Source organism: Mustela putorius, unplaced genomic scaffold, assembly GCF_011764305.1.
Source record: "Mustela putorius furo isolate JIRA1106 unplaced genomic scaffold, ASM1176430v1.1 tig00003853_pilon_pilon_pilon, whole genome shotgun sequence".
NCBI lineage: Eukaryota > Metazoa > Chordata > Mammalia > Carnivora > Mustelidae > Mustela > Mustela putorius.
This window is the reverse complement of record NW_025422005.1, coordinates 68,895,665-68,967,753: the sequence shown is the minus strand read 5'-3', so window position 1 is coordinate 68,967,753 and position 72,089 is coordinate 68,895,665.

The window sequence follows — 72,089 nt, the reverse complement described above, 5'->3', positions numbered from 1 at the left end:
GGTTTATTATACCAACATATTCTTATTATCATATTCTGTTCTTAAAAGTTTGCCCCCCTCCCCAGAGAAAGTTTCTGTGAGCTTGGCAAGAAGGAAAGTCTGCCCCATTTACTCTGAAGTGCTGCTGGTAAGTCTCACTTCGGGATTATCACTGGGTTTTAAACCTACTGCCACTTTCTCTATAAAGTTTTTCCTCCTTCTTCCCCATCAGAAATCAGTTTTCCTTCCTGAGCTCGTAGGATTATATTATATTATATTATATTATATTATATTATATTATATTGCTATTATAGCTCTACTGAACTTATTGCCCTATATTCTGCATTTTTTTAAGGATTTTATTTATTTATTTATTTATTTATTTGACAGAGAGAGACATCACAAGTAGACAGAGACAGGCAGAGAGAAGGGGGTTGGGTAAGCAGGCTCCCTCCCAAAGCAGGCCTCCATCCCAGGACCCTGAGATCTTGACCTTAGCCAAAGGCAGAGGCTTAACCCACTGACCACCCAGGCACCCTATATTCTGCATTCTTATTGGTATCTTTTCTACATGGTAAACAGGCCACCATGTCTGGGCGCCTGTGTCTTGAATAAAGGGATATTGTAAACCACTCACGATGACAGGTTATATGTTTTATCTCTGCATAGAGAGCCATGAAATATTTTTTTTTGAGGTATGACAATGATGAGGATAATAAAATAAACTGGATCCTGGGGAAAAAAATGCCCTCCAACAAACCAAACTAGTAGTAAATTATATAGCCCAAATACCTGGGAATGCCTGGTGTAAAGGAAAGACATGTGTCCTGTTGCTGGCCTAAGTACATCCCATTCCATTGTTTAGTAGGTGTAGTACCTTGAACATGTTAATTCATCTCTCTGAGTTAGGGTAGGGATATTCCTACCAAACTATAGTGATGTTCTAATGAATACACGAGTTACCATGTAAAATACCTAGAATATCACAAAGCACTTAGAGGCTCAAAATTTGTTTATGTTAATTCCATCTATGATGCCCATTTATTTTTTTCTGTTCCCAGACAAATGTTAGTCATTGCTAGGGGCCCAACCCAAATCCCATTTTTTTCCTGAAGGTCAATCTCATATACACATGATTTCTCCTTTCTTTATATGTTTGATGCACTTCTAGTGTTTCTCCATGTTTTGGAACTTTTGGAAAATCTCTTTTAATGTCAAAATGGTTGTCCTCTTCCACCCTGTATGATCACAGTTGTTTTAAGAATTCATTAATTTAGGCAATGAACATTGACAAAAAACCTATAGCATTAGTTATTATCATCATTAGTCACAGCATCATTATACATAAAGGAAAAAACTCTTTGTGTATGTATGCAATTGTGTATTTAGTTAGTAGGCATGCCTAGAGCACATCAAGATTTATTTCCTCTGCGAAAAACTCCAGTCATCACCTGGCTTAATCTAACCATATTTACACTGCTGGCTACTGGCTCTTTTCTCCCCTAAACCCATCCATGTTCACATTAATGGGTCCATAGTTTGTTGATAACTGTATTACATTTTCCCCACCAGTTTATACCGACATACTGTATTTACACATATGCTTCATTTGTTCTAATAATTATTAAAAAATACACTGAATATGGATTTCATGATGACACTGAATTTATACAGTTTATTTCTCTTCTGATAGTGATTAGCCTCATGCTGTAGTGGTAGTAAATATTGAATGATTATGGACACTGGGGAAGGTATGTGCCATGGTGAGTGCTTTGCAGGGTGTAAACCTGGCGATTCACAGACCTGTACCTCTGGGGCTAATACATTGTATGTTAATAAAAAAATAAAAAATAAAAAACATACTGAATGAGTGAATGGATGGATGGATGGATGGATGGATCTCCAGTATGTTTTCTCCTAAATAAAGAAAACATCAGATTTTATTAATTAAGATTCTTGGTATCGGGATGCCTGGGTGGCTCAGTTGGTTAAGCAGCTGCCTTCAGCTCAGATCATGATCCCAGGCTCCTGGGATAGAGTCCCAAATCGGGCTCTCTGCTGAGCAGGGAGCCTGCTTCTCCCTCTGACTCTGACTGCCACTCTATCTGCCTGTGTTGACTCTCTCTGTCAAATAAATAAATAAAATCTTTAAAAAAAAAAAAAGATTCTTGGCACCAAGAAAAGTATGTTCTAGTTAAGGTGGAAGAAATGGATGCATTCCTAGAAACATATAAACTACCGCAACTGAACCAGGAAGAAATAGAAAGCCTGAACAGACCCATAACCAGTAAGGAGATTGAAACAGTCATTAAAAATCTCCAAACAAACAAAAGCCCAGGGCCAGACGGCTTCCCGGGGGAATTCTACCAAACATTTAAAGAAGAACTAATTCCTATTCTCCTGAAACTGTTCCAAAAAATAGAAATGGAAGGAAAACTTCCAAACTCATTTTATGAGGCCAGCATCACCTTGATCCCAAAACCAGACAAGGATCCCACCAAAAAAGAGAGCTATAGACCGATATCCTTGATGAACACAGATGTGAAAATACTCAACAAAATACTAGCCAATAGGATTCAACAGTACATTAAAAAGATTATTCACCACGACCAAGTGGGATTTATTCCAGGGCTGCAAGGTTGGTTCAACATCCGCAAATCAGTCAATGTGATACAACACATCAATAAAAGAAAGAACAAGAACCATATGATACTCTCAATAGATGCTGAAAAAGCATTTGACAAAGTACAACATCCCTTACTGATCAAAACTCTTCAAAGTGTAGGGATAGAGGACACATACCTCAATATCATCAAAGCCATCTATGAAAAACCCACCGCAAATATCATTCTCAATGGAGAAAAACTGAAAGCTTTTCCGCTAAGGTCAGGAACACGGCAGGGATGTCCATTATCACCACTGCTATTCAACATCGTACTAGAGGTCCTAGCCTCAGCAATCAGACAACAAAAGGAAATTAAAGGCATCCAAATCGGCAAAGAAGAAGTCAAATTATCACTCTTCGCAGATGATATGATACTATATGTGGAAAACCCAAAAGACTCCACTCCAAAACTGCTAGAACTTATACAGGAATTCAGTAAAGTGTCAGGATATAAAATCAATGCACAGAAATCAGTTGCATTTCTCTACACCAACAGCAAGACAGAAGAAAGAGATATTAAGGAGTCAATCCCATTTACAATTGCATCCAAAACCATAAGATACCTAGGAATAAACCTAACCAAAGAGACACAGAATCTATACTCAGAAAACTATAAAGTACTCATGAAAGAAATTGAGGAAGACACAAAGAAATGGAAAATGTTCCATGCTCCTGGATTGGAAGAATAAATATTGTGAAAATGTCTATGCTACCTAAAGCAATCTACACATTTAATGCAATTCCTATCAAAGTACCATCCATCTTTTTCAAAGAAATGGAACAAATAATTCTAAAATTTATATGGAACCAGAAAAGACCTCGAATAGCCAAAGGGATATTGAAAAAGAAAGCCAACGTTGGTGGCATCACAATTCCGGACTTCAAGCTCTATTACAAAGCTGTCATCATCAAGACAGCATGGTACTGGCACAAAAACAGACACATAGATCAATGGAACAGAATAGAGAGCCCAGAAATAGACCCTCAAATCTATGGTCAACTAATCTTCGACAAAGCAGGAAAGAATGTCCAATGGAAAAAAGACAGCCTTTTCAATAAATGGTGCTGGGAAAATTGGACAGCCACATGCAGAAAAATGAAATTGGACCATTTCCTTACACCACACACAAAAATAGACTCAAAATGGATGAAGGACCTCAATGTACGAAAGGAATCCATCAAAATCCTTGAGGAGAACACGGGCAGCAACCTCTTCGACCTCTGCCGCAGCAACATCTTCCTAGGAACAACTCTCATACTTCTAATGAAGTAAGGAGACTAATACTGTCGAGTGCCTACTGTAGATCAGGTATTGTAGTATGAAATCTCAAATACATATCATATTTAATTCTTTAAAAAATCATTTGAGGGGTGCCTGGGTGGCTCAGTGGGTTAAAGCCTCTGCCTTTGGCTCAGGTCGTGATCCCAGGGTTCTGGGATCGAGCCCCGTGTCAGGCTCTCTGCTCAGCAGGGAGCCTGCTTCCCCCACCCCCACCCCACCCCCGCCTACCTGTCTGCCTACTTGTGATCTCTATCAAATAAATAAAATCTTAAAAAAAAATCATTTGAGTAGATATTGGCAGTATTATCATCTTCGTTTGGACAGATGAGAATTCAAACACAAGCTTGCTCAAAGTCACACAGCCAGTGGTAGATCTGGGATTCAAAATAAATCTGAATGAGTTCTTTCATGTTTTCTGAGTCAAAAAGAGAGTGGGGGGGAGACTCAAGCTCCAGATTCCTCCCATTAATTAAGAATAGTCACAGCTACACCAGCAGCGGTTCTCAAATTTTAAGTCACATAACAGCATCCAGGGAGCTAGTTTAAAATGTGTAAAAATAAACCTATTCCCCCTCCCATAGTGAATGTTGCATGATCCTTCAAATACGTATTTGAAGAGGTCCTCAAGGAGCTGATGGTGCAGGTGGTCAGATGGATGGTGCCTTAGAAAATATGGGTGCAGTCTACACTGCAGTTAAATAAATAAAAGAAACAGAAGACAGAATTATTGCTTCAGGGCAACAAAGAACAAAGCTGGTAAGGACTATGAACGTAGCACAAGACCGCACTACACACCTTTACCCTGTTCCCCATGCATGTACTTTCAACCTTTTTCTTCTAAAATTGCTACCAGATATCTACCCAAGGGAAATAAAAACTGATTCATGGAAGAAATGTTTCCATGAAAATTTTTTCATGATTGTTACATGATTAATTACATTCATTTTATATCATAACCATCCTACATTCCAATTCAATTTAACACTGTATTTCATATGTAGTAAAAATACTGGAAGAACATATAACAACTTATTAAGGATGGTTACTCATTAGTGATGGCATTATGGGAACTTTTATTTCTTTTGTAGCTTCTGGTGATTTCCAAATTCTCAATAATGCACACATACAATCTTTGTATTAAAAATAGTTCTTCACTGAAAAAATAAAATGAAATTCAAAAAATAGCTCTTTAAAAATTAGTTAAAATTGGGGCACCTGGGTGCCTCAGTGGGTTAAGGCCTCTGCCTTCAGCTCAGGTCATGATCTCAGGGTCCTGGGATGGAGCCCTGCATTGGGCTCTCTGCTTAGCAGGGAGCCTGCTTCCTCCTCTCTCTCTCTCTCTCTCTGCCTGCTTCTCTGCCTACTTATGATCTCTGTCTCTCAAATAAAGAAATAAAATCTTAAAAAAAAGTAGTTAAAATTTAGCTGACAAGTTTTTCTGAGTTTTAGAATGTATCATGTACAATCCTGAAACATCAGAGCCACATAATTGATAGAAAGTTTCACTGACACTCATATATCCAGACAAAGGAGTTATTCCAATCTACAGAGATAATCAAACAGTGACATTGATTTCTACAATGTTTTTGAAAATAAGTTCATTTTTCTTCTACAATATGCTCTGATTTAATGAATATTTAACTATGTGTAACGAATACAACTAATTACAGTAGTTTTCCTATAAGGTTATTAAAATACTAACTGGAGTGTCTTGGGAGAATTCTCAATACCCATTCCTACATCAAATACCTTTTTTCTATCATTGTTTTCCAAAGAGCCCAGTCTGTTTTTGAGGTCTAGTAAAGAATTTTCTCAGTGGAGGAAAAAAATGGCAGATTTCATTATTTTGATGTTTCCTTTTTAATTTGCATCCTTAAGGAAGTGTTACTTCATTCCAATTCATGAGTTTACTCGTTTGCATTAAGTTCGATGTGTCTAGAATTTCATGACAGTGCATTTAAACTATTCAGTCACATCTACCTCTTCTGGGAAATTTTGACATCTTTCTGTAGTGTGCTTGTAAATTTTTTGTGGTTTTCCCTTTCAAATTCAGTAATAGATCATCAAGCCTTTGAATATGGTAGCTCTGGCAGTTGTCAAAGCAAAAAGCCATATATGTTTCCAAATATAACTGATGTTTTTCCAGTGAAATGAGAGCTTCTATTTAATGACGAGTAAATTAATCAAATTATTTTTCTATATTTCAGAGGACTAAATTACTACAATTAAATTATTCATGTAGATTAGATCACTTAAACAGTAACAGCTATTGTATTCAGAAATATATTAAGAAAACCATTTGAAAGTTTTAATCTTAGAAATATAATTGAGAAACATCTTCCCAGGAGAAAATACATGAGTACTAAATAAGATTAGAGTATTCCTAAATAATGGAGCTTCTAATAATTGTTTCTATAACCTGTATATTTCTAAAATGAATAGTAATGACCTGAAAAGTGAAAGTAATTTTTAAAATTTCTGATCTTAGGTACACAAGAATATCTTCTCTCATTATATAATATTTATTAAGGACCCACACTAAGTTAGATGTCTATCAATCATACATATGATATAACCATGTTGGAGCACCTGAGAGTTAGTCAATACCATGAAGATATCATACAAATCCAAACAATATTGTATAGCTCTTTAGCAGCCAGATAACCTTTCCCTTTCCCTCTGTTTCGCTTTGTTTTCAGAAAAGAAAAAGAGAGCTTTCCCTTTTCAAATACTATATTTATTCTCATTAAATATGTATATGTGAAAAAGCTACTTCACTTAATTGAGTTCCAGTTTCCTTATATATAAAGATGATAATATGCACCTCTTTACTGAGTTGTTGAGAGGATTTTATTTAAATTATGTAAAGTACTCATGCAAAATACATATGTACAAGGATACTTAGTATCAATTGTTGTACTTAGTATTGATTTTTGTACACACAGCCCAAATGTCCATCACTAAGAAGTTAATAAAATACATTTAATGAAGTGTTATGCAGCCATGAAAAAGAAAGAAGATGCCCTTTATGTATTGATATGAAATTATCTTCAGAAAAAATAGCATATAAAAAAAAATGTGCCAGGAGAGCATTGGAATTTGTTAAAGGGAATCATTTATTCAAGAATTTTACCTTTAGTCTATTTTTCATGTGTAAAATTTATATGTTAAAATTTATTAATTTCTCTAAGGCAATTTTAATAGTTTTTAAATACTAGAAATAATTATTTAAAGCCCACACTGCATTAGAATATTGATTTACTATAAATATAGCTCATGCTCTTTTCATAATCTTTTCAGTTTAATATCTGAATATTCTCTCCAAGACTTATAAAAATTACCATTATCATATAATTTATAAATTTGAGAATGCATAAAGATATTATCCTACAGAAATACGTATTTGGGACTTCTACAAATTGTTTACTTGACATAGGGGAGCCATTCACACTTGTCATGGAACATCCAGCTGTAGAAAGCATATGTTAAGAAGAATGGGTAGTTTAGATGTACTGGTGAGAATTACTCAGGTTAATTGTTCGCACTAGGTAAGAATAAACCTTTAAAGAATGTAAATTGATTAGATGATTAGACCAATTTAGATTAATTTCTAATTTTTCAGGCAGCAAACTTTGTTATATATGGAGTCAAACAGAGGGGATTATTTCATAAAAAGAAAAGTAGGTGAACAGGACTGGGAAGATTATGGCATTTAGGGATTGCTCCTAGTTTGGGGGAGGGGGTAGTTTCTCAAAAATAGTTTGATATAAAATCATTAACTAAAACCTGCAGACTTCCAGACATATTCACTTCCTTATTCTTTAAACATTTTAAGATTTCATAATTTGAACAAAACTAAAACTTCCACTTCTTTGCCATAAATACAAAGGAAAACAATTTTTCGAAAATTATATTTCATCTCTTATTTCCCCATATGTCAGCCTGTCAGGAAGCTTGGTAAATTAAATTTCTTTTGGAAAAATTCTTGGAATGAATTTGAGTATTTTCAAAATCAAGAGCAGTTTTACTAAGTGAAATTAATAACCATTTTTTTTTTAACGCAGCAATGTTTCACTTTAAGATTACTAGAAAAAATGCCACAGGTACAGAAGAGATAATTTGCAATATGACTTATTCAAGACACAAGAAGATATAGTGTCCTACAAATATGTTCACCATAAGAAGACTTTAAATATTAAATTGCTACAGTATATTTAAAATAAAATATATTATGCCAAGTCTTGGTTTACACATTTATTGATGTTAAATATATGAATAAATGACTGTGACATTTAAGGAGGTAAATTTGATCCCCACAAATAAGTCAACTCTACATTAATAATATATATATATATATATATATATATATATGTATATATATACATACCCACATACACTACTGTTTTAAACACATTTGGAAATTTGAGATACACTGTGTTTTAATAATATACTGTGTATTTAATACAGTTTGTCTTTCTTTCCATTAAATGTGTCTGTGTATGTGTGTTTCCTAAAATGTATGATTAAAAGAGAAAGTCTAAGAAGACCCCACTGTCATTATCATACACACATTGAAGGAGGCACTAAGTTTTTTCAGATGATTCATTTGGAAAATTTATTCATTTTATAATAAAAATCATTTTATTTCAAGATTTCTGAGGCATTCTCAATTGTCTTACTCATTTGGTGGTAAAGGAGCTTTGGAGAGAGACATTCCCTCAAAGAAAGTGAATGCTACCAAAATATCCAAATGCGTTCATCGACCTTATAAATTAAGCTACAATGGAAATAAAACAATGATTTGAAAAATGGGTATTGGTAATTTGGGGATGAAATCTGTATCAGTATTGAGGAGCAAGCAAAACTTTCGGACCCCAAATGATATGTGGAAAGTCTCTTTGAAAAACTAAACAAACACCTCTCTCACGTGTATTAAATATATAATTCATATAGAGATAGACACTGTCATTTAGCTTACTTCTGGTTAATGCCTCTTAAAACTGCAGGATGTTTGATTAGGAATGTAAGTTCACTTTAAATACTCAGCTAAGAAAAACATAATGGAAATAATACACTAGATTTTGGATTATCTGCAAGTCCATTGCCAACAACTGAAAATTTATGTTACAGAATATAGCATTGTATTTTGTTGTCTCGGAGTTACAGAACCATCACTAGCTCTCCTAATTGAGGTAACCAGGTGATTCCCTGGAGGAATTGTTAATTGTGGAGGATCTATAGACAGAGGGTGTATTTTATAAACTCATCCTCAGAGAATATCTATGGTGTCTTACAATATAATTGATTGTAATAAACTATATTTCAAACATATTGCAAAATCCAAGGGAATGCTTTAGTAGTCATAACAGAAACATTATTCCAAGAAAAACGAATCTTCAAACATGTTTCATATGAAGGCACTACCAAATATATCCTTCTAATTTCTCAAATCTCTAGAAATTCAAAGTCCCACCAGATTTCTTAGAGTTGCAAAGAAAAGCTATTAACTTTCATTTCTTTTCAAGACTGTGTATTTGTGTAGGTCACTTTTTAATTTAAACTGCTTACCTAACCTATAAAATGCAGTTAAACTGAGCAATTGTTATCAATCATGACTCTAGAAATGTAACCTTTAATTTTATTTTTATTACTTGTTCAAAATGTAAAACTTTATTCAAATGTCACATTTTCCCTACCCTCCTTTTCTTGAAAAGAAAAGCTGTTTTACTAAATAATTTAAAAACCATCTATCAATGCTTATTATTGCTGAAACTGTGGGAAGCTTTGTCCTAAATTTCAAAATGCACAGTAGGCTTCGCTTGTCTGTTTGCCTATAACATGTGGTCTGTGCATGTTATTTTGCTCTAGTGGAAACCATTGTCATCATAACTTACACTTGAAGTTAAAGTACTAACTAATAAAATATTTGCAGAGAAGGTGTTTAACACCTTAATACTGTAGAGTTTTTCAGAGGCAGATATACAAAGTAAGGTACAGATACGTTCTTACCTTCTGAGGACAGATATTTCAAGTTCCATTATTTTAAAATGTCTAATACTCTAAAAATAATACATTGTTATAAAGAAAGCATAACTACTTATCTAAATCCAGAATCAAGCACTACATGCTTATAATAAAATGTCTCTAAATTCAGAAGAAACATTCAAATAATAAATACTGATTTTAAGATGCATAGGAATAAAAATAGAACCTTCTAGGTGAATTTTAAAAAATAGCAAAATTGTTTTTTATAATCCAGAAGCAGAAAGAGGCAAAGGAAAATCTTTAGAAAAGATGCAGTTTGGAGATAAGAGGGTCTAGGAATCAAGAAGTATGCTTTCCTTAGAAGACAGAATTTAAAATTTTCTTGTCAGGACTGAAAACTACACTGTAATGCACATTGTATAATCTAGTTAAAGGGTTATTGCTGGCCATCTCTCTTTACTCTTCATAAAAACACATTTGCAAAGCAAAGAACTCCATCTTACTGTTCCACCACGGGAAACTAGGTCTACCCTGAAGGGGAAAAAAAATGTCCAATGCCTTTAAAATAAGTACCAGAATATCAGTCAACTCTTAACTATTATTTGAGGGAATTCTACCCTGCCCACTTTGTAGTCAGTAAACTTCTTCTTTCTACCAAATATCTTTTTATTTTACATATTTTTATTTAAAGTCTACTCTGTCCAAATACTCTCTTGGCACTTGGAAGTCCACAATGAACAGAACAGACTAAAGTTCCTATCTCAAGGAACTTAGATTTTAGTGGGGAAAAAGGAATAGAAAATGTTGAGGATGAGATGGTTCAAATTTCAACCACTAGATCTCTAGGGCTAGTGTCACTGAGAAAGTCACATTTGAAGTCATGTTTGACCTGAAGGTAGTAGGGAGCCAACCGTGGACATCAGGAAGATACCTGGTCAGAAGGAACAGTAGGTACAAAAGCTCTGAGTCAGAGAACTGGCAGTATTGTTGGAGAAAGAATGAAGAGGTCACTGTGGCTGACATGGAGTGAAAGAGGAGAGTAGTAGGAGACAAATTCAAGGGCATCAGATTGCACAATGATTTATAAGTTTTGTAAGGTTTATTTTGAGATAAGAAGCTGTTGAAGAGGAGCAAGATAAAGTAACTTCATATTTAAAGCATTACTTTGGCTATTGGACTAATAGACTTCAAGGGACCAAGTATTGAAGCAGAAAAGTGACTTAAGAGATAAGTGAACCAGTCTGGGTGAGGACAAAAGAAACTTGGACCAGGATGATATTAATGAAGTATTGTGACATACTTGAATTTTTTAACAGATTCTGAAGATGGGATCAATAAGATTTCCTGATGATCTAGATGAGACAGGTGAGAGGTGATAAAGGAAGGAGTCAAGGAAGCTTTTTGAGGGGTGGTGAGAGTCGTTAGTGTACATCATTTTTAAAGCCATGAAAATGGATGAAGTTGCCAAAGTGATATTGTGTGACAGAAAAGAGAAGACATTCTAGGATTAAGGCTTGCTTATTCTTTTGCAGGTTCAAGAAATTCAGGAGAAAAGAGAGGGGGTGAAAGTCCTTAATTATTTTGGTTCCTAATAATGTAGTTTATAATTTACATTATCTAGGAAATAATTCAGTAATTATTTTTTGGCAGAGTTGATTAATTATTTGAGGAAGTTGACTAAATGAAAAAATCTGTATTTTAAAATGAAAAGCAATGTTAGTCTACTGGGGAGACAGACAAGCAAATTAATGATAATATGATTATTGTGTGATATTGTCAGAAGCTGTGATAGAACTTTGAACAAGGTCTGGTGAGGACAGAGTGATTTATCTTAATTAGAATGGGGATTTTGAGTAGGCCATATTTGATAAGGTTGATTTGGACTGTTCTAAACGAGTAATCAGTTGTTTAATGGGCACAGGATATTTTAAGGGACAGTAACACCATGTTTGAAAGTTTAAAAATGTGAAATAGCTGATCTGTATGTGTGAAGTAGCATACACATGTGAAGGAAGATGATGAAAATGAGACTAGAAATGTAGGTAGTGCCTACACTTACTGAAAAATTGTTTCCTTCACCCCTTTTGAGTTTATTTTTGTGTATGATGTTAGAAAGCGGTCCAGTTTTATTCTTTTGTATGTAGATGTCCAGTTTTCTCAGCACCATTTATTGAAGAGATTATTTCTTTCTCTACTCTATATTCTTGCCTCCTTTGTCATAGATTAATTGACCGCATAAACATGGGTTTATTTCTGGGCACTCTGTTCTATTCCATTATCTATGTGTCTGTTTTTGTGCCAGTACCATACTATTTTGATTACTACAGCTTTGTAGTATATCTTGAAATCCAGAATTATGATACTTCCAGCTTTGTTTTTCTTTCTCAAGATTGCTTTGGCTATTCAGAGATTTTTGTAGTTCCATACAAATTTTCGTATAATTTATTCTAGTTTTGTGAGCAATGTTGTTGGTATTTTGATAGGGAATGAATTGAACTGTAGATTGCTTTGGGAAGCATGGACATTTTAATAAAATTTACTCTTCCAATCTATGAGCATGGAATATTTTTCCACTTGTTTGTGTCACCTTCAGTTCCTTGCATCAATATTTTATAGTTTTCAGACTTGAAACCATAAATATCCTAGGAGAAAATACAGGCATTAATTTCTCTGACACTGGTCATAGCAACACTGTTCTAAATATGTCTCTGAAGGCAAATGGGAAAAAGCAAAATTAAATTATTTGGACCATTTCCCCAGCACCATTTATTGAAGAGACTGTCTTTTTTCCACTGGATATTTTTTCCTGCTTTGTTGAAGATTCTTTGACCATCAAGTTGTGGGTCTATATCTGGGCTCTCTATTCTGTTCCACTGGTCTGTCTGTCTCTTTTTGTGCCAGTACCATGCTGTCTTGGTGATCACAGCTTTGTAGTGAAGTTTGAAATCAGGCAACATGATGCCCCCAGTTTTGTTTTTCTTTTTCAACATTTCCTTAGCAATTTGGGGTCTTTTCTGGTTCTGCATGAATTTTAGGATTGTTTGTTCCAGCACTTTGAAAAATGCTGGTGGAATTTTGATCGGGATAGCATTGAAAGTGGAAATGGCTCTAGGCAGTTTAGACATTTTAGCAATGTTTATTCTTCTGATCCATGACCATGGAATGCTCTTCCATTATTTTGTGTCTCTTCAATTTCCTTCATGAGTATTCTGTAGTTCCTCCAGTACAGATCCTTTACCTCTTTGGTTAGGTTTATTCCCAGGTATCTTATGGTTCTTGGTGCTCTAATAAATTGAATTGATTCTCTAATTTCCATTTCTATATTTTCATTGTTAATGTATAAGAAAGCAACTTATTTCTGTACATTGATTTTTGTATCCTGCCACATTACTGAATTGCTGTGAGAGTCCTATTAGTTTGGGGTGGAGTCTTTTGGGTTTTCCATATAAAGTATCATAGCATCTGTGAAGAAAGAGAGTTTGACTTCTTTGCCAACTTGAATACCTTTTATTTATTTTTGTTGTCTGATTGCTGTTGCTAGGACTGCTAGTACTATGTTGAACAACAGTGGCGAGAGTGGACAACCTGGTTGTGTTCCTGATTTCAAAGGGAAGGTTGTCAGCTTTTCCCCTCTGAGAATGATATGTGCTGTGGGTTTTTCATAGATAGATTCTATGAAGTTGGGGAATGTTCCCTCTATCCCTTTACTTTGAAGTCTTTTAATCAGGAACGGATTTGTATCTTGTCAAATGCTTTTTCTGCATCAATTGACAGGAACATGTGGTTCTTCTTTCTTCTCTTATTAATTTGTTCTATCGTACTGTTAGCACTACTGGGTATTTACCCCAAAGATACAGATGTAGTGAAAAGAAGGGCCATCTGTACCCCAATGTTCATAGCAGTAATGGCCATAGTTGCCAAACTGTGAAAAGAGCCAAGATGACCTTCAACAGATGAATGGATAAAGAAGATATGGTCCATACCATGTATATATGGTCCATGTCTACAATGGAGTATTATGTCTCCATCAGAAAGGATGAATACCCAACTTTTGTATCAACATGGATGGGACTTGAGGAGATTATGCTGAGTGAAATAAGTCAAGCAGAGAGAGTCAATTCATATGGTTTCACTTACTTGTGGAGCATAAGGAATAACACAGAGGACACTGGGAGATGGAGAGGAGAAGTGTGTTGGGGGAAATCGGAGGGGGAGACATGAGAGACTGTGGACATGAGAGACTGTGGACTCTGAGAAACAAACTGAGGGTTTTGGAGGGGCAGGGTTTTGGGGGTTGGACGATCCTGGTGTTGGGTATTAAGGAGGCATGTATTGTGTGGAACACTTGGTGCATAAACAATGAGTCTTGGAACACTGAAAAAAAAATTAATTTAATTAAAAAAAATAAAATCTCAGAAACAAAAAAAAAAAAAAAATTATTGGGACTACACCAAAATAAACAGCTTTGGCAAAGCAAAGGAAATGATCAACAAAGCAAAAAGACAACTTACTAAATGGGAGAAAGTATTTGAAAATGATATATCCCATAAGGAATTAACATAAGAATATATAAAGAATTTATAAATAAAAAGCCCAAACAATCTTATTAAAAAATGGGCAGAAGACCCAAGTAGACATTTTTCTAAGGAAGACATAGAGATGCCAACAGACACATGAAAAGATGTTCAACATCACCAATTATCAAGGAAATGGAAATCAAAACCACAATGAGGTATCACCTCACATGTGATCATCACATAGGACAGGTGTGAAATATCACACATGACAGGTGTAAGATATCACCTCACACTTGTCAGAATGGCTAAAATCAAAAAGACAAGGAATAACATGTTGGTGAAGATGCAGAGTAAAAGAATCCCTTGTACACTGTTGGTGGGAATGTAAATTGATATAGCTACTGTACAAAGCAGTACAGAGGTCCCTCAAAAAATTAAAAATAGAAATACACATGATCCAATAATTCCCCTACTGGGTATTTACCCAAAGCAAATGAAAACATTAATTTGAAAAAGCATATGCATCCCTATGTTCATTGTAGCTTTATTTACAATAGCCAAGATATGGAAGCAACCCAAGTATCCACCAACAGATGAATGGATAAGAAAGAAGTCTTATATAGATATCTATCTATCTATCTATCTATAGATAGATATGATGGAATATTACTCAACCACAAAAAGGGATGAGATCATGCTATTTGTAATAATATGGGTAGACCTTGAGGGCATTATGCTAAGTGAAATAAATCAGACTAAGAAAGATAAATACTGTATGATTTCTTTCATACGTGTAATCTCAAAGAATTAACAGACAATCAAAAAGCAGAAACAGACTTATAAAGACAGAGAACAAACCGATGGTTGTCAGAGAGGAGGACATGGGGGAATGGGAAAAATGGGTGAAGGGAAGAGGGAGACACAGGCTTCCGGTTATGGAGTGAGTGAGTCTCAGGAATAAAAGGCATAGCATAGTATAGTAAATACTGTCAATGGTATCATATAGTTATGTAATGGGACAGATGGCAGCTACACTTACAGTGTGCATAGCATAATGTATAAACTTGTCGAATCACTATGTTGTACACCTGAAAGTAATGTAACATTATGTGTCAACAAGAATTTTTTAAAGTTATCCTTAAAATCTTGGTGACCATGGACTTGCACTTTTTTCTAACTGAAAACAGCTTTCCTGACGTAAAATAGATATACAATAAAATGCTATACTTAAAATGTATAATTTGATAGTTTTGGCATATAGTATGTACCCATACAGCCACCACCACAATCAAGCTAACCATCTAACCAGTCAGTCCCAAAAGTTTCTTCTTGCCCTTTATACTCCTTCCCTCACATTCCTTCCCAACGTGAATTTGTGTGTTCAGAATATCACAGTCTGTGGGTTATATTAGTTAGGATTCTCCAGAGAAACAGAACCAATCAGATATGTAAAGATATCTTCATCTATGAGGAGATTTATCATAGGAAAGGCCCCAGTGGGTGCGGAAGCTGTGAAGTGTTGTAGTCTCCTGGGGTCAAGCTGGAGACCTGGGAGAGCCAGTGCTATGAGTCAGGCCAAGTCTGAAGCCTGAGACCTGAAGTGAGGAAGGCTGCTCTGGAGGTCCAAGAACCAGGAGCTTCAATGTCCATAGGCAGAAGGAGATGAGTATCTCAGCTCAAAAAGAGAGCATTTGTCCTGCCTCTGTCTTTTGTTTTTCTTTGTCCTCCAAGAACCAGATGTTGTCTAACCACATTGGTGAAGCTGGATCTTCTTTATTTAGTCTCCTGATTTAAATGCTAATCTATTCCAGAAATACCCTCACAGACACACCCAGAAATAATGACATCTGAACCCATAAAATTAACCCTCACGATGGCAGATAAATATCGGAAATTAGACTTATGGTAGGATGAACAATGAGAAAGTTTGATAATCTCTGGGGCAAGAAATGAACATTGTCTTCTGAAATGAGGAAATAGAAACCAAATTGGAGAAGAGTGTGTACATTCAAGAAATATTCAGAAGGTAGAATATGCACACTTGGGAAATAATATGGTATGGAAGTAAAGGAATACAGAGGAGTTCAGGTTTCTAATTAGACAGATCAAACATGGAATAGAGAAGGAGATGTTTGGGATAAATGAGTAGAGTTCATTTAAATAAAAATTAAAAGAAAAACAAAAAACAAAAACAAACAAACAAATAGAGCTGAGTTTCAGGGCACCTGGGTGGCTCAGTCATTAAGTGTCTGCCTTTAGTTCAGGTCATGATCCCAGGGTTCTGGGATCAAGTCCTGCATTGGGCTCCCTGCTCCGCAGGAAGCCTGCTTGTGTTCCCTCTCTCACTGTTGCCTCTCTCTTGTCAAATAAATAAATAAAATCTTAAAAAAAAAAAAAAAAGAGAGAGAGAGAGAGCTGAGTTTAGTTGTGAACATGTTAGGCTGCTTTAATGACTCTTAACTAAAGTAGTATGGTAAGCAGTGTAGATACATTGTATCTGTAGTTCAACAAAGTCCAAGGCTAGAGATATGCTTTTGGGGTGTTTCCACATAACCGAAGTTGAAACGGTAGATTCAGATGGGATTTTCCACAGTGAGAAGAAGATAAAAAGCGAACACATGTCAGAAGCTGGAAGATGCCCCAAGTTGACAAGGCTTCTTAGCCAAGAATTGTTCTGTTCTCAATGATTGAACAAAGAGCAAATCCCTCACAAATGGAAATTTAAGTTGTTTTCATTTCTCCCACCCTTTTAACACTTCCTTGCTAGTCCACAAAATGCCCATTTCCTCTTGTGTGTGTGTTAGAAATAAATTTATTTTTTTTTTGGTCATACAGTAACAATTCCCAAACTTTGGCCCTTCCATGTTTCCATTCTCTCTCTATTATAGATACTGCAGAGATTGCATGGATGTCAACTAAATGTAGGCCCATTCATGCATGAGAATGTTAAGGAAGTAGATCTGGGAGCATGACTACCTAAGATAGGGCCCTATGACACCTCCATGCAAACACACACTTAAGAGGAAACCTTAAGGGGTGCCTGGGTGGCTCAGTGGGTTAAGCCTCTGCCTTCAGCTCAGGTCATGATCCCAGGGTTTTGGGATCGAGCCCCGCATCGGGCTCTCTGCTCAGCAGGGAGCCTGCTTCCCTTCCTCTCTCTCTGCCTGCCTCTCAGCCTACTTGTGATCTCTCTCTGTCAAATAAATAAATAAAATTAAAAAAAAAAAGAGGAAACCTTAAGTGACCCCAATTATGCCTTAGGTTCTTCTTTGGGTTATGGGGCATAAGTCGTCTCTTCCATGGGACTTGCATATAACCTATATAGAGATTTCATATTATTTTATGCATCAATTTTTGCAAACTTCATTAAGCCATGAAGGCTAATATATATAGGAATCAAACAAAATAAATAGGATACCCTTTCCGTGGTAAACTAAACATGAGCAATTAATTCACAAAGAGACAAGGCTGACCAATGGTTCATGAAGTATAAATGGCTTACTACACACACTTCCCTCATTTTGGTGTAGTCCATTTCAGCAATTAGGTTTGGCTATTTTGGGCAATTCCCAGTGACAATTTTATTCGAAAACTTAGACTGACAGAGCATCTCCTCTCTGCTCCCACATTCACTTTGGGTTTAGGATACAGTGATTCCATTCACACTAAAACTTCAGGCTTGTCACTTTAAAATATGTGTGTGGCGGCTCTGCTTCTCTTCTGCTCTGGAACAGAAGCCTTTCGAAGACCCATCAGAGTGGAAGCAGTCAAGCAAGCATATTTTAAAGTGACAGGTCTATATCCAAACTCTATGGTCTTAATGAAATCTTTATTCTAAGAACTGAACTTTTTAACTCCACTAGTGCCACTGTGGTCTCCAGCCTTTCTCTGTTAATCATTTCCAAATCAAGTTCATGGGCAGGAGAAATATCTCTAGGGTACTCCTGAGATGTGGCTGAACTCAGCAGTCAGTGGAAGAAGGCACCTCTGAGCACACTGACACACTTTTTCAAATATCTTAGGCTGCAATTTTGAAGAGCCTCTTTGGATTTCAGTTTTTATGAGAAAGAAAAACAGAAAGTTGGTCTGCCGATAGAAGTTTTCAAAGTTTTTTGCATTGCTAAATCACAAACAATGTACAGTGTGGAGCCCAGCGAATATTTGTGCAATTATTACATTTTGGTCCAGTGCAATTAGCTTGGCAACATTTGCCTGTGAAGACCACCGTCGCTAACAGAAAGGATTGCAGGTCAACATCATGAGTCACTGCCAAAGCTGCCTGGACCCTGCCTACATGATGCTTGGAGCCAGTCCAGGTATTTAGTTCCTAAAGAAGTTTGCATGAACGATGCTTATCCTCAAATTAACCTCAACATTTTAAAACTGTAGCAATGGAAATGGTTAAGCTCAGACTGCCCGACTGAATTTTTGCCAGTTGCCAATTGCAGTGCTTTCTCTTTTTTGCTTACCACTCACCCATGCATGAGCTTACCAGTGCAGAAATGGCTAGCTACCATGTGGAGTGGCAACCTAACATTTCTGTCAAAGCTACAAAACTAACTCAAATGTAGAAACAGTTGAAATCTCAAAGATCGGGTGTTAAAATAGTCAATTCGCTGTCACAGTACAATCTTCTGAAGTTTACGGCCCAACATAGTCAAATAGCCAGAGGAGGGAGATATAAGTTGAATCGCTAATAGAATCGCTCTAGCCACCTTGCCCCATCTTGTCTGCATTGTCTATTGTCACTGCTGTAATATATTTTCCACTATGAGTAAGAAGTCTTCTTTTGATTAGGAAAGTAGTATAGTGTGGAGGTTAAGCATATGAACAGTAGAGTAAAACCACCAGGAGTTGATTTTTTTTCTCTCTGTTTCTAATTGCATGATCATGATCAAGTTACTCTCTGTGCCTCAGTTTCTTCATCTATAAAATGGAATTTTGTTGTGTGACCCTAGGCGCAAACAATTTGGAATAGGGTCTCACACAATTTAAGTACCATACAAGTGTTAGCTGTTCTTGCTCTTGCTTAAGGATCATTTTTTGGTTGGTGATTCCACAAACCCTTAAGAAGCAAAAAAATCCCTACATAGCCCATGGGTAAAGAAACAGGTTATGTCATAAGGGCTGGATCTGGGGGTTTCATCTACTCATAATATTGCTATAAGACTTAACCAATGTAAATATAGTACAGTGTCTGAAACCTACCAATGATAAGTAGTCTCATCAGTATTGTTGTTGTTAATGTTTTCTGCATAACCTAAAAAGGGCTTCCCAACTTTTGGTGAGGAATGAATTTCATTCAAGAAAACAGCAATAGTAAAAACAGAGAACATTAGAGTCAGAAGGACCCGAGAGAAAATCCACCCCAACCTCTAATCCAAGAAATGCTTCCCCTTTTCACTTCTCTGCTCTTGGCAAAAACAAACAACAAATTAAAAAAAAAAAAAAAAAAGAACAAAGAAGAACTAAAACAACACCCCCAACTATAACAAACCACCTTTGAACATCTCCAATGAAGATCTAATCACTCTGTTATGACGTAGCTCCTGTCAGTAAAATTATTTTAAAATATCTGCAAGTTTTTGTATACATTTACCTGAAATTACTCACTAGAGGTTTCCCCTGCTACCCAAAAGTAGAGCATTTCGAGAAAAATCTCTTTCTTTTTCTTTAAAGATTATTTATTTATTTATTTGACACAGAGAGAGAGAGAGAGTGAGAGAAAACACAAGTAGGGGGAGCAGCAAAGGGAGAGGGAGACGCAGGCTTGCTGAGCAGAAAGCCAGATGCAGGGCTCAATCCCAGGACCCTGGGATCATGACTTGAGCCGAAGGCAGACATTTAACTGGCTGGGCCACCCAGGCACCCTCCATGCTTTAAAAAAAATAAATAAAAATAAAAAGAGCATTCCTAGACCTCAAATGTAACTTCTCTTAGGCTTTTCTGATACCTCAGGACATGTCTTGCTAAGGGATGCACAAAATAAATCCTGAGAAAGCACAATGTTTACGGACACAGTTCAGAGCTGTGACAGCTGGATGTTGAGTGTAGGTCCTGGGAAAGGAGCTTGGCAAGGTCCCTCTCACGGCTGGGGTGAGCGCTGCCCCTGTAATGTTTACAGCAAAACACATCCTGGGCACTGTTCACTTTTTTTTTTTTTTTTTTTTTGATGAAAGCAAAAATGCTCTTCAGATTCCTTTCATTTAGCGAAAACAGGTATTAATGCAGGAATAATGTGAATTTTGGAAAAATGAGGGCACTTGTAATCTTGAACCCATCGTTTCAGCTTCTGCTCTCCACATTCTTTCAGAACCCTCTAATTCTTTTTCTGTATCATGTTCCATGGTCTACCTCACACCCCATCAGGTTTTTTTTCTTTTTCATCCAGCTAAAAATTTCTAGTTTCTTTTACTAATTCTCAGATAACCTTGTTTTAGGTTCGTTTTTATTTTAACTGCCCTCCTAGGAGTGTGTTCTGCTTTAATCATTTTTTTCTCCTAAAATGTGATTCCTAATGAAATAAAATACTCCATAGATAATTCTTTTTAGTATATGGTAAAGGGGAAATATTACTTCTTTTCTTGGACATTAAATTTCCATTATGTAGCCCAAGATCAAATTAGCTTTCTTGGCAGCTGAATCACAGTCTTAACTACTTAATAAGCTTATAGTTCAAGATGCTTCTAAATATATTTCTTAGAAATTGTTTTTATTTTTTTTCCCTGTCATGCACTTTAACAGCTGGTTTTAGAACTTAAAAACGGGGCTGCATTTATCCCTAATAATTTCCCACCTGTAAATTCAGCCCATTGCTCCATTCTGACTACATTAGTTCAGATTCTTGTTAGCTAACTCTCCCAGGTTTTTACCATCCACATGCTGTGAGAAGTTTACTATCAATGATGTCCTTGAAATATCTGGAGTGCTGAAAGTGATGGAGTTAGTGGTTAATGCCAGTCTTTTAAATAATACATTTTGGATATGATCACTGGCCAATTATAAATTCTCTGAGAATTTTAACACTCAGTTCAGTTATAATCAAAGGTGCCATGAAATACTAGTCAAATCCCGAAGGTTACAGCATTTCACTAATTTGCTAAATAGTAACCCTATTATTAAAATAAACAAAATACACACAAAAAATCCATATGCTGGCAGTACGTATATCATAAAGCCTCCATCTAGAAACCTAGAGAAATGCCAAATGATATGGTTTTGGGAATCTCACTTACCATTCCACTCATCTCTCTCACCTGACCTCAAGGGAAGAAAAGTAAAGACATTCCCTTTATTCTGTACCAATACTGGTGAACTCAAAGAGAGACTCTGTGAATTTTCAGACAATGACACATCCTTTGCCTTCAAAATTATATTTTTATTGTGACCTATGAGGAAGGACACTGGAGCATGGTCCATATTCTGGTCAAGTAACAGATTCAAAGTACTCCGGCTTTGGTATGTTCTTCTAAATTCCTGAGATATCCCTTCTGGATATCCCTTCCCTAAGAGGCTTTTCTGCTCATGGATTAGGAAGTCATCAAGAAATTTTTTTTTATTTTACACTTGGAGGTAGTCACTCATTTTACAAACACATATGGAGTGCTCAGTGTGTGTGTGTGTGTGTGTGTGTGTGTGTGTGTGTGTAGGTATAATAATGTATATATGTATAATAACTATATAGTAAATATATATAATACATATATTTTTATATTTAATTTGTGATAGGTATAAGGGATTTACATTACTTTAAAAACATAATACTTGGGTGCCTCGGTGACTCAGTTCGTTGGGCAACTGCCTTCTGCCTTCTGCCCGGAGCCTCGGGATCGAGTCCCGTATTGGGTTCCCACCTGCATGGGGAGTCTCTTTCTCCCTCTGACCTTCTCCCCTCTCATGCTCTCTCTCACTCTCTCTCTTTCAAATAAATAAATAAAATCTTTAAAGAAAATATAATACTTTTGTGGAGCTGATAATCTAACTAGGAAGACAAACACACTAACAAGTATTAAGAAGACACTCTTGTAAATACTGTACCCAAAGCATGCATAAAGGACTAAGCAAACATAGCAGAATTTGTAGCATCAAACTAGAGTATCAGCATAATATCACATAAAAATGAATGTACCTTTGGCAAGGACTAGGGAAAGGAGATAACCACAGCTTAAGAACAACATTTCAGGCCAAAAAGGCACACACAAAAAATACCTAATCTTCTACTAACCTAGGCTATTGGTCCACTGTCAATTCTCCCCTAGATCTTTCCAGCAGATTAATTATCTCCCAGCTTTTGTCCTTGTCTCCCAAAGTCTATTCCAAATATGGTAGACAAAGAGATCCTTATAAAATCTAAGTCAGGTCATGTTACTAATGTGCTTAAACTCTTCCAATGACTCCTATAATAAAATCAAAGAATAAATATGCCAGAATAATATTCTATAATAAAATCAGATAGTAATGATTTAAAAAAATGATATCACGGAATAAAACCAAAGTCCAGAAAATGGCCTCTCAGATGCTCTAAAATCTCCAGTCCCTCTCTTTTACTATTATCCTGACCATATTTTTTTGGACAGCTCTAGAGATATTGGCTGCCTTGTTTTTCAAACAATCCAAGCAGCCTTCCACTTCAGGACCCAGGCATTGTGGCTTCCTCTACCTGGCACGCTCTTCCTACACAGACAACCATATGTCTCCCTATGGTCCTGGTTTCATTTTCTACAGCACTTATTACCCTGGGTCACTCCATATATTTACTGATTTGTGCACTATCCACTTCCTCCCACAAGAATATAAACTCCACGATGGCATGGATTTTGTTTGTTTTGTTCTACACTATATTCCCAAGTATTTTCACAAACTGAAGTACTGAAAGCAGACTCAGAGGAGGGAAGTATGCATGGGTGTCATTTTATGAAGAATCTAGTATTATGTGTCAGAAAGGATGGACTTCATCTTTTTGACAATAAGAAACTGTTGAATGCTATGGAATCTTTTGAAAAACAGAAGCAAAATCTTTAAACTTTCTATACCCTCAGGGCCATTTTCAGGTGAAGCTTCACCCCAGTATTATTCCCAGGTACACAAGCCCTGAATAGTAAACTCTGCCACAACTAACGGAGTTTATGAAGACTTTAATGTTCTATAATAATTTCCAACATAGCCTGATGAAACTTACCAGCTCCTTTTATTGACTACTAAGAAACCACTGAAGCATATGAAATGGAAATCATTGCTATTTACATATTTGAATCAAGAATGAGAAATTAAAAGAGTCGTAAGTTAACATAATTTTAAGATGAAGTAAGCCTATTTTTTGTCACTGCTGACCAAAAGGAAATAGAAATTTACATATTAGAAGGATAACAGACCTGCTATACAGTAAACTTTTGTTGTCAAAACAGACATTTTCAAGGTAAACAGGAATAAACACATAATTTTAGTTACAATGTGTATATGACATATAAAATATGTGAAACCGAAAGTCTGCAAACAAGGGCTTTGTGTGGGTTTCTTGAAGCAACAAAAAATGTGTCAAGTAGATGATGAATACATAGCAGTTATAACCCAGCAGGTAACCAAAATTCAAGGTGAGATTCTAGGCAGAGATAAGACATTTGTCCTCTCTATGAACTGAGAGCTATGAGTTACAAGAATTATGGAAATATTAACTTGCTTTCAGAAAATATCAAAATTATAAGAAATACTACTACAGTGTGTTGGTAAACTTCCTCAGTTTTTTGGTTCATTATTTTCAAGGTCAATATTGAGTGGCCTCTGATCTTGACTCATTAATTGCTTACTCTTATAGTACATATTCAATCAGACAGTTACATTGCTTAGCTTCTAAAGGAAAAGGTAAATGAGAGCTGTATTTATGAAAAGCTACACTGTAACTTGCATAATTATCTTTCCTACTTTCAGCCAATCACAAGCTGCAATACATATTATCCTCACATTTCCTTCTAGTCCTGTCAAAATAGCAATCCAATTCTATTACTATGTATTTAGAGATATGGATGCTATAAAAGAAAAAAATGATTTAAAAGGAAAAGAAATCCAATGGAATATCATATAAAGAGCATTATATTAAGAAAAAGTATTACAAATTTTCTTTTGACAAATAAAAATAATGACTTTTCAAATACAGACATTTTCTCATTTATCTGTGGGAGTTTGGACATAGTAAAGAAGTTAGAGACTACCTTGTGTTGTTTTTTGAGTAGCTCTAAAGGCTAGGTATTATTATTATTATCAGACTTGGTGAAATCAGCTTGGACGCTCCCCTTCTACGTACAAAGTTTGTATCTGCTCTGGTAAAGACAGAATTAGTTCTGATTGGCTGAGTGATTTAATGTTTCAGATGTTTTTTCTGATGGTCATTGTCTTCACCATGTTCACTGAATATAAAATATAAAATATAATTTACAATTGGCCCCGTGTTGCAGCCTGTCATCACTAGGCAGACAAATTTTCTTCGGGTCTCATCAAGGGTCTCACAGCTTGTGGGATTACTTGTTGCTTCAGTGTCCATTTAAAAGGCCATGAGGTAAGCGCAATTTCCTATTTCCATCCCAACTGATACTGCTTAAAAGAATGTGAGTACTTTCTAATACTCAACATCATTTCTTGGAATACTAAGAGTACATCTTAATAATGTAATGAAATTTAAAAAAAAAAAAGGAGAAGAAGAAACAATAAATAAATAAATAAATAAATAAAATGTAAATATTCCAACAAAAATACCCTAATCTTTATTTTACTTTATTTTATTTTAGATCTTGTTTTGTTTATTTGACAGAGAGAGACACAGCAAGAGAGGGAACACAAGCAGGGGGAGTGGGAGAGGGAGAAGCAGGCTTCCTGCCAAGCAGGGAGCCTAATGCAGGGCTACATACCAGGGTCCTGGGATCATGACCTGAGCTGAAGGCAGACATTTAACAAATAAGCCACCCAGGCACCCCCAAAATACCCTAATCTTTAAAGAAGATTGTAAAATTGCATGAGAGGTTGGGGGATGGGTGAAATAGATAAACGGGATCAAGATTACACTTACCATGATGAGCACTGAATGACGTATAGAATTGTTGAATCATTACTTTGTGCACCTGAAACTAATATAACATTGCATGTTAATTATACCTCAATAGAAAAATAACAAAAAATAGTATCACATAGTTGGAATTTTACTCATTTTCTCTGTTTTTGTTTGTTTGTTTGTTCTATTTGTTAGGGCTGTATGAGTCTTCAAGATACTTTGGATATTAACCCCTTTATAGATGAATGATTTGCAAATATTTTCTTTCACTCAGTAGGTTGTCTTTCTTTTCTTTTCTTTTCTTTTTCTTTCTTTCTTTCTTTTTTTTTTTTTTTGATGGTTTCCTTTGCTGTGCATAAGTTATTTATTTATTTTTTAAGTTTTTATTTGAATTCCAGTCAGTTGGGGTATCTGAGTGGCTCTGTCGGTTAAGCGTCTGCCTTCGGCTCAGGTCATGATCCCAGGGTCCTGGGATCAAGCCCCACATCGGGCTCCTTGCCCAGCAAGGGAGCCTGCTTCTCCCTCTCGCTCTGCCTCTGCTTGTGTGTTCCCTCTCTCTCTCACTCTATCTCTCAAATAAGTAAATAAAATCTTTTTTAAGAAGTAAATTCCATTTAATTAACTTACAGTGCAATATTAATTTCAGGTGTAGAATATAGTGATTCATCACTTCCATATGACAGCCAGTGCTCATCACAGCAAGTGCCCTCCTTAATCCCCATCACCTATACACATCCCCCCCCCATCTCCCTCTGGTAGCCATCAGTTTGTTCTCTATAGTTAAGAGTCCCTTTCTTGGTTTGCCTTCCTCTCTCTTTTTAGTTTCATTTGCTCATTTGTTTTGTTTCTTAAATTCTACATATGAATGAAATCACATGGTATTTGTCTTTCTCTGACGGACTTATTTCATGTCCTGTAATACTCTCTAGTTCCATTCATGTCACTGCAATTAGCATGAGTTCATTCTTCTTATGGCTGATGGCTGAGTAATATTCGTGTGTATATGACATCTTTTTCATCCATATATATACTCACATATATTCTCTCAACTTCTTTATCTGTTTGTCAGTCAATGGACACTTGGGCTGTTTCCATAATTGGGCTTTTGTAGATAATGCTGCTATAAACATAGGGGTAAGTGTATCCCTCTGAATTAGTATTTTTGTTTTCTTTGGGTAAATATCTAGTAGTACAATTGCTGGATCATAGGGTAGTTCTATTTTTACATTTCAAGGAGCCTCCATACTGTTTTCGAGAGTGGCTGCACCAGTTTGCATGCCCACCAACAGTGCAAGAGAGTTTCCCTTTCTCCATATCCTCGCCAACACCTGTTGTTTCTTGTGTTACTGATTTTAGCCATTCTGACAAATGTGAGGTGATGTCTCATTATAGTTTGATTTGTATTTTCCTGATAATCAGAGATGTCGAGCATCTTTTCATGTGTCTTCTTTGGAAAAACTGTCTATTCATGCCTTCTGTGCAGAAACTTTTTAAACGTGATGTAATCCCACTTGATTATTTTTTCTGTTTTCTTGTGCTTTTGTTATCAAATCCAAAAAAAAAAAATCATTCCCAAGACCAATATCAAGGAAATGTTCCCCTATATTTTCTTTCTTGGTGTTTTAGAGTTTCAGGTCTTACATTCAGATCTTCAATCCATTTTGAGTTTATTTTTTTGTATATGGTGTAAGATAGAGTCCATTTTCATTCTTTATGTATGGCTGTCCAGTTTCCCAAAATCATTTGTTAAAGACTGTATCCTTTCCCCATTATATATTCTTAGCTCCTTTGTCAAAAATTAAGACCATAATGAGCAGGTTTATTTTCAGGTTCTCTATTCTGATCTATTCATCTATGGTTTGGCTTTTATGTTTTGATTATAATAGCCTAGTTATATGGTTGTAATTCAGGAATTGCAATGTCTCCAGTTTTGTTTTTCTTTCTCAAGATTGTTTTAGCTATTTGGGGTCTTTTGTTGTTCCATATAATTTTAGGATTATTTGTTCTATTTCTGTGAAAAATGCTTTTGGAATTTTGATAGAGATTGCACTGAATCTGAAGGTAGCCTTACGTAGAGTAGCCATTTTAATAATATTAATTCTTCCAATCCTTGAGTACAGAATACTTTCCGTTTGTTTGCATCATCTTCCATTTTTTCCATCAGTGTCATAGTTTTCTGTGTATAGATCTTTCATTCCCTTGGTTAATTTTTTTCTCAAATGTTTTATTATTTCTGATGCTACAGTAAGTGGGACTGTTTGCTTATTTTTTCTTTCTGGTAGGCCATTAGTATATAGAAAGGGTTTCTATATACTGATTTTGTATCTTGCAACTTTACTGAATTTGTTTATTAGTTCTAACAGTTTTTGGTTGAACCGTTAGTTTCTATGTAGAATATCATGACATCTGCAACTAGAGACAATTTTACTTCTACCTTTTCAATTTGAATGCATTTTATTTATTTTTATTTTTTTGCATAGTTGCTCTGGCTAGGATTTATAATACTGCTTTGAATTAAAGTAGTGAGAGTGGACATTCTTGTCTTATTCTTGATCTTAGGGGAAAGGTTTTAGCTTTTAGTTTTAGTGTGGGTTTATCATATATGGTTTTTATTATGTTGAAGTGTGTTTTTATTTCTTTTTTTAATTTTTAAAGACTGTTTATTTATTTAGAGAGAAAGAGAGAGAAAGAAAGAAAGTGTAAGCAAGGGGGAGGCACAGAGGGAGCAGGAAAGAGAGACTCTCAAGCATAGTTCCTACTGAGAGGGTAGCCCAAAGTAGAGCTCCATCTCAAGACCCTGAGATCATGACCTGAGCCAAAATAAAGTCTGGCATTTAACCAACTGAGCCAGCCAGGCACTCCAAGATATGTTTTTTCCTAGACTCAATTTATTTAGAGTTTTTATCATAAAACAATGTTGAATTTTGTCAAATGCTTTTTTGCATCTTAATTATGTGATCATATGATTTTTATCTTTCAGTCTATTAATGCAATACAACAGATTTATTGATTTATGTTTTTCGAATTCTATTTGCATCTCAGGGATGAATTCCATTTGATCATGGTATATAATCCTTTAAATGCTGTTGAAAGTTCCATTTACTAACATCTTGTTGAATATTTTTGTGTTTATATTAACTAGGAATATTGGCCTATAGTTTTCTCTTTTGAGTGTCCTTATCTGGAGCTGGTATCAGAATAATTATAAAATAAGTTTGGGAGTGTTTCCTCCTCTTTGATTTTTTAGAAGAGTTTGAGAAGTATTGACATTAATTTTTAAATAGTTGATAGAATTAACCAGGAAAACCAACTGTTTCTGGACTTTTCATTTGGGAAGGTTTTAATTACTGATTCAATATCCTTACTTATAATGGTCTGTTCAGATTTTCTATTTCTTCATGATTCAGTCTTGGTAAATTGTATGTTTCTAGACATCCATTTCTTCTAGGTTGTACAATTTAATTGGCATAAATTATTCATATTATTCTATTATGATCCTTTGCATTTCTGTGGTATCTGCTGTGATGTCTCTCTTTTCATTTCTAATTGTATTTATCTGTGTCCTCTCTCTCTTTTTTTTTTTTTTTTGTCAGTATAGGTAAAATTTTATGCTTTTGTCTTTTCAGAACAATCCAGATCTTCGTTTCATTGATCTTTTCTCTTGTCCTTTTAGTCCTTGTTTCGTTTATTTCTACTCTGATCTTTATTATATCTTTCCTTTTTACTGACTTTGGGCTTATTTTGCTCTTCCTTTGGGCTTATTTTGCTCCCTTACAGTGTAAAGTTAGGTTTATTTGAGATCTTTCTTTTCCTTAATGTAAGTATTTATTGCTATAAACTTCCCTTTTCTAACTGCTGTTGCTACATACCTTAAGTTTTGGTATGTTGTGTTCCCATTTTCATTTTTCTCAAGATATGTTTTCTTTTTTAAAGATTTCATTTATTAGAGAAATAGAGAGAGAGATTGAGTTGGGAGAGTAGCTAGGGGAGAGGGAGAAGCAGAGTCTCCAGTGAGTCCAGAGTTGAGCCAACAAGAGGCTCAATCCCAAGACCCTGAGACCATGACTTGAGTCAAAACCAAGAGTTAGATGCTCAATAAACTAAGCCACTGAGGCATCCCTTCTCAAGTTATTTTTTTTACTTCTCTTTTGATTTCTTCTTTGACCCATTGGCTGGTCAGTAACATGTCGGTTAGTCTCCACATATCTGCAAATTTTCTAGTTTTCTTTTTGTTATTGATTTCTAGTTTCATACTATTGTGGTTGGAAAAGATACTGGATATGACTCCAATTTTAAGTTTATTAAGATTTATTTGTGGCTAACGTATGATCTGTCTAGAGAATGTTTCATGTGTGCCTGAGAAGAATGCATATTCTGCTGCTATTGAATGTAATATTCTCTAAATATCTGTTAGGTTCATGTGATCTAACACATAGTTTAATTCCAATATGGCCTTATTGATTTTCTGTCTGGGTAATGCATCCATTGTTGAAAATGGGATATTGAAGCATCCTACTATTATTATATTGCTATTTCTCCCTTCAGATCTGTAATTTTTGTCTTATATATTTAGATGTTCTATGTTGAGTACATAAATACTATCTAATGTTACATCTTCTTGATAAATTGGCTCTTGTGTAGTATACTTTGTAGTTATTAAAAAATAATGTACGCATGTAACTATGACCTACTTCTTTCTCAAAACATTAAATACCTGTCATACATTGATCAATTAAGAATATGGATACAATTTATTGATCATCTTTTTTATGCTGGGCACCATCTTAGGCAGTTACATATTATTCTCACAATAAACTTAGAGAGTGGTTTCTATTATCTTTATATTTTAGAAGCAGTTAAACAATTTACTTAAAGTCACCCATCTAGTAAGTAGCAGGCATAAGATTTCTACCTAGATTTAATTGATTCAAAAATTATTTGCTTTCAACCATAAACATGCTTACAATCTTTGATAAAATGCTGTCATCACATTTGGAAATTCTGATTTTAGAATTGTTATTGTGTGAGGAATCTCCTCATCTGGTGAAACTCTCATTAATGGGTTTAGGAAAGACAAACAACCTAGGGAAACAACATATCTGATAGCTGTCTTGTTTAAAGACTGGGCCAAAATCTCCGGCCCTGGGTTCAAAAACATGCTATTGATAGTTTTATTTGGCTTGAAATCTAATTGAAAAATGTCCTACATCCTTGAAAGAAATTAGACCTGTGAGTTTATCTCACTGAGAAAAATCCTTCAAAGTATGCAACAGAATGAATATGCCAGAATTTCTTTGTTGGCATAGTTAACATGGTAAACACACACTAGTCAAATAATATTAAAGGCAAAAATGTCATAGTGCAAAACTTTTCAAACAGTAGGTTAATTTAATGTAAATTCCAACTTGAAAGTATTATTCTACAGATAATTAACTTAGTATTTGCTTGTCTTTTGATAGATTGTTCCAATAACAAGACATGTTTTTATTATTTCAGTTCTAAACACTGATGGGTAAAACACATAGAAAATTGATTCTATTTTCAGAGGAAAGAAACATACTACAAAGATAAGATTTCTTCCTAGTATGTAGGGTTATGCAATGCCTTCATTTTTCTAATAATGTCTCAGATTTTATTTGTATCAGGATTATTCCTTTTTTTATTAATTTTTTATTTTTTATAAACATATATTTTTATCCCCAGGGGTACAGGTCTGGGAATCACCAGGTTTACACACTTCACAGCACTCACCAAAGCACATACCCTCCCCAATGGAGAAGGGGGTGGGATTATTCCTTTTTATTTGTGTTTGCTTTTTTTTAAAAGTCTCATTATCAGAAATTTAAGCTACTTGAGAGTAGGCAGTTTAATCTGTTTCTTCTAAGTTCTATTCAAAATAATAAACATCTACAGAAAAGTTACAATATTATTAGTTGGAAGTATTATTTGGATGTACATTATTAAAATAATGTTACTTAGGAGTCAAATCTTTAATGTCAGATATGGAAAAGCAACTCAATTACATAAAGTACTCTAACCTGACACCAACAACTAAGTATGATCACAGTTTAGTTGAGAAATCACAAAGTATTTGCAAGTTTGGGTCCTAGACATGTGGGTGGGCAACCTAAACTTCTCAAATTCATCCAGTACTGTAATTAACCATATGCCTAAGGCAAGGGATGCAGAGTAGTTAAAGTAAGAGCACAAGAAATATAAATGCAACTTTCTACCTTTCTGTCAGCTTAAGCTAATAATTATTAATTATAATATTTCAAAAATATTTTTCAGAAGCACTTACTTTCAAGACTAGAATTCTACCACTTAAATATTTTTTCTTCTCATAAATTTGTTATCATGCATTTATTAAATCAATATTAAAGATTTATTTTTAATACCTATAGACACTTAGATATGTTCAAAACAAGTTGAATGGGAAAGGGAACTATGAACATATTTCATTTGCAAACTGTGAAATATGCTTGGATCACTTTCCTGGAAAAGATCCACAATTGAAATTATACTCCAGGAATGTTCTGGTGAACCAAACAGCTTGATATGAATGATAGTCTAAAGTTATTTTGTTGATGAAATAAATCTTTGTTTTGAGGGAATAAATATGTATGTTGCAGAATATTCCACAGTGTCCAAGTAAATGGTCAGCAAACCTTTTTGTGAATATTTAATTAAATTTATCTAGTTAATAATAGTTCTTTGAAAAACCTAAAGCTGAAAGTTAAGAAAAGCCATGCACCTGGGCATCTGATTGACACCACTTTTATTTAATATAATAATACCAGTTGAGTTCCATTGAGAAGTTCATAATGGCCTTTATTTACATTTAATTAGCACCTCTCTGGATTAATTCCTCATTTTATAAACCTAATACAACCTTAATACTGGAAGATGTGAATCGAATATGATAACAACATGTACCTGGTTGTTTTAATTAATCTGTCTAAACTGAACATGCCACTTCAAATTCATAAAGATCAAGCTTTATGCTACCCTTAGACTTCTCATCATATTAATTGGCTGCTCTGCTAGAAAATGATCTTTATATTATCCTGACTCTGTGGCAAGTAGTACAATTCCAGTTGGTTATGATAAGCATGGAGAGTAGACATATAATCTTTATTTGAGATAGTTATTTATTTTGGCTAGAAGGAAATAAAAGTATTAACATTGGTTAATTCTAAGTGATTAAAGTGTAGATGATTAAAAATACTTTTTTATGATTTCCCACATTTTGTATAATGAACATTTAGTAATTTTGTAAAAAAATGTAATTATATTGCATATAAAAATAAAAAATAAATAGTTATATAGTTTAAGTCAGTCTAGGAAGTCCAAGGAAACATTCATCATACATATTTATGCTCATATTCTACTTGATTTCAGCATTAATGAAGGAGAAGGTGAGAAGCAGGTCAAGATGAGAACATTGAAACTTAGTGGTTTATATGGTTTTTATAAAAAACAATAAGAATGACAAAGCTGTAAATGAATGAATGATGTCTTACAGTTCTTCCTTTTGAAAAGTTAGTGGGAACCACAAATACAGAGTGGTGGTAGCTTGTAAAAATGTCTCTCTCTCTCTTTTTTTTTTTTTAACTGAATTTGTTTCTTCATTTAACTGTTCTCATTGGATTGGACACAGGATGATAGATTGACCATCAGATTCTAAGATTAGAGTCTGTTGCCACTAACTAAATAAATGATTACAGATGATATCAGAAGCACATTCCACTAATCTGTGACCATCTATTAACCATATTCAGATTAAGAAGTAAAAGAAACAATCTAGTTAGAGAGACAAAGCATTTAAAATGTAAAAAATATATCAACAAGTAGAAAATAGTAACCAAAGGATGTTACACATTTAGGAATCCTAAAAATAAGAGCTTCCAGTGTCTTATCCTAGTTGATTCTGTAAATTAGAACTGATGCCAAAACCAACCAGAATTAATGCTGAAAGAGCTTAACATGTAACATAAACAGTTTCTCATGAAAACATTCTCTCTGATCCAAGAACTTAAAGAACATAATGTCAAATCACAGAAGGTATTGTTGCCCTGTTGTATTTGATAATGGGATTTTTAAAATTTTTTGTTACTGCTGGAAAAAGCAGAGTTGCATTTAAATTTCAAAGTTTATTTTTAAGTGAGGTTTTTACTTTATATCTGTAAGAATACTATGTTTTAGGTTTTTATCATCTTGTTTTCTTGACTGCCCCAGTGATCTCTTACAGCATGCTTTTCCCTAATCTTTAACTGTCATTTTTAATTATATACTATTATTAAAGTAAACTTTTATATGTGGGGGCTACAGACAGGGATCTAGGGACAGATTGTTTTCTGGAGAAATAGGGAGGAAATCTATGATTAAATAAATATAAGACCCAACTGGGACAAAACTAATAAATCTTTATAAAACATGATTAACTAGCATTCCTTTTACTTCAGTGTTTGATAACAATATTTTTCTCACTTTGTCATGTATAATAAAGGTTGTGTACCCACGTTAACTGAATGTTCTATGTCCAGGAGGATTAGATGGGAGATGGCAACACTGTAACCAGGCTGAGAAACAGGAGACTTGGATTCTAGTTCTGGTTCTATCTCTGCTTAGTTCTGTGACTTTGGACAAAGAATGACTTTTTGAACCATGACTTTTTTCATCTGTAAAGATTTACATCATCTGTCTGTTTGGGCCTCTCCTTGAATCCTTATATATAAGACTTCAAGGTGTTATAAATGAGTGACCCCACATAAAGGTAAACCTAAACCAAATTGCTTACCAGTTGGAAGAGTACATGATGTCATCTGTTGATTCACTTTTCATCACTCCTTATTTTGTTGACTGTCATTAGCTGGTATTGATAATGTCTTCTTTTACTTGAGTTTAATATTATGCTCTGTGTGTTTACAACCTACATTGAGCACACACTGCGCAAATAGCAGAAGAGAATCTATGAAGACACTAGAAATGAATCTAATTTGATGTGTTGTCATATTTGAAAAGAAAGATAAATCACAGAGAGTGTGAATTATCCCACGTGCTTATCACACCTCCCTTCATGCCAAAAAATTACAGCTAACAAGCAATCTGTGTGTTAATACTACAAATTTACTATTTTCCAGCTAAAATTCCCTTTGTGATACAAGCATTTCAATATTAGCCTGGAATTTCGATATTTTCCCAAAGAGGATAGAAATTGTGTGCAATACTCAATAGTGTATTGGCCCTTTACCGTCAGAAGTAGTTAGGTACCATATTTGAGGGAAAGGGAAGTAGCATAGCATTATGGTTAAGAACAAGAATTTGTCTATGAAACTTAACAATGATGTGAATTTAACAAGTGACTTTCATTTTATCTGTTTTTGTTATGTTATCTAAAAAGCAGAGATAATATATACTCACTCCATGGAGCTGCCAGAGTTATTAAGTGAGATTAAATAAAAATATATATGTAAAGTGCAGTCATGATGGCTCTTACAGGTTTTTATGTAATTGAGAAGAGTCAAGAAAAGCATTGCAATGTTTGGGAATAAAATGGAATATTCCCAGGTGTTTATTTTTTGTTTGTTATTAAAGCTTTACTGAGATATAATTAAGTTTCCTTAAAACTCATCTGTTCAAGTGTACAACTCAGTGTTCCTAACATGTCCATAGATTTTTGCAGTTGTCACCACTACATAATTGTAGAATATTTCTTCATCCCCCTACCCCAAATAACCTCCATAGCTTAATTTATTTTCTGTCTCCATGTATTTAGCTATGTTGGATATTTCAAGTCAAGATAATAATAGTATGTCGTGTTTTGTGACTGGTGTTTTTCTTAAAATAATATTTTCAAGTTTCATCCATGTTAGAGCTTATGTCTACTTCATTTCTTCTTATTGATGAATAATATTTCATTGTATGAATATATCACAATTTATTTATCCATTCATCAGTTGATGAACATTTCAGATGTTTTTACTTTTTTGGCAATTATGTATAATGCTGCTGAGAATATTTATGTGCAAGATTTTGAATGGTTATGTATTTTCATTTTTTTGTGTATATGCACATGAGAGGGATTCCTGGGGACCATATGGTAATTTTGTTTAATATTTTGAAGAACTGTTAGAATGTTTTCTAAAGTGACTGTAAAATTTTACAATCTCACTAGGAATATATGAGTGTTCTGATTTCTCCAAATCCTGGCCAACATTTTGTTTTTTCCTGTGGTTCCTAGTCATCCTAGTGGGTGTGAAGTTTTATCTCTTTGTAATTTTTATTTACACCTTCTATCTTTTTCTCTTGGCTATTCTCCTTAAAATTTTGCCGATTTTGTTGATTTTTGCAACCAGTAAGTTTTAGTTTCTTTGCTTTTATTTATTGTGGTTTTTTTTTTTTTTTTTTTTTTTTGTATATCTGTTCTCTGTTTCACTAATTCCTGATTTGACCTTTATTAGTTCCTTCATTCCACTTACTTTAGGTTTAGTTTGTTCTTCCTTTCCTAATTTCTTAAGATGGGAGATTAGGTTATTAATGTGAGATCTTTTTTTAAAGTATTACATGAATCAATTATTATAGCATCCATTTAGGCATGGAAATTAAATGCAAAATTCTTTAAGTTTTTATTTAAATTCCAGTTAGTTAATGTACAGTGTAATATTAGTTCCAGGTGTAGAACTCAGTGATTCATCACTTCCATACAAACCCAGTGCTCATCAAAAGTGCCCTCCTTAATCACCATCACCTATCTATTTAATCCATCCCCTTGCACATCTTTCTTCTTTTTTAATAAAAGTGTTTATAGTTATAAATTGCAATGTTGGGCCCTGATTAAGCTGTATCCCATGAATTTTATATGTTCTTTCTTCATTTTTACTCATCTCAGAGCATTTTCTAATGTCTCTTGTAATTTATTCTTTGATCTACTGGTTATTTAGAAGTGCATTACTAAACTTAACATATTTGTAAATTTCTTGTTTCCTCTTGTATTTTTTCCTAATGTCATTCTCTTGTTGTCAGAGAACATACTTTGTATGAATTCAATACTTCTAAATTTGCTTAAGTCTGTTTAATGGCCTAGCATATGATCTATCCTAGAGAATCTTTCATATGTGCTTGAGACAAATATATATTCTATTATCGTTGGGTAGAGTGATCTGGAGATGTCTATTAAGCCTAGTTGGTTCATGGTGCTGGTGAAGTCTTATATATATCTTTGTTTATCTTCTTTCTTCTTTTTCTATCCATTATTGAAAGTGGGATATTGATGTCTTCAACTATTATATTTGAATTGTCTTCTTCTCCCTTCAATTATGTCAGTTACTGCCTTATGTATTTCAGGGCTCTGTCTTATGTATTTCTCCTGCAGTGTACAGCCTATGTTGCTCCTCAGAGGGTGCAGTCTTGGGCATGTAGTCATGATGTCCCCTACTCCCATCCCCAAAGATAATAGTGGTTTTATCTAAGCTATTCAATTGTGTCTTCCCAGAACTCCCTCATCTCCCTGTAAGTTTCTGGCTTGTCTCTTTTGGTATCACACCCAGATATTAGCCCTGACTAATTTTTAGCTGATTATGCTCTGATTTTTAACAACCTGGAGCATAAATTGTTCCACAGTGTGATCCTTTGTAGGAGTAGTCTTAAATTCCAGTCTTTGAAACCTGCTTAGACCCCAGAAGAGTTGTTAACTCAAATTTCCATTGTTTGGAATTGCCTTTAGGCTGAACTTCTCATACTTTTTTTCCCCCAAATAAAGTCCTACCCCTAAGGGTACCCCACGTTGTTCTTCTTCTCCTTCTCCTTCTTCTTCTTCACTGTGCCTGCCTTAAGTAAGATTTTTATCACACTGAGCTGGATGGGGGAAGGGACCTGGCCATTTGTTAGTTTCCATAGACTCTCACTATTCTTACCACGATTTAGTAGTTATTCATGAATAAATATTTCTCTTTTGCTTAAGATAATTTCCAGAGACTTGATTTTTTTGTTTGTTTGTTTTCCTAGTTTTATCTGTTTTAGTTGTTTTTCTGGGTAGAGGGTTTGCAAAGTTTCTCATGTTACCATTCTGGAGTGCTTTTCCTCTCCAGGATGTTTTTAATTGGTTCACCCTTGTCTGTATTATCAGTAGCGATATATGGAAAGGGCTCTTGGTGGTATAATTTTTGTCTTCCACACATATTTTCTGGCTACATCAGTATGTGACATTGCTCCAGTCAGCAGTCCAATGACCCCAAACCCAAGGGAAACCCTGGAGCTGTGAATATAGATGAAAGTGGACCTTGGGAATCTGCTTGCTCAGTACTTCCTCAGCAGATGGCTCTCACTTACGTTCTGTTTTATATTTTGTGGGAGGAGTAAGAGTAAGAAGAGTATTTTACTGAGGTTTTAGTTTGGTTTATGACCTAAACAGCCTGTGTAGAATCTTAGAGGATCAGGGCAAGCACCTCAAATATATGCTGCCCACGAGTCATCTGCATTAACACAATGAGTGTGGACTTGAAGTCCTGCAGCCCCTAAAGCAATTTAATGAGATCAGACTTGATGTCTTATATGTTGGTTAATTCTTTCTGTGATTTTATCTAAACTCCTATCTTTATGTGTTCTGCTCTATGTTTTCATAGCTTGAAACCTGGAGTTTGTTTTTTTTTGTTTGTTTTTTGTTTTTGTTTGTTTTTTTTTTTTTCCCCAGACACCATTAATAGTTTTTGTTGAGGTTCTGCCAATGAAAGGCATGGGTGGGATACTGGAAGAGGATAATGGAAGAGAGGAATGACTTCTTTCATTGCTCCTGTTTCCAGGGGGCATCAACAGCAATGCTGGAGAAGAATCAGGAAGAATGACTGCACATACAGGAGCAAAGACCTTGGTGGGCAGCACCCAGTTCTCTGTCTCTAAGGACAAGAGCCTCACAGAGATCTCGGGTTCTGGGAAAGTTCGGTTTCTGTTTTGCTCCTCCAGCTCTGGTTCCCATAGTCACTTTTCTGGTAAGCTTACTTTTCCTACTTTTGCTCTTCTAGTCCCCACAACATCCTCATAACCAATTCTGAATTAAATTCTCTTAGTCTGAAATATTAAAGATGGTTTCTCCTTTCTGACTAGACTCTAACTCATATATAATATTTATTTAATTCTTTCCCTCTAGAGTAGGAATGTGAGAGGGAAATAGGGAGTCAATTCCTTGCAAATGAGTTAGAGTTAGTACGATACATTAATAATAACTGACATAACAATAACATCTGTTGAGTATCTACAACCCATTGCAAGGTGTAATGTTGTATTCACAACAAAGAATGAAGAAAAGCTAAAATTAAAATGGTTTTAGAATAAAACTCAGGGACAGTTATCTTTCAATCTGTGATTAGGCAAAGATTTTGTACACAGTGCACAAAAGGCAATACTCCTAAAAAATAAACTTTATTAGAATGAAAAATTTCTTCTCCTCATAATGTACTAAGGAAATGAATAAGTATGCCACAGGCTGGGAGAAAGGACAAAAGACTAAAATACACATTCTGGGAGGACGATATACAACAGGTCAATAAGCACCCAGAAAGTCCTCCAAGTCATTGATCACCAGACAAATTTGAATTAAAATCACAATGAAATACCACTAAACACCCACGAGAATGGCTAAAAATAAAAGACTGACAACACCGAGCGCTGATGGGAATGTGTAACAACCAGAACGCTTACACTCTGCTGTTAGGAATCTAAAACATTTTTGTAATTCTTATAAAGATGCATGAATACCTATCCCATGACCCAAAAATTCCACATCTAAATATTTACCCAAGAGAAAGAGAAACTACCATCTTTAAAAGTCCTGGATGCAAATAGAAGCTTTATTCTTAATAGCCCCACACTCGAAGAAAATCTAAATCCTAACACCAGGAGAATGAGAAATGATTGGCGATTTATATACAAGAGATTGTTATTTGCCAATAAAAAATAATGGACTACTGCTATAAGCAACACCATGAATCAGTTTTACAGATAGTTTACTGCATGAAACCAATCAGATATTGAAGAGTAGTTACTGTGGGACTGCATTTATTTAATTTATAGAAAAAGAAAACTAGGGGTTCCCAGGGGGCTTAGTTAAGTGTCTACCTTCAGCTCAGGTCATGATCCCAGGGTCCTGGGATGGAGCCCTGCATAGGCTCCCAGCTCAGTGGGTAATTTGCTTCTCCTTCCCCCTGCTCATTCTCTCTCTCTCTCTCTCAAATTAATAAATAAAATCTTAAAAAAGAAAAAGAAAAAGAAAAAAAAACTACAGCAAAAAAATGGCAAAGTTTTTCTTTTGGCATTTAGGGAGGATTGAAGGAAAAGGAACATGAAGGAACGTTCTGGGATGACAGATATACTTTAATAGGGCTGTGACTATATGAGTTTATGCACTTATCAAAACTCTTCTTAGGGGCACCTGGTAGGCTCTCTCAGTGGAGCATGTGACTCTTGTTCCCAGGGTTGTGAGTTCAAGCCCCACATCAGATGTAGAGATTACTTAAAAATACAATCTTAAAGGAAAAGCAAAAACAAAAACCACCTCTTCTTAAAGTCCTCTTAAGGATTTGTGCATTTTACTTTATGCAAACTTTTCTAGTAAGAGAATTAAAAAAAAATAATGGGTATAAAAGAATCAGAAATCAACTCCTTCACTTTTATCTAACTACTGCAGAAGGAAGAATATTATTTATTTGGTAGTTGACTGTGAACTAGAAACAAATACAAAATGTAGTGCCCTTGAAAATTACATAATTTCAAGCAAGAATAACTATTAGTGTAATGTAGATTCAGTATTTGGCAGGGAGGGGAAGACTATGTAAATTCACAGCAATGTATGGGCAAAAAGTTGGAGAGAAGCAAGTTTGCAAACATGCAAGCCTGACCTGAAAAAACCTGTTATTCTAGAAAGAGACACAGGAAGACATCAATCTGAAAATTATTTGTATTAAGTTAAGGAGAAAGAATAGAAGCAGATGAGATATAATTAACATGAAAGAAGCCAGACTATAAGACAGACAAGAAGATAGAAAAAAGAAATAAACTGAAACACAACTAACATACCTTAGGTTTGTGTGTTTGTTTGTTTTGTTCATTTGTTCATTTTAGATTTACTCTCTCTAGTGTACCAAACGTTAGGGCAATCTGTTAACATCTTTGGAAATTCTTCAATTTGGTTCCAAATCTACTGATACGAAGTCTATTTCCTGTCAGACTATTTCAGCTAGTTCAAATTGTTTGTATACATGTCTCATTTTATTTACTTAAAAAAGTAATAGAAATAAAGAAAAGAGCAGTTACATAGATAAAAGCTTGACCTGCTGTGTAGAGAGAGAATATGTAACATTCGGGCTTTCTGACACATAGAAAAAAATCCCATTTGGATACCATTTTATAAGCTCTTGACTAAACTGATAAAGCCCCAAACACAGTCAGTCCTTCACTGGTTCTGCTGTGTCTAGTACAGCACCAAGCTGAGATTGTGAGCGGGGCAGGAACCTACAGCTGTATAACTTCAAACAAATGACTCAGCCTCTTCAAATTTCAAGGTCCTCATCTGCTAAAGTCAAATAGTGCTTATCTCAGAGGGTTAATAGGAGGAAGTGAGAAAATAAATGAAATTGCTCAACAGCTGACATTAACATTAAGCATCACTCTTTTCAAAGATATCACTAATAAGGTGCTCTACACAGTTCAGATGTCTGCTTATATTATAAGTAAAATTTATCTGAATCAGAGTTCAGCAATCACCAGGATCTATTGGGAGAAAAAAGCAGGACAATACAAGGACGAACTATGTCCAGATTCTCTTCATCTATTTATTACCAGCCTCCCAGTAGTGCAGGATTTTTAAGCCTCAAGAGTATTTCCCTAATAGATAGATAAACTTCTAGCACTAGGTAGACTGGTGGAAGGTTCTATTTAATTCTCCATTTGGGCCCTTTCTTCCCCCTTTCTCTTTTGTTCCCAGGTAACGGATTTTCCTGATCCTCAACTATTGTTGCTGCTAAGGCTTGTAGTCTCCGGCTCTTAAGTCTGTCTGTCTGATTATGATTCATTCACTCATTTAGCAAATACTTCCTAATTTCTCACCTTATGCAAGCTGCCACGCTAAGCACCAATCAAATGAGCACTGGCTGAAAACAATACACAAAAGTCTCTCTCACCAAAAAAAAAAAAAAAAAAAAGGTAAGTTAAGAAACTTTAAATCACTAATTAAACACGTAGTCACTTCACAAATACAATTACTGACAAGGAGGAAAAGGACAGAGTTGCAAAATATTATTCTGGCAAAGATTAGGGATTTGGGTAGGTAAGAATTCCCTGAGGAAGTAACATTAAACTGAGATCAAAGGTGCGTAGATATCTGTGAGTGCTGCATAAACAAAAAGGCATCTGTACAAGGTACAAGGTGCTTGAAGTTTCTCAGAGCCCATGCAGCCGGGGCTCAGAGAGAGAAGGACCGCAATGGCCCCAAATGAGAATTGCCAAAGAAGTCCCCCCGCCTCCCCAGGATGTTGGAAGTCCTTTCAGGCCAGGCTAGATATGCTCTATTTCTGTATAAAATCTGGCGTTTCCTAGCGGGGAAAGGTTTGGCTCTAATTCTGCTGTGCACTGCCTTTGTTGGATCTTTATCAATTTACGTACGCCCTCAACCTCTGAGCTCCCGGGTGATGTGTACTCAGTCCGCTCCGAAGGCTGGACTCTCTCCTTGGAGAGTACTATGCCCTCGGCTCTAACTCATGCTCCCTGGGCCTCTGAGATGTCTCATCATTGACTATCCAGGCACAGGTGAGTGACACCCCTGGATATAATCCTTGACCCCAGGTCAGTGCCCTCTCCCAGCCTCTTTTCTCCTGGAGGACCAGGATCTCATCAATGATTAACTCCCCGAGGTGCCGGAGTGTGCTGGAACTTGGGATGAGGATTTCCCCCCTCGGGCTGGCATCAGTTCTCTATCTGGTCTCCATCCTTTACAGCAGCTGCACCAACCACATAGTTCCCTTTTATTAGACATTCAGATGTGCTCGGCATTATACATGTCCCTTCGCTTCCTCCCAGAATCTCTGCAAGGTGCGTATCCTTAGCTTCCCCTTACCAGTGAGAAATGTGAGCATTAAGGAGATTTGTTCACTGCCCGAGGTTACACGGTGAGTGCGAAGTACTAAATCTAAACCCAAGTCTCTCTGGTTCAAGAGAAAAATAGCAACAGAGGCAACGGCAACAAAGAGCAATGCTAATTATTTTGCCCCCTGATGTAGAAGGAGAAAAGCCCTATTCAGGGCTATGGACATCAAGTAGAATAAAAAGTACCCCCCGAAGCGCTCTCCCTCAACACACGAGACATCTTTCTTACTCTTCTTTTTCCTCTTTAGCTATTTTCTTTTCTGTTTATGGATTAATCCCTACCTCCATTCACTTCAAAAGTCTTGCAGTACTTCCCGAATGCTTTAGCTCTCTTCTTGCTCCTACTCAGCCCTCGAAGTTGATACCACACATGTGATAATTTCACAAAATAAACCACCAGAGCCTCAGATCGAAGTTTCAGTTCTGTTATTAGACAGGTCCTGCCTTTTGCTGACACATTTCTCTGGTAGTTTTCAAATTTCTTTCAGGAAGTTTAGCATAATAAAGCGAAGCGGAAGACAAAACTATTAGTTATTTTTAAGGTGGAGAAACATTTTACTTTGATTTTCTTTTTCTCATTACTGATATAGATCCACCACAGTGTAAAGAAAGTGGGCTGCATGAAGAAGAGCACAGAAAGTACCAGATAACCTAGGATAAACTCAAAGCAAGACAAGAGGTTATTAATCTCTCTAAAATATATACCAGCACAGGGAACTGTCTACACTGAAGCTACACTGACAGACTCTAGAGTCACCATCATTATCAAGAAATGTCTATAAACTCGCCTCTATTGTTTTGTTTGAACTAACAATATTGCAGGAAACTTTTTAATTAAAGACTACTATGTAACTGACCTTAATTTTTAACTTTTTTAAAAAAAACCCATAATCCTTAAATGAATCCCTATAAATTGTACATCATCAAAAGCAAAAAGTTTACCATAAAACAGAATTCTATAAAACCTAGAAATAGTATGTTACAAAAAGTAATAATAACCCACTAAGGTTTACCCATCAAAAATGTATGAGAAATGGGACTAGACCTTAGCCAAAAACATATGGATTTTAATTTCAGATGATGAAATGCAAAATTGTTGAATGGTTTGTTAGGTGTGTGTTGATTTTGATGAATCACTGTAATTTATATTGTATTTCATTGGGGGCTTCTCAGTATTCAAAATCGACGCCTTTTTGAAGTTTTTTGTATGAATGACATCCTCTCTGGAGCATCTATTTTTTGACATTTAATTAATGTGTCCTTTTGGCACTTAAAATATCCCCTAACTAGGTTTTTGTGTGGGGGAGATGTGGTAGTTTAAACCTAAGAGGAACAAAAATAAACAATGGACTCATTTTCATCATATTGTCAAGAGACCCAGTTACAGACAAGCATCCACTGTTATGATAAGCAAGAAATGCATCTCAAATCCCATTCAGGGTGCTGGAAATTCCACCCTTAATATATTTGTAAACACACTGTCATAAAATTAAACTCCTTGCCTGATGTTGATGCTACATCACTTGGAAATTGTGCAGGGGACTTGAATCTAGGAAATGTAATTTCCCTGTTGCTTACCTTGTGAAAAACCCTGTTTTTAATATCAACTGGATATGAGTCAGAATGATTGTGACAACCTCGTCTTTAATGCAACGAGAATTTTGCTTATAGAAAAACACAGAACGACTATAGAGAGGAACACAGGCTTCATGGGTCTGATGTTGATGATTTTGAGTAGACAAACTACATTCAGAATTTAGAAATATTGACAAACATGCAAAATAATTTCATGTTGGGAGATATTTGGATCAAAAAGAACCACTATGTACAAATTCTCATTATACAATTCAGTGGAATTCATTTAAATAAATATGCCAATTAGTATGCAATTTAACAGTTCCTATTTTTCTTTAAGCATAATCATATGTGGTATTGGAGTACATTTTATGCATAGGCGGAAATATAGTCAAATAAAAAAAAATGATTGTAGTATAAAGGTGATGAATGTAGGGGCACCTGGGTGGCTCAGAGGGTTAAGCCTCTGCCTCTGGCTCACGTCATGATCTCGGTATCCTGGGATTGAGCCTTGCATCGGGTTCTCTGTTTAGCGGGGAGCCTGTCTCTCCCTCTCTCTGTCTACTTGTGACTTCTGTAAAATAAATAAATAAAATCTTTAAAAAAATAAAAAATAAAAGGTGATGAATGCCATATATTAGAATGTTCCATCTTCAACCACCAAAGAAAGTAAGATAACTTACCATACTGTAAGATGCAATTCATCTAAACATATTTGTTAGTGTTCATTATGAGCAAAAGACCATTTCAAACTGATCCACAGCAATTTGTTTCTTCATTATATTTTATATTTTTACCTTGCCATGTATTTCATTTAGAAATTACTTACTTCCAAGTTTACATTATTCTCAGTCACTTTTGAAAGCATTAATTTAGTAAGGTTAGCAGAGATTTATTTAGTAGATAGACTGTTAAAAATTGTTTAAAATTTTTCATTCTTTAATGTTAATAAATCAGTAATGGAAAGCAAATGATATTCTTTATTCTTCCATTCAGTAAATCTTTAGTTTTGGTTTTTTTTGTTTGTTTGTTTGTTTGGTTTTTGTAATAGGAGACAATTTAGGTGTTGGATGTCCATTTGACCAGTGTAAGAAATCAGATGAAATTCTTTTACAGATGGTTATATTCTCTGGTTTCTCCTAGCTGAACTGAGGCCCCATCTCATTTCTTTTTACTGACTGAGTGCTATTTCCTCTCCTACTAATACCTTTTATGTCCCCGGACACTATATAGTGCCTTCTCAGAGTTGGCAATTTTCTCCTTACCCAGGTGCTGGTGGTTTTAGATTTTTTTTTTCCTCTTTGGGAATTAAAACTAGACATCCATACTTCATGAGTGATATCCCACTCTACAGCCTATTGACTGCTGTCTAGTCCTCTCTGCACCCCCCACAAGCTTAGCAAAAATCCCTAATCCCCAAGTCAGGCTCCAACAGGGTCCATGCTTAGTGGGAAGTCTGTTTCTCCCTTCCCCCTCCCTCTCCCCCTGTCCTGTCTAGTGCTTCCACATGTGCTCTCTCTCTCTCTCTCCCTCTCAAAGAAATAAAATTACAAAATAAAATTAAAGAGATCTAAATCTGTTCTCCCTCCCTTTAATTCTCTTTCTTCCTCCCTTTAAAGTTAACCATTGATCTATTTTCTACCTAAACATCATTTAAAAAAGAGGTACCATGTCAAAATGGAAAGCCAATAATAAATTGTCAGTTCCCCCAAAGACTGGTGTCACTGTTATGGGCATACAGAGAAAAGCAATGGCCTGAGGAGACATTTTAGTCCCTCAAATATGATTACCCGTTTGTGTTGATACATGCTCAGGGGCTTACAAAGAGAGATTAACATTATTAATAGAATTTTCTTTCTTAATAAGTTGTGTTCCCCCCCCATTAAGTCTAAATACTGTATGTTTCTTGACAGCATGATTGATGTAATTATTATCTCTAAGTGCCAATTATTGAAGAAAGAGAGCACCCTATGCTTAGTCTAAAACCGCCAGTATGCTTCTGGGTCAAAATGTCTGACTAACTGTAAGTTCAAAACCCACTCAAGATTTGTAGCACTCACCCTCTTTTCTGAACTCCAACCTGGAGGTTATTTAATCTTAATAAAAATTACCTTTGCTGTTCGAGAATCTCAGCCTTTAAAATGATATTGTGAAGACCTTTGAAAGAAAAAAATGGAAATTTATTTAAATGTAGGTGATTTTAAAAGTCTTTTACTAAATAAAACACCAGTTAATACATGTTATCCTTGTAACATTTATTAATGATAGTTAATGATGGCTAATTCTGAAAATGCTTATTAGACGCCATGAATAATCATTTAATAATATTGATTTATTTAATTATCATACATTTATCTGAAGTATCCTTGTAATCCACATTTTACATGTAGGAAAATTTCAAAGCAGAAAAAATTGGCCAGTTTCACTGATAACCTGTTAAGCATTTTGCTAGGATTCTAGTGAACTCATAGGCTAGTTTCTACACAACCATACTTGACTGTAGGAGAGTGAATTGACAGAATTAAACCTGCCATATATTCTTCTAGAGCCGACAGTTCTTCCTTCAGTTTATTTGCTTTTCTTCAGTTTTATTTGCTTTATATGGGAAGAGTTCAGACTATAAAATAAAGGGAAGAATGAATCTGAAGCATTTCTAGAGGAAAAAAATTACAGTCTTAAATAACAAGGCAAGTCAAGAAAAATATCCCTTCTGTCTTCATTGGATAAACAGCTATTCCATTTACCCTAATGCAACAAAGATGAATTTTGGAATCTCTAAGTCTGAATTCTGGTACCTGGCTAGACTCTTCTAACCGTGAGGTTTTGCATGGCACATCACATTTCCAACACTGACTCATTTTGAAAATGAGAGTATGGATTCGTGCCTTACTACCCATAAATGATTTTCTTAAGGAAAATTCATGTAAACTACTTTATAAATTGTGAAGCACAAGAGTGCATTACAAATACAAGGTATTTTAAATTGAAGTCATAGGGTTTGAAATACTAAGTGTCAGAATTTTGAATTAACCCCACCAAAACCTACTATGTAATGTTGCCTTTATTTGCATGGACACAGTATTATTTGCTTTAAAATATCTCACTGGAATGTGTCTTGTTAGATTTAAAATACACTTGATTACTCAAAAAGGTAAGCACTTTTTTTCTGGCTAGTCACAAAAGCTTAAATATATGTTAAAATTCAGGTTTAAATAAGTCTAAGCATGCTTACTCATATTCTGAAGATTATTTCTTATTTTAATCATGAGTAATATTAATAGAATCATATGCCAGTTGTTTTCATATTAGACAGATAGAGAAGGATATCATTAGGCAACTGGCTTTAACATTTATTGCAGAGATAGAAGCAGAGGTGAGAGTAACATCAAACTATTTGATCTTTATTAATTTGTTTATTCATCTGAGTTATAATACCAATTCAAAGCTTACAGAGTAAAGGGGAGTCTTTCTTCAGAATTGCATATAGGTTTCCCTAAAAATGTTGGCATTCATTAGTATATTTAGACATCATTCATTTATGACTTCCTAAAAAAACATTTTAAAAGAGAGCCAGCTATATAAAAAATATCAAAACTTAACTTGGTTTTAAAAGCTACATAAACTTAGCTCTAATGGGATCATCAGCTAACCATTGAATACTTTCCCATTCTCAGAGCTTGCCCCTCAGATTGAAGGATTGGGAAAATTAAATTGCATCATTACATTTGAACTGGAGTTTGCAAAGTCTGATTATTTTTTGTTAACATTACGAGGCACACCAGAAGATACCCATTTTTAAGAAATAAGAAATACGAATTCCTACAGATGAGAGAGGGAAGAAAATGCATTTGAAACATACTTCCCAGCAGTGTTAAGTTTCGTTGTCTGTCCGTATTTGTAGGACTGTGAGGAGGGAAACTGAAATGGAGAGAAAATGTTGGGATGGTGGGAACATTTAAAAGTAACTCTTTTTAGATGAAAGTATGTCTTCTTACTGTGGTGAAGTTAGAGCTTTAGAAATGGTAGTATCTACTACTCAAGGAGAGTCTTTAAAAACATCTTTTAAGGCCACAATCTTCCCCCATCCAGGATCCACACTGCCTTCGCTGTCCACTCTTAATTTAGTCATCCTGCTCCTTGCCTTAACTCCAATGTCTGATATTTGAAAGAATTTAACCCTCTGGCTTCAGAAAGTATGCCATGTTCTCCACATGATCATAGATTTCATGGAAACTTAACACAATCATGTTTAAAAGAGCTTTAATACACACACACACACACACACACACACATACACACACACTAAATGTGCTGTAAGAAAATTCCATTTTAGCTTGTATTAAGCTTGGTCAATTTTCTCTGGCTACTTTTTTAATTAAACGAATTTGGACATTTTTACAGCAAGAATTTTCACTTTGGACTCATAGGAAAAAATGTCAGTAGCGTTTTCTTGTCTCTGCTACTTACTAACTGGTGACTTTGCCAAAATTACTTAACTTCTCAGGGCCTCAGTTTCACCACCAAATAAAGCTGACATATTAAATGTAGCTAACTCAGAGATTGGGGCAAATGATCAGTTATGATAAGTAAAATTTGTCAAAAAGCATCTGCCACATAGGAACTCCTTGATAAACTTAGCTATTGCTTGCTATCAGATTTATACTTTCTTTGGGCACATGAGATAACAGAAATCTAAAGACAGACAGGGTCTCACCCAAGGGTGGTCACCAGGATCAGGATGGGGCAAGCCTCTCAACTAGTTTCACTCAACTCCATTCTTCCCTTAATCAATACCAATCAGTTCTCCCTTTGTGTTACAGTGTGCCTTGTACACAACACTGTTACTACACACTGGATTCTGATGGTATATTTCTGTCTTGACCCATATCTCCCTCACTCCAGCTACACATGAGATCATGGAAGCAAGAAAAATGTATTTAAGTGGGACCCCTGGGTGGCTCCGTTGGTTGAGTATCTGCCGTGGGCAAAGGTAATGACCCCAGGGTTCTGGAATCCCCTCCCATGTGGGGCTCCCTGCTCAGCGGGGTGTCTGCTTCTCCCTCTCCTTCCCTGCTCCTCTCTCTCTCACAAAAACAAATAAATAAAATCTCTTTAAAAATGGGCTTTTAGTCCTCATCACAGTGCTCTAGAACATGCTTTTAGCTCAATAAATATTTATTGAATGAATGAGTGAATGTTTAAGTAAGAGATTTTGTCAATTGAGGAAACTGACCTTGTAAGACTACTCTAGGTGAAATGGCAAAGGTTCTTCCGGTTAGTCTTTTGTAGTTGTTCCTAATCTAGTTCAAGCCAATTCTGAAAGGGGGAAAAGATGTTTCAGTCACATTGTCACCCCTCTTTAATAAATGATGCAAGTTCTGAGTAAAGCTATTCAATTTCTCTTAGTTGTTGCCATTATTGACCATCTGATTACAAGTGTGTTTTGCCTTAAGTGGAAACTTGTTTTCAGGTGTTGCTGCAATAAAGAAATTTAGATCAACACCACATTGATTCTGCTGTATACCGAATAAAGTCCTTAACCACCTGCTTCCAGCACCTAACTATGGGGATGCCCAAGGACTATTTTAGCTTGGCATAACTATTACACCAATTATGATGTAGATTTTGGGCTTGTGGATAGAGCCAAAAAAAAAAAAAAAAAAAAAAAGACACAAGCTACTAATTATCTCTAAAGAACAGAAAACCAAATAAAGTTAAAGAAGGGCATTGAGGGGCACCTGGGTGGCTCAGTGGGTTAAAGCCTCTGCCTTTGGCTCAGGTCATGGTCCCAGGGTCCTGGGATCGAGCCCCGCATCGGGCTCTCTGCTCAGCGGAGAGCCTGCTTCCTTCTCTCTCTCTCTGCCTGCCTCTCTGTCTACTTGTGATCTTGGTCTGTCAAATAAATAAATAAAATCTTTAAAAAAAAAAAAAAGAAGGGCATTGAAAGCATAAATAGGGGAAAAGATGCATGAAGAAAATGAAAAGATGAAAAGTAAGAAAAGTGAGTAATTTTTAACCTTCACATCTCAATTGATGTATATTTTTATGCCTACCTAGTTTTGCATGTTTAAGGAAAAAAAAAAACAATTAGTCAGTAAAGATGAGAGTTGTTATCATGGGGTCTCCTGTTAATTAAGCCATGAATGGGGAAAATGCTACAGAAGAGAATAATGGGGAAATATGCCAAAAGAAGTAATGTTAACAGGCCAGAATAAGGGTGAAAATGGTTAAAAAAAAACTGGAAAAAGACATTAAATAAATTAGTAAGAATTTATTTATTTATTATCCTTTTTTAAAATGTCTTATCCTTTTTTTATGCATTGCATAAACAAGAAAGAAATATTTTGGCAAAGGTGTTCGTGATATGCACTTGACCCCTTATTGCCTGAATTGTTTGGCTTTCTTGAATGTGACTCAACCTTGAAAGAGTATCCAAGGTAGCGAAACCCTTTTTTCACCCTCTGTATGAGGTCTCTTTCCCACCAATTTGAAGTAAGAAGAGAGAAAGAGATTATTGACTAGAAGAGAATACAAAAAAATTGACATTATTCAGTGAATCTGTGTTAAGCACCCACTCCACACAGGGCATCAGGGAAACAAATATGGATGACGAGGATCTTTCCATACACTGCTTATGAACTAATATTTTGACAGATTTAATGTGGTATCCAACAGGATAAATTATTCGTTCAAGGCAACTGAGCTGGTCAGTTTTATAAACCAGGTTTAAACCTTTAGAACTGCTCAGAAATGATAATTTTTTTTTTCAAATTAGCCATGGATTAGGAAACAGGAATCCATACTTTTCTCAACTTTTAAAAATATTCCAACTTCTGACGTCTTTTTTATCAAACATGTTCCTTTGGTAGTTATACTCTATGTCCTTTCCTGAAGGAAAATATACCATAAAGTGATGAATCTTGAAATAAGGAAAGAAAAATTTAAAAAATCCAGCATTACAGGTAAGAATAACCCATTATCCTGACTAAGAAAAATAGGCTTATTTTAGTTACAAATCCCTAATGATCTCTCAAATGCCATGCTAATGACTCAGTGCTTATTCACCCAACTGACAAAATACCCCATACTTAGAAGCCTTCAAGACTACATTAGATCCTCTCTTGTCGGAAGGTCACCTGTAATTATTCACTCACTCACCTCACAGGGGCAGTGGATGGAATGACTAATGTATCATTGATAACTACTTTAAATGGTACTTATTAAAACCAGATTCACATCTTGTATTTTTTTATGGAAAGTCATTGAAAAAGTAGGATAATGAAATAGTCTTTGGAGACTTTCAGCAAGAGAACCTGCCTGAATGGACGAGAAATCATTTTTAAAACTACGCTCACCAAGGAAGGACTGCAGCTGCTATAAAGTGTCAGCCCCCAGTGGTCCCCTAACAAATACTCTCGACATACATTACATCACATCACTGCTGCCATCTATACACAACACCATATTTTGGTGAAAACTGAGTGTGATCAGACACAGCTCTGGAGACTTTTACGACTTGATTTTAAAGAGATGTGTTTTAGTACTTTAACTTCAGCACAAAACACTATTGTCTTTTTAAGATAGACCAGCCTCTTTTAAAAGTGAAACAAATCTTGAACTTGTGATTTCGATGTACATTATTTTCTTTTAGTATACTCTATGAACACACACCCCAATATTCTATTTATTTTTCTGCATTTAAGGAAACAAATTATAGCTTAAATCCCTAGGGAATCACACATTTTAAATTGCTCATGCTCATTCTTGTAAGTTAATAGGAAAGAATATTTATATAAATAGAGAAAAAATATTCTCTGCAATGTCTAAGGGGAAGAGAAGTTATGAGCTCAGAGTTAATTAAACATGAAGTCAAGGTGTTCTGGATCATGGTGTGATATGGCTCATAAGGAATAAGGATAAGAAAAAGGAAAACTAATTCCAAAGTGTCAGTGTGTCTTTGGGAAGGAAAAGAGGCAGTGGTATTGAGTTTCCAAACAAATACAGAATCTTTCTAAAGTTGCAGCATCTCTTTGGCCTTTTGATTCAGTGTTTGCCTGATCAACTCTAAAAGCAAGTGATACATGATGGCAAGACTCCTTATGAGTTAGAGTGAGCAATATAAAATGGATAGGGAAAACGTGGAGTGCTAACAAGTACACAAAAGCCTAAAGGCAGAATGTACCCATTTCCTCTAAGCATGTCCATGGCCTAATCCCGGAGACCTCTGAACATCTTATATTTTATGTCAAAAGGGATTTTGCAGATGTAATTAAAATAGGGAGATTATTTTGGATTAGCTGGTTCAATCTAATCACATAAACCCTCAAAAGCAGAGAACTTTCTTTTGCTGGAGGCAGAAGATGTGCATCAAAAAATAAAAGAAATCAGAGGAATTGGAAATCTGGGAAAGATTCATGGTTACTGGCTTGAAGACAGAGCAGCAAACAGGACCAAGGATGCAGGTGGTCCTAAGGAGATGAGAGAGCTTCCAGGCCAACAACCTACATGAAAATGACCTACAACTTCGACCTACCTTCTTTAGAACTTCAGCCTACAACTACAAAAAACTGAATTCTGAGAAGTTAAGTGATCTTGGAAGTGACTTCTCCTCCAGAAGCTTCAAGTAAGTATGAACTGACACTTTGATTTTGGTCTTATGAGGTCCTAGGCAGAGGAACCAGCCAAGTGCACCTGGACTGCTGATCTACAGAGTATGAGATAATATATTTGTGTTGTTTTTACTCACTAAACCTGTGGCAGTTTGTTATAATAATAATAGAAAACAAGTACAAAAGAGAAGTTGTTGTTCCTGATTGTGCATTTACCCTGTAAACAAAATTATATCAGTTATGCTCCTGCAACTCAGCTTGTATTTGGGTTTTGGAGGCATCTTTTCATGGAGCATGCCCTGTTGAAAGGCACCATGTTGGATGCTGATGGAAATATGAGTGCTTAAAAGACAATGTCCATGAACTCGAGGGGGAAAGATCCATGAAGGTACTGAAAAACAGATGACTCACTCACTCTAACCCATCAGGATTGTAAATTCTATTAATAGAGATTTAAACAAAACTCAGTGAGAACCAGCATCAGATGGCCATCAGAGGAAACAGGGAAGTTTTCACAGTGGTGTAAATGGAGTTGAGGCCAATGGGAAGAGTATCTTGGAACTGTTTGGGAATCTCATTGTTGCTACATAGGTCTAGACACTATCACATTTTTTAAAAATATTTAATTTATTTATTTGACAGAGAGATAGCAAGAGAGGAAATACAAATGGGGAGTGGGAGAGGGAGAAGCAGGCTTCCTGCTGAGCAAAAAGGGCTTTGATCCCAGGACTCTGGGATCATGAGCTGAGCTGAAGGTAGACGCTTAATGACTGAGTTACCCAGGTGCCCCTAGACACTATCACATTAATGAAGTACCCCTGATGGGCACTACGTTCTGTATCATTGTAATGCTCAAGATCTACCTTGAGCCAATGAATACAAGAAAACCCAACAGATTCCAGAAGGGTAGCTAGGACTATTCTAAGTGCAGCCTCAGAGTTTTAGCTGTTAAAAAAGTTAAACATCAAATTTGCAGCTTGCTCTGGCAGTGGGGATTTGAGTTTCTCTAACAGGATTCAGGAATGTTAACTTAAAGTACCTAACAAAGTTCTTCTTGATCTTAATTATTTTTCAGGATCAACCATGGATTTAAAAAAATAATAAGGGAGTTCTAGTCCTATTCCAAGATTATAGAATCAGAATTTCCATGTGTGACACTTTGGCACATAAAATTTTTAAACTCCTCAAGTGAATAAATTTCATATTTTTGTGAACTCTTCCAGGAATATTTGTTGTACAGCCACATTTTTTTTAAGAAAGTAATGGTGAATTCAAGGTTATGTAATCAGACAGAAACCCCACGTGCACTATGCTTGTCATGTAACACCCCAGGGGAAGGCAGAGTCGCTATCTTCTTATGAGCTTATCCCAGGACTCCTGTAATAATCTCACCAATACATGTGGTTGCTAGAGGAAGTAGCATGAGAAGTTGCAAAATTTCCTCCTAAATTCTGATTTCACTTCAATATGCAGAAAAATCAATGTTCAAGACTCCAAAGTTTCAACTTAGAAACACGATTCTTTTAAACTTTACTTAGAAAGAAAAAATGTAAAGCACATACTGCCATTTCACAACATGGCTAAAGACAAATATTAATATTGACTTCATTGAAGGGAAAATACTTTGGGGAAAGTTAAGCTCAAAATAAGAATCTAGATAACTAAATGCAGTAAAGGTCTGTTGTGAATGGTTGAATATGGCTAACTAAATATTTAAGAGCTTCAGATTTTGATTTTTTTGGTAGTCATCTCCATAATCTGGACATTTTCTTTAGAAAAAGAAACAAAATAGCAGTCAGGAGTATTGCAGAATTAACTAGAGCCTGCTTTTTCCTCTAGAATATTAAACAGAAAAACACACATGCAATTTGTCTTAAAGGAAACAGTTTAATTTAGAAAAATATTCAATATAATACTATCTCCAAAGTTTGAGTGTAAATGCATGTGTTGCAAAGGTTGGGACCACTCTTTTTATAAAGTATAAGTCATTTCCTCCTGATTCTTTCAATCAGCTTTGAAGAATTGTTGTTCTTTATGATGTGGAGGTGGAATGGTCACTCCATAAAGCAGAACTACTGGGATATGATTATCTAGAAAACCCAGTGAATGATTTCAAATATTACCACTCAGTTTAATTGTATTGGCCTTATTTATGTGAAAAGCCTTCTCCTGGGGCACCTGGGTGGCTCAGTGGGTTAAAGCCTCTGCCTTCGGCTCAGGTCATGATCTCAGGGTCCTAGGATCAAGCCCCGTATCAGGCTCTCTGCTCAGTGGGGAGCCTGCTTCCCTTCCTCTCTCTCTGCCTGCCTCTCTGACTACTTGTGATCTCTCTCTGTCAAATAAATAAATAAAATCTTAAAAAAATTAAAGAAAAGAAAAAGAAAAAGAAAAGCCTTCTCCTAAAAGTTAATGAGCATTTCATGAGACAAAAACAAAACAAAACAAAACAAAAAAAAACCCACCAAAAAACAAAAGTTTTCTAAGAAACATATAAGTGAGTGGTGAGTCTGCCATAAATATGTTCTACATAACCTGGTAATTACTTATAAAAATATGTAGAAATTTTTAATGCAGATTTATGTCTAAGGAAAAATACTTTGAGGGAGAGGAAAGAGGAAAAAAATGGTGAAGTGGTGTCATTTTTAATGCCTGACTATCATAATCAGAGATATTTAAAGTCAGTTCTTAGAAAGAGATAGATTTTGCTCTCATGCGCTCTCTCTTTTTTGTATCAATTTTTTAAATTTACAATGTAGTCAGTTAACATACAGTGTAATATTAGTTTCAGGCATAGAGAGAGTTTAGTGATTCATCACTTACATATAACTCAGTGCTCATTACAGATACATTTTCCTCTCTTGAAACAAAGGGAATTAGGAGAACGATAGAAACAGAAGCTTTGTACAAAACACATTTAAAATACTATACAACTTTTTATTAGAAATATGAGAAATCATTATTATTATCATAATATAAACTATATAAAATGAGATGGATAAAATCCTGCCAGGTAGAGCATGGGCAATAAGAGCTGGAGGAGGAGGAATATTATACAAGGTCAGGTTATGAAAAACCTGAGCAGATAAAGCTGGATACAGTGGGACTAATTGGGGAGCAAGGCAGCCAAGAAAATGAAATGAATAAAAACCAATCAGGTAATAAGATATTAAAAATAGATTTCTCTCAGGAAAATTCCAATGGATATATCTGCTTTTTCCATGTAGTTGAATGGACACAATTTATTGGTCTTAGTGTAATAAAGGAGAGTAAGGGTAAGCATTAGTGTCAGTAAATGAGATTATGAACCTTCAGCTTTATTTTTAGGGAGTTTAAGCTCTGGATTTTATGTCAGAAGAGTAGTGGTCTTGAGGTTTTCCACAAACTCTAGAATAATATAAATGCTTCCAAGAACACAAATAAGTTAGTATTATGTAGCAGAGGCTTTTCAGAAGAGATAACTTTCAAACATGTTAAAAGTATAATTGAAGAGGCGCCTGAATGGCTCAGTCAGTTAAGCGTCTGACTCTTGATTTTGGCCCAGGTCGTGATCTCAGGGTCAGTGGTGAGATCAAGTCCCTGCTGGGCTCCGTGTTGGATATGGTGCCTGTTTAAGATTCTCTCCCTTTCCCTCTGATCCTCCCCCACCTCAAAAAGTTATAATTGGAAATAGCTATAAATTAGAAATGATAGTATGCAAATATACAGCAGTGAGAAATTTGTCTAACACCTGGAATTTTAATGTTACAAAAGATGGAGTTTCTTCTCTAAAATTAAGTAATTCTGTGCTTATGATATATCTCTTAATATAAATAGAATAAGCACGTTATTTGTACTTGAGAATCTTGGTCAATTGGGAAGACTTATTTTAGATATAATTAATAAAAAGCTAGTATCTCAAAAATCTCATTACTTAAGGCCTCTACAAAGTCTCTTCACTGAAAAATAATGAGCATTCAGAATAATAATACATAAGGAAATACAATGAAATGCTTTTAAAGCACTGATACTAGGAGGTAAGATATAAATCTAAAAAACAAATACAGAAGGTAATGCCTCATGACTTGAAATAGGGCTTGATAATTTTTTCTAAGTTTCTATAGACCAAATGTTCTCTTTTAGCGTCACATATTGTAGAAAACGTTTTTTCTCAGTAATTAATAAAATTACTCATTTAAAAAGGTGTATCATAAGCAGATCCAGTTAAACTAAGTTCTTTAATAATACGTGACTTTTTAAGCTGTGTTTGTATCCTATAGCCCCCATAATTAGTTTAATTCATTCATAACAAAGCAATTATTTTCAATCTCATTCTGACATGAAATTCTGAAATCTGCTTACAGCCAATGGATTACAATGTGTTGAGTTCAAGTAGCTGGAGAATTAAGTTAAAATCACAGTGAGGTTCAGTTATTTTGCAGGAGGAAAAAAGCTTCAATGTGCTCCATCCAGTGTCAATTGCATATCCATCTTGGAAGCTAAGTGTTCTGCCAGGAGAGCTGGCATTCCCATTCACAAAAGAGACACAATTTTTGCTTTGCTTCACCACGCTTACTTTGGAAATGTACACCAGAAGAGGTTCAGCAATTCCACTGAAACTCTTGATTCAAGAAATCAAATACTTGGTGAGAATTTTAGTTTGAATATGTTAACCTTGAAAAATAACAAATCTTAAAGGTCTTTAAAAGTGCCCAAAAATAAAAGATGAGAAGCAACTGTAATTTTCTTTTTTCTTTTTCATCTCAAGCTCTGATGTCTGTATCTATCAAATATTAAAACAACATTACTTTAAAATGTTCAAATGAAAAAAATCAGAATATGTGCTCTTACTTTTTGGTATTGTGTAACATAACACAGCCACATGTTCACAATATATCAAACCATTTTCAATGTTACTCTTAAACACTTTTTCTCCAATCAAACAAGATGAAAAAAATGAAATAATTTGGCACCATCTATGTTTTCTCTGTAGCATTGTAAAATTCGTTGTAAGTCACTATTTCATAATCCGTAAAAAAAGTTGAAGTTGACACATAGACATTCTAATAGTGATCCATTCTGGTCCGGTGACTGGAGTTGGAGGGAGTGATTTAAGAATGTTATTGTGTCCAGAGTCTTATTGACAAGTGCCAATTAGGCAAATGGGATGGTGATATTTTCTAGGTACAATTAGTGGTGAGCATTCAGTGATAAATAAAAATATCTCTGTTTACAGGGTGGAGTTAGGTAAAGGGTTAGGGGAAAAGTTTCCAGGAAGCTGAAATCATAACACAACTTTGTCTGACTTTTCAGATCTTCAAAGGCTGGGGCCTTGGAGTACAACTGGCCCAGGATGAAAAGGACTTCTTCGTGAACAAGGAACCCAGAATTCTTAAGATACCAGAGGAACAGACGTGATCCTGAGTGCTAAGTGTGAGAACATAGGCTGGCAGAAAGAGAAGCCAAAGGCATCCAGACCATCAAGAACTGAGGAGGGACTGTTTTAGAAAGGTCATCACAAGATGGCACCCTGTGATTCCCCATCAGGCCCAACATTTCTTGATAAAAAACGATTTTCTCAGTAAACAATGAACTTCATGAAGGTTGGAAATAATAGAATTCATCTTCTTCACTGTGATTTTTCAATGTCTTGATGAGTACTTGACATATTGTAGGGGATTAATATTTACTGTTTTATAAATTGACCAAGAAGCTTCTTCTCAATAAAACTGAGCTGTGATTCAATGCCTAATGAATGCCTTTTCACTAATCAGAGGGGACTGAGATGGAGGCATTTGAACTGAACACCGAAGTGGAATTATTGAACCAATTATCCTATTTCTTATTACTGCTTTTGTAACATGCTTTTAATGTTTTTTTAAAGATTGTATTTATTTATTTGACACAGAGAGAGTGAGCATGGGTAGGGAAGAAGCAGAGGGAGAAGCTGGCTCCCTGCTCAGCAGAGGGACTCGATCCAAGGACCCTGGTATCGTGACCGAGCCAAAGGCAGATGCTTAATGACTGAGCCACCCAGGTGCCCCAATGTATTCTTAATTGTCAGGCACACAAAAAATCAGCAAGTTCAAAACCCTTAAGATCATCTCTAAGCAGATATTTCTGGGTTGGCATAGCAGGCAGCACAGCATGCTGACAGGAGGAGATTATATTCCTTACACTCCCTCTAAAACAAAAACAAAAAACTAAACAAGACCAAAATGTTCAATGAAAGAGAATAAAATATTCTCAGTGCAATAGTAGAATTTAATCATACATTTTATTTTACCCTCACATTTTTGTTTTAATCAACTGTATGAATAAGCAAAATCCAAATCATTATAGATAATTCATTTTTACCATAGATTCCAATTTCACTCAACTACTGAGTATCCAAAATGTAGTAGGTACTATTATGGCCATGAAATTACAGCATTGAAGAAGATTAATTTTTAATATTAAATTATATTAGGAGAAAGCAATAAACATATATTTTAAATATATAATTATATATAAATATTTATATACTTACATATAAATACTTATTTATTTCTGGAGGCAGAAAAATTTATATTTATAAACATAGATATACTTATATAAATATATATATAGTGTGTGTGTGTGTGTGCGCATGTGCACATAGTCTGACAATTTCAAAACTATTTAAAAAAAAAAGGAGACAACAAAAGAACCATACATGATTGGGGATGGAGGAGGTACTTTAAATAAAGCATTCAAGAAATTCTTTTCTAAGGAGATGAGATTTGACTCAGATGATAGGCAAGAGAAAATCATGTGAGGATCTAGCAAAGATGACTCCATGTGGGTCAGGATAAAGGTCCTGAGATGGAGAAGAGCGCAGCCCATTTAAGAAGCATCAACAATGTCCATGTTGTTGCAGTGGGTGACTGAGTGAGTAAAGACAATTAGGAATTGTAACCTGAAGGTTTATACAATCAATGCAGAAGTCTTCCTATGTCATCTATAATGTGATGGGAAGACTTTGAGGGATTTGTTTTGAGGTTAAGTGGAAGATGTAGAATCTTGAAGAAGGAGACCACAATATTTTCTTTCTTTTTCCTTTTTTAGCATGTGTTAATTGCTTTGGGAGTTGAATTGCTGATTGCATGGATAAGGAGAATTGAGGAAAGTGAGAAATCAAAGAAGATTCTTAAGGTTTTTGCCTGAACAACTGAATGTATGGTAGTGTCTTTTATTAAGATGGGGTGAGCTAGGAGGATCAGATTTGGGCAGGAAGATGAGTAGTTATCATAAAATGGGTAGAAATCAGAAATCATAAAATCAGTGATCAGGAAGGTTTTTCAGATCTATAGGTTTTTCAGATCTATAGGTTTTTCAGATCTATAGTTCAGGGATGGTAATAAAGTTTTATGAGTTGACATAAAATTCTACTGTATTCAAACAGAAGTAAGTGGAATTGCTTTGAGATGTACTGATAAGCAAAGGGGAGGATGGGACCTTGGGCACTACAGTATTTCAAGTGGAAAAAAGAAAAGGAAAAAGAGGGTGCCTGGGTGGCTCAGTGGGTTAAGTCTCTGCCTTCAGCCCAGGTTACAATCTCAGGGTCCTGGGATCGAGGCCTGCACCAGACACTCTGGTCAGCAAGGAGCCTGCTTGACACCCTCTCTGCCTACTTGTGATCTCTCCCTCTCTGTCAAATAAATAAATAAAATCTTAAAAAAAAAAAAGAAAAGGAAAAGGAAAGAATAATATAGTCAATGAAGTGTGAGAAAAAACAAAAGGTATTGGTTCTTAGAAGCCAAGTGAATGGGAATTCATCAATTGAGAACAAAAGAATAAATATTTGTGTCCACTGCTATTGAGCATTTGAACTTAATGAGGAAATAAAATTGATTATTGGGTTTTACATAACATAGATTTGTCGATGACCTTAAGAGCAGTTTTAATAATATAATGGTGACTAAATCCTGATGATCATATATTAATAAGGAGATTAGAAATGAACAAAGAACCAAGGAACATGAAATCATTTGGGGAATTTGTTTCAAAGGTTACTGAGAAATGTGATGGCAGCTGGAAGTAGAGGGGTTTTGATGATAAGGCCATTCAGTTTTGCTTTTAAAAATGATCCAACAAGGGGCTCAGTGGATTAAAGCCTCTGCCTTCAGCTCAGGACATGATCACAGGGTCCTGGGATGGAGCCCCACATTGGGTTCTTTGCTCAGTGGGGAGCCCGCTTTCCCCGACTGCCTGCCTCTCTGCCTGCTTGTGATCTCTCTCTGTAAAATAAATAAATAAATAAAATCTTTAAAAAAAATGATCCAACAAATAAGGGAAATGGTAGTAAAGGGGTGAGAAGAAATAATTTTAGGAGCAAAGCCTTTGAGTAAGAGGAAAGGGGCTGGAGCTTAGGTTAAGAGGTTAATTCTCTCTGGAAGCAGAAATGGTTTGTATATGAGAGAAAAAAGAATGTAAAGAATAAGCCTATAAGTGAGTAACAGATTTAGTGATAGAAATATGAGATTATTTTCTTTACACTCTTATTTTCTCATTAAAATAAAATTTTAAAAATATTTTGATGACCAGATATGAGTGAGGAGCGGAAAGGGGTTTTAGAGTTATTCTGCGAAAGAGATATTTCAATGATTTTAATAATGGGCTATGGAGTCTAAGCTAATAAGTAAAAGAAATAAAGATGTGGACAAAGACAACAGAGAGTAAATATGTGGTAGGGACCATAGATTGGAGCTCCTGTGTAGTTGAAATGGAGCTCAAAGAGAAAATGAACTGTGTAAATTATGAGAGGATAGCAAGAATGTAGGATGGTTGAATATGGGCATTTGGAAGTGAGGCCATTATCGCTGGTAGCAAATTCTAATGTACAACCATAAGATTGGATATCTAAAGAGGGGGTAGGGGAAAATTGGTGGTATGGTCAAAGAAATGAAACCAGCACCAGATGAATCATCTTTGTGATTTTTGAAATTGTCAAGAATCGAGTCAGGATTCCTCTGTAGGGGAAGACAGTGAGCAAGCTGCCAAAACATTTTGTGAATGAGGACCATACTGGTGAGGTTGTAGATAACTGCACAAGGAACCACAGTGGGTGACATAATGTTATGGCATACCCTTCTTTAACACTGCCTTGATTGATAGGCAGTGGGGAAGTCAACTCAAGAGCTGAAAATCAAGAAGGGTACCTCTAGGCATCATAATACATAAGGGTGTAGGAGCAAAGATGTCTACTTGAGAACAGGGGCAGAGGCTTCAGACGCAGCCAAGCTTCTGACACACACACACATAATACATAAGGGTGTGGGAGCAAAGATGTCTACTTGAGAACAGGGGCAGAGGCTTCAGAGGCACACACTGTGTGTGTGTGTGAGAAGCTTGTGACCTTCTCAGTGTCACAGATGACACTGAGACTGTGAACTTTATTGTTCACAGAAAATGAGCTCTAGAGGGCATATTATAGAACTTATTTTTGTAAATTTGGGATGCTCAAATAATCATAAAAAGTACAATGATAAATATGATCATTTTAGACAATATTCTGGGGCATTACTATACATCAGGCACCATGATAGGTGCTTTGCGTGTATTATCTAAATTCATCCTTATAGCATCCTATTGGTCAGGTCTATTACCTACTTGATGTAAAAATTAAGTAACATGTCTAAAATAACTTGGGATTTGAATCCATGGCTCTCAGAAGAGAAGCAAAATGGTGGAGGAGCAGGAGACCTAAATATCATAAGGTCTTAGTTCAGCTAGATAGTTATCAAACCATTCTGAACACCTACAAACTCAACAGGAAATTGAAGAGAAGAGCAGCAAAGAAGAGCAGAAAAGTAACCACTTTCTGGAAGGTAGGATGTATGGAGAAGTGAATCTGAGGCGATATACAGGAAGAGAGACCATGGTGGGGGGGAGGGACTGGCAAGTGGCAGAGCAGTGGAGCACAAAATCAGAACTTTTAGAAGTCTCCTCCACTGAGGGATTTCACTCCAGAGGCTAAGAGGGGGGTGGAGGCCTCATGGGGACAGTGTGGTTTTAGGACCTGCAGGGTCACAGAAAGATGGGGGATGCCTCAGTTGGCAGAGCCCCCAGGTATCAGAGAGCAGGGAAGCTGGCTACAGAGATGGAGCTGAGGAGGGGGCTCTCAGCTCGGGGTTACCCTAAACCATGATCTGAGGCACAACTGGACCACTACTCTTTGAGCAGGGACCCCACAAGTGGCAGATCCAAGGAGATTCACCTTCTTCCTCCTGGAGGAGGGGCACGGGAGCACACAGGGGGAATCTCCTGGGTTTTGAGAGTCCAAACAAGGCCATGGGCCAGAGATAGAAACTATTGGTAGGCTGGGTGGGCATGGAGTGTGGCTGAGAGCTAGGAGATGGGAGGGATCAACTGCTTTTCTCTGAGGGCACACTGAAGAGTGTGGCCCCAAGCTCTTGGTTCCTATGAGCTGGAGATTGGGAGGCTGCCATTTTCATTCCCGTCCTCCAAGGCTCTATGGAAAGCATTCAGGACAAAAGCCACTGAGGGTGAACCCAAGCAGATTACTTAGCCTGGCCCCTAGCAAGGGCAGTGCCATTCCACCTTGGGCAAAGACGTTTGAGAATCACTGCAGCAGGCTCCTCCCCCAGAAAGTTAGCAAGAACACAGAGCCAAGACCAAGTTCACCAATCAATGAGAACTGCAAAATTCCAGAGCTAGGGGAATGCAACACAGAATTCATGTCTTTCCCCATGATTCTTTAGTCTTTCAAAGTTAAATTTTTAAAATTTTATTTCTTTCTTATTCTATTTTTAAAATTTTTAAACTTTTAAAATTATTTTCTGTTATCAAGACTTTAAATTTTTTTTTTAATTTTCTTTGCTATCATCATATTCTATCCCTTCATTGTATTTAACCTTATTTTTTGTATACATATAGGTTTTCCTTTCTTTAAAATTTTGGGATACAGTTTCTTCTAACAGATAAAAATATAACCTAAATCTAGTGCTTGGCTTTGTTCTAGTCTCCAGCCTGATCACATTCTTCTACCCCCATTTTTTTTCCTTTTTCAACCAACTTTTTATCAATTCCTTTTTAAGATTCTTTTAAAATTTTCATCTTTACAGTCATATTCCATCCCTTCATTGTGTTTACTGTTTTACTCTTAGTTTTTCTTTTTTTTTAAATTTTGGGAGGCAGTTTCTTCTAACAGACCAAAATATACCCAAAATCAAGTGGGTGGCTCTGTCTTATTCACCAGTATAACTATATGTATATATATATATATTTTTTTCTTTTTTCTCCTTTCTTCTCCCCCTGCCCCCAGTTTTGAGCCTGATTTGGTTAATGTATATTTTTCCGGGGTCAGTGGTACCTTTTTATTATTTTGTCCTCTCATTCATCTTTTCTTATCTGGATAACATGACAAGGTGGAAAAACTCACCTTAAAAAAAAAAAAAAAAGAGGCAGTACTGATGGCTAGGGACCTAATCAATATGGACATTAGTAAGATGTCAGAACTGGAGTTCAGAATGACGATTATCGAGGTTATTAGCTGGGCTTAAAAAATGTATGGAAGATACTGGAGAATCCCTTTCTGGAGAAATAAAATCCCTTTCTGGAGAAATAAAAGAACTAAAATCTAACCAAATTGAAATTTTAAAAGCTATTAATGAGGTACAGTAAAAAATGGAGGCTTTTACTGCTAGGATAAATGATGCAGAAGAGAGAATTTGTGATATAGAAGACCTAATGACGGAGAATAAAGAAGCTGAGAAAAAGAGAGACAAATAACTCCTGGACCACAAGGGAAGAATTCAAGATATAAGTGATACCATAAGATGAAACAATATTAGAATAATTGGGATCCCAGAAGAAGAAGAGAGAGAGGGAAAGAAAGTATATTGGAGCAAATTATAGCAGATAATTTTGCTAATTTGGGGAAGGGAGCAAACATCAAAATCCAGGAGGCACAGAGAACCCCTCCCAAAATCCATAAAAATAGGTCAACACCCCATCATCTGATAGTAAAACTTAAAAGTCTCAGTGACAGAGAAAATCCTAAAAGCAGCTCAGGACAATAGGTCTGTAACATACAATGGTAGAAACACTAGAATGGCAGCATATCTATTTAGAGAGACCTGGCAGGCTAGAAAGGACTGGCATGATATATTCAGAGAACTAAATGAGAAAAATATGCAGCCAAGAATATTATATTTAGGTAGGCTGTCATTGAAAATAGAAGGAGAAATAAAAAGCTTCCAGGACAGACAAAAGCTAAAAGAATTTGCAAACACCAAACCAGCCATATAGCAAATACTGAAAGAAGTCCTCTAAGCAAAGAGAGAGCCTAAAAGTAACAAACCAGAAAGGAACAGAGACAATATACAGTAACAGTCATTTTACTAGCAATACAAGAGCACTAAATTCATATCTTTCAACAGTTACCCCGAATGTAAATGGGCTAAATGTCCCAATCAAAAAACACAAGGTATCAGAATGGATTAAAAAACAAGACCCGGGACGACTGGGTGACTCAGATGGTTAAGCCTTTGCCTTCGGCTCAGCATCCTGGGATCAAGTCCCACATCAGGCTCCTTGCTCAGTGGGAGCCTGCCTCTCTGTCTGCCTCTGCCTGCCACTCTGTCTGCCTGTGCTCACTCTGACAAATAAATAAAATCTGAATAAACAAAACAAACAACAACAACAAAAAACCAAGACCCATCGATATGCTGTCTGCAAGAAACTCATTTTAGACCCAAAAACGCCTCCTCATTTAAAATGAGGGAGTAGAAAACAATTACCATGCTGATGGACATCAAAAGAAAGCTGGGGTGGCAATCCTTATATCAGATAAATTAGATTTTAAGCCAAAGACTATAGTAAGAGATGAGGAAGGACACTATACCATACTCAAAGGGTCTGTCCAGCAAGAAGATCTAACAATTTTAAATATCTATGCCCATAATATGGTAGTGACCAACGATATAAACCAATTAATAACAAAACCAAAGAAACACATCGACAATAATACAATAATAGTAGAGGACTTTAACATTCTCCTCACTGAAATAGACAGATTATCCAAGCAAAAGATCAACAAGGAAATAAAGGCTTTAAATAATACACTGGACCAGATGGACATCACAGATATATTCAGAACATTCCATCCCAAAGCAAAAGAATACACATTCTTCTCTACTGCACATGGAACATTCTCCAGAATAGATCACATCCTGGGTCACAAATCAGGTCTTACCCGGTACCAAAAGATTGGGATCATTCCCTCCATATTTCCAGACCACAATGCTTTGAAACTAGAACCCAGCCACAAGAAGGAAGTTAGAAAGAACTCAAATACCTGGAGGCTAAAGAGCATCCTACTAAAGAATGAATGGGTCAACCGGGTAATTAAAGGAGAATCCATAGCTCTCTGTCTCAAGTGTCTAGATTTCTAAAAATTGTGTTTTTCATTACAGCCATTACTTATAGCATTCATTCTTTAGCCATGCTTCTCTTTCTTGATGTTGGTAGAAGGGCCAGTCTATAAACTTGAGAATTAGATTGACTATATTAGAATATAAATCACTATCATTATAAAAATATCTGAGTATTTTGATCAATTACAAACAGATGTTTGTGAAATGACTTCAGTAATGATTTTATCTGTTCATTGGTGAATTAGAAGGAAAGAATGTCCAACAGTCTCCTCCTCTTCCCCATTTATATTTTCCTCCTTTTTATGGATCCCAAAGCTTAGGGCCACTGGAGCTCTGATGTTTTTCAGTTTAAGTTTCCCATTTATTTAGTCATAGAACAAAATCTTATTAAGTCCTCATATTACATATTAGACATCATACTGGGCACAATGAAGAATAATATTGATAGAATTCCTTGTATCTTAGAATGCAGAGCACAGTGGAAAAAACAGACCCTAAATGGATAATTGCACATTTTTAAAATTTAAGGTACAATTGTGGAAGTCCTTTAAATGAAAAGCACAGTTTCCAATAAGAATATGAAGGCGTATCTTGTTTTGCTGTGCTTCACAGGTATTGTATTTTTTATACACTGGAGGTTTGTGACAATCATGAATTGAGCAAGGACATTGGCACTATTTTCCAACAGCACTTGCTCAGTCCATGTCCCTATGTCCCATTTTGGTAATTCTCATATTTCCAGCTTTTTCATAATTTTTACATTTGTTGTGGTGATCAGTGGCATCAGTTATTACAATTCACTGAAAGCTCAAATGATGGTTAACATTTTTTAGCAATAAAGAATTTTTTTTTAAGATTTTATTTATTCATTTGGCAGACAGAGATCACAGGCAGGCCAAGAGGTAGGCAGAGAGGCAGGCAGAGAGAGAGGAAGGAAAGCAGGCTCCCTGCTGAACAGAGAGCCCAATGCGGGGCTCAATCTCAGGACCCCAGGATCACGACCTGAGCCTGTCAGAGGTTTTAACCCACTGAGCCACCCAGATGCCCCAACAAAGTATTTTTTAGTCAAGGGATGGGTATTGATTTTTGACATAATGTTATTGCTCACTTAATAGATTACTGCATAGTGTAAACAGAAGTTTTATATGCACTGAGAAGCGAAATAATCCAGTTGACTAGCCTTATTTTGATACTCATTTTAGTGAGGCATTCTGGAAATGAACCCACAAAATCTTGTGAGTGTGCCTGTATACCAGAGGGATGTAGCTCTCCTGAGATAACTTCCTTTAGAGAGTTGAACACCATGTGCAGTTGCCCTTGATGGTGTGTTTGCTAAAAAGAAGATGGAATCTATTACCAGTCTCGTTTATCCCTTGTTAGGTCAGATTTATGCCGATCCAAAGCAAAGCAAAGGGTTGAGCGATTACATAATTGATGTCGGTTTCAAAACTTCCAAGCTTGATCCAGCAGGTCAAGAAACCCAGCCATCTCAGCATTTTCAACAGGTCAAACAATATGGGAAATGAGACCCAGGACCCTTGGCCCCCTACCCCAGTTTAAATCTTGTAGACCACAAGCCATTTCAGGATTAATTTCGTGATGCAAAAATTCTGAACAAATGCCTGCACGATGCTCATCACTCTGTTTTTTGAGTTAAAAGAAAAATCATTCTTCCTTTGACCCCAGATAATAAAACATCATAAAATAACCACATCCTCTATTCTCAGCCTAATCTATCAGAAGAAAGAAAGAATATCAGAAAAGGACTATCAAAAGCCTTCAAAATACATGCAGGTACTCTGGCCCGAGAGAAGTTTTATCCTGACAACTATATTGGCTCATCTTTAGAAATAAAGTGTGCAATTTCAAATGTTTTCAGTAAGTTGTCAGCAGTTAAAATTTCCTGCTGGAACTCAAAATATGATAATTGCAAAATTATGGAGAGACCAGGGATCGTTACTAGTACCAGACTTCTTCCCAGCTTGTTCCCTGGACTCAGCTAGCCCATCAATTTTAGATGCTACAGACACCAGCACAACTAATGCCAGCCCCTGGCCTTTTAGTCACAACCCTTTGGCAAAAGAATAAAAAGAAGGCCAACCTTCAGAGTTATAGCTTCTAATGTCTTAGCTGCCCCTTAATCAGTATGTATTCAGAGCACATCGACAATAGTGGGACTGACATTGTTACTAATATAGAACAAGTCAAAATACAAAGAATTTTAAATGGCTCACATACTTTAAAAATGATTTTGGAAGCGTTTCTTCTTCTAAACCAGAGTCTCCTGCTGCTCCTGTTGGTAGTGAGATCTCTAAAGTGCCAGACAATGGTGGCCGTGATGAATGGTCTTCATAGTCAAAGGTGCCCTGAGTGAAAAGCAAAAGAATAAAAAGCCGGTCTCACTTGTGTGATGCCAGTCTTGGAGACAATAAATGTCTGTGCATGTACTTTTAAAGTTAGATCTTTTAAGTTGATTTTTAAGCAGTTAACTGTTGATACTTTGAAATGTTCCATTTTTTTGGTGAGTGGTGAGCTTGTGTCGAAACTTTCCATGCAACTGTAAACCTAAAGCTGCCTTTAGCTGAGCTTGAATAATTTAATTACTGCTTTTTAACGTGGAAGCATTTAAGCTTTTAAAAGACTGAAGAAAAGAGTTATTTCTAATAATCAGGGAAAGGATTATTCACTATAATTGACATTAATGTATAATTTACATACTCTAATGGCCCTATGTCTTAATAAGCCCTAATAAGTAAGACTAAGAGTGAGAATAATTATTTTGGGGGGTTGTTATATTTTGTTTTAAATGACTGGTTAGAGTTTCTTCAAGTCAGCTTTAAAAGGTAGAGAGGCTAATCAGCAAAAAGTTCAGAAGGGTTATTTTACTGGTGACCTAAATATGTTGTTCTATTAAGTTTCAAAGGAAGCAAATCTATATTAAGTTGTACATTAAAAAAAAAAAAAAAAAGAATCAGCGAGCAATCCTCCCCCCAAGTCCCACTATAGTGTGAAATTGCATCAAAAGTATTATGGTATTACACCACTACCTACATCAATAAAATGCCAGTTTGACATATTATAAAGAAAAATCAGTTACACTTCAATAAGCTCAACTCTCTAGAAAGAAAAGGAAGTGAGAGGTATATAGTATGCCTCATCCACAACAAGTCATCAGAGACCACAGAGCCATATAGTTCTGCTCTGCCACATTTCAAAAGGAGTGGTTTCCAGCATAAGGATCCTTGCATCCTTAGATGCTACATTTCAAAAGTGTGTCAAGACAGACAGGTAACTCTGAGGAATTAAGAGTGAAATTAGAATTGGATCATGGTCTTCCATACCATTTTATTCTCCTATTCCAATCTTGTCTGCACATACCTCTGGAATCTAACTTGTATTTTAATATTTATAATAAGCTTTTCACTTGGATAATAAAAACAGCCTTCTTTAAGAAGACCCCACGACTGCCAACATTTGATCATTAAAAAACTAAATTGTGGAACCCTTCAGTCTTGATTTACAGCCCCTGAAGTACAAGCATCGATGCCAACAGCAAATTTACTATTCATTGAAGGCCGGGAAGAATGAAGCGGTATAAATAATCAGGCAACTCTAGGTAGACAATAAATTTGCTCCTGGCTTTCTCTCTTTCTACTGATGTTTCATAAAGGCATCCAGGATATTGTGGGAGCATGTCCCTGACCTTTGAAGTTGACGTGAAGGGGATAGCCATTTACTTCTAGAAAAGTCTGAGAAGAATATTGGAATGCACAGGCTATTCCTCTGATCCAGGAGAAAATGTCTTATTTATTTTTGATCTGTTTGATTTTGAGGTTTGGGACCCATTTTCCTCCTGAAGAGGTAATGAAATGCTCTGGATATAACAATTGATCCTTTCTAGTCACAGCTACTTGGACCAGACATCTTATATTCTATAGCCCCATAGCTTTACCATGATCCTCATCACTTTCTCTGAGGTGTAAAAACAAGTCAGGTGCTACCATTGATCGTACCAGCCCTTCCTCTGCCCCTACTCCTACCAGGGTTCAGAAAAGGAACTTTATTTATCGAGAGATTAAAAATCATCTTTGTGGAAAAGCTAACATTTAAAATGGGCTTGGGTGGGAAAAAAAAAAAGGCTAGCATTTCCTTGACAGAATTCTGAAGGGTATCCCCAGGAAAGGGGTGCATATGAACAATGGTACTTGAGGTAATTAGTTGAATTGTCTGCTGGGGGGTTGGGAGAGCAAGCTGAAGTATGAGATGAAGGCTTTACTACAGATGGCCTTGAAAAATAGGAGAAGGCATTTATTCTGAAGTCATCATGTGGTGGTTTGAACATGCTGAGGTTTTGAGCAATAACAATATAATCCAAGCTCCATTGGTCAAAGATTCATGTAGCTGTAGTGTGCAGGAAAACTAAACCAGGGAGAGAGGACAAGTGAATCTATTTATACTGAAGGCTGACTATGATTTGAACATAATAAACGGAAGAATTCTAATACCCTCCTCCTGTCCTTTGCTTAGGTTGCTATCTCTGTCTTCATTGCTCATTTTCAATCCCCAAATTCAGCTGCTGAAGACTCATTCTATAGCTCAAAGCACAGTTCAAGTCGCAAGTTTTATGAAGGAACTCTGGGTCCTCCAGGGAATTCCCTAATGCCTTCATATTTTGTAACTATAGTATGTTACAGGGTTGGTCATAGGCTGCCCAACAACATGTATCAAATGACTGAATACAATAAATACACAAAAATTTGTGTTGTGTTGGTTACTTTTGCATGAATTTTTCTTACTTATACTATCAGGAGAACAGGGTCACCTTTAAATCTTTGCATCTTTATGAGATTTGAGCATAGTAGGTAGTGAACAATTGTTGCATTCAGTTGAATTATCAAATTCTCTGAAGGTGTATACATCGAATAGATCCATGTGTAAGTAGACATAATAGAAACTATGAATTTGTCATTGTATGGTATCACATAGAGTTGCATTCAGATTGTGATATTGAGTAAATTATTTTAGAATAAATCATTTTTCAGGGTATATGTTAAAATAAGGACTGGTTTTCATTGGAGAATCACAAAAAGCATCAACATAATTGAAAACCATGGTAGTAAGGAAAGCAAAAGTTTCAGTTCTAATTTTGAGTGGATGCTAGTTATCGGTTTATTGTTTCTCAACTTTAAATCTAGCTTTCCTTTCACACTTGATGATGCTGGAGATGGACCCTGCCCACCTGTCTACTTGACAGCTGCCGAGTGATGGTACAGGTGCTGGAGGAGCACCCACCTCAGCTTCCAGGTGAGTTACACCATTATCCCAGCTGGTCTCACCAGCACCAAGGCAGACAGTTTTCCAGTTAGCTCTCTTACTTCCTAGCAGCACCTTCTTGGCAACTTTGATGGCCACTCTGTGAGATAAATTCCTAGTGAGTTTTACCCACTTTCCAGCTATGATTTCCTGCAGCACCTCAGAGAACTTCTCTACCTTCCAAGGAGGTCTCCCCCAATTCTCTCAGACACTCTGAGTATCAGCTTTGTGGTAGAGATTAGGAGGCATCCATTTCTAAGTTTGTGTTTCCTTTGTGTTCTCTCCCTCAGCTCTGGAGGTAGTGATGCTTCCTACCTCTATTATCCCTCTATTCTTTGGTCTTCTCTTTATCCCTTTTAGTATTTAATCCTCTTTTGCTAAGTTAATACTTCCTTACAATAAATTTTCCCTGTACAAATTACAGGTGCTGTTTTTGCCTGTGGAAGGGACCTTGAACAGTCTGTGAGGAAATTTTCTGAAGGCAGACAGCCATTACAAAGACAAGATGAGTATATTCCAGTATTGGCTAGGTCTCACAGGGAACCTATCTGTTTCCAATGGAAGAGTTGGAGTCCCTGCTATACCTATCGCCCTTCCAA